This window comes from Podarcis erhardii, assembly GCF_964252035.2.
Source record: "Podarcis erhardii genome assembly, chromosome: 1".
NCBI lineage: Eukaryota > Metazoa > Chordata > Lepidosauria > Squamata > Lacertidae > Podarcis > Podarcis erhardii.
Window position 1 is genome coordinate 46420592 of NC_138497.1, and position 71457 is coordinate 46492048.

Below are 71457 nucleotides of genomic sequence, written 5' to 3' on the forward strand. Positions count from 1 at the left end.
TGTTAATTTTGATGGTGAGATTAATGTTACCAACATCAACTCCAGGGAGCCATGCAGCTAACTTTACCTTTTATTGCTGCACTGCTGTTGCTAATTTAGCATTGTATGTCCATACATATCAAGCATACATTCTTGTTTTCAAGTGTTCAGTGTTGCTTTTTCGATAAACCAAACATAGAAGCTGCTTTATAGCAGTCAGGCCACTTGTTCATCATGCATAGGCTTCCCAACCTGGTGCCCCCTCCAGATTGGACTCTAAACCATCACCCTCATACAGCATGATCAATGATCAGCAGATGACAGGAGTCCTCATCTCACACATCTGAAGGGCATCAGATTGAGAAATGTCTGACAGCAACTCTCCAGTTCAGCTGGATCCTGCCTGGAAATGCTAGGATCCAGTTATGGCCCTTTCCCTTTTTGTGAAGGGTTGTGGTAAAACAGACCATTATTATTTAGTTTTTTATTGTTCTTTGATTAGTTAGGCTGTCACTTCTATCATTGTGTAACAGGTCAATACATATAATTTGTCTCCTAGAAGTGGTATGGTTCTCATTCTTGAGATTCCATTCCTTCCCCCCACCCCCAGTAATTGTAACAATACAATTCACTAGGTGGGATCTAGATTAAGTTTGGCAACTTTGTTTTTACTTCAACTTGTATTTTGTTGGTGTTTTATTGACTCTATTTAAATTATTACTGTTAGTCACAGCAACATTTGGTGGAAACGTAGGCTACAAATTTAACAAATTGTACTTAGGGACTTCAGTTAGTCATGACTAACATGACTAACTTGATTTCAACAAACTCAAGTGCAACCAGCTTATTCTAGATCCAACTCAACACTATATAGTTCGGCCAGTGTGCAGAATTTGAAGCTGTATTTCCATACTGGGAAGTTTTTGCCAGATCAACAAGCCAACTAATCCATTACTTCCAGAAATGAAATAGAAGTAGTAGTATATTTTGAAACATAATTAAATAATCAAAATCCAGATCAAATATATACATTTTTAATATCTGAAATATTTACATGGTGGAACCATTTATAGGATCCCATTTATTAAGAACAGTTTTTTCCAGCTGTCTTCTTATAATGCATGTACTCAGTAACTCAGTGTCATGGTTGCACCTCCTAAATAGGTCAACCTGTATCCTTCAGGTAAAGAGATATCAGAAGAGCAGTATTTTAAAAAGTGAGAATTGTTGCTTCCTGGAAAGTGTTCATCCTGCAATCAAGAAGGCCCATAGCATACAGTCTTTCTACTTGTGAAGATTTTAAAAAATGCAGTTTACAGTACATTGTTATTGATACCACATCAGCATATGTATAAAACTCATACAGAGTAAGAGGACAAGAAATATCATCCTCTATCCGACAGACAGCTTACAGTACAAAAAGGAAGTCACAACTGACTTGATGACTTACATAAAAACAAATTTCTCCACTGTTCGAAAGCATATGATTTTAACATTGTAAACTGTTGTGCTCAAGTTACATTTTTAAACCTTTTCTATCCACAAGTTTCCCAAACCTGTCTATGGATTTTATTTTAAATAATTAAAAAAGAATACTTTAGATGTCAGACTTGTATTAGTAGGAAGCTAAAATTAAATAAATTTGTGCACTAGTTATCCTTGATTAAAACCACAACTGAGTATGAAATTCTGTCACCACCGTAACTGAACAAAAGGCCTCATGTAACGAGGAGGAAATTTATCAATGGCTTTACAAGAATGCCTGAGTTGAAGCAAGTCCACCATGTTTTTCTATAGATTCCTCTAGAAATATTAGAAAGTCCAACAAGGGAATGATCCCCTATCCATGCAGATGAAAACTGTGTGCCAACAAAATGACTCCCATCCATTTTTAGAATTTTAAAGTTTATTCTAATATTTTAAAATGGGAAAGGGAAAGAAGAGGTTGGTGTATTTACATAAAATTCAATTATTTTGGTTTGTGGTAAGCACAGATGTTTCTAAAACATGGGTCTTTTTAATATTTACAAGGAACAGTTTAGAAGATGAATATCAGAGACTGTGTACAGCAGCTGCAGTAGTTTATGAAACAATACCTGTAACTGTACCTGGTGAGTGAAAAACCACCAATGCAGAATTCAAATAATTACAACCAAGGAAGCTGGGGTGAGGGCAGGAGGGAGGGAGAGGGGACCTCAGTGTAACAAGATGGAAAAAAATTCACATTTTCTACATTTAAAAAATACAGGTCTCACAAATGTCTCTTGAAGACAGAGAAACTTCAAAGTTCTTCAGTGATGCAGAACAAAAGTTGAAATGGCGCCCCCAAAACAAAAAGGGATTCTTTATTTCACTAGCCCAATTTTTTTGGCTTCTGTTTCATATATTAATAACCTCCACATTTTGACTATAAAAACTTCAGCTTCTTCATCTAGCACCTACACCAAAAAAGAAGAAAATAGGGCATTAAAAACCAGAGGAAAAGGTACATCTCTCTGAATACATTTAGTGGAGGTGATTCTCACAGAAGAGCTCTAAGTTACACAAATTAGAAATTCTGGATGTGGCATGTTTTTCCTTTACTCACCATAGCAACATCATCCAAGATGCTCTGCGGTGAACTATGAGCCATAACCTGAAAAAGAGAGGCATATCAACATTGAGAACACAGCACTTGTATGACTGAAAATTGAACCATGCAAGATTTAGAACTGTTACCCGCATAACAGTAACATTCTAGCAGGTAGCAAACACATGTATCTTAAAATAAAATCCATGAAAAGCAAGCCCGTTGCTTTCAATTTTAAAATAAGGTTGTTTGCTCCAGGGGAATGGAAGCAAGCACTGTGATTTTTACTGTTTCCCCCCTTCCATCTGTAGCTCTTTGCACCTCAAAAACCTGTTCCAGAAGATTGAGGAGGGGGGCTTTTGGAAGAGCACGGGAGGTGTTCCAGGTATGTAGGAGAAACAGGAAATTTGGGAAACGGCTTCTCTTCCCAATCCATTCACAAAAGCCTCTGCTGATCAAAAACCCTTATTGTGAGTAGCAACACAACTGGATACAACCCTAAATGATTTGAAAGGTGGACCAAAAGGCATTTTTAGTTTCAACCCCCTTGTTCGATTCATAACAGGTATTTGATTGCATTTGTGAGTGACCAAGGTAGACCAAGAACAGTGAGAAAGGAAAGTTACCACTTGTGTCCTGCCACCTTAATTAACTCAAAACAAAACCCTCACACAGTTTGCTGTCATGTTGGAGCAGACTGTAGTTCCCAAAGTAACTGATGCACAAGCCTGCAGGTTATGTGTGCAAGTCTAGTATCAGGCTTCTGACCCATCAGTTTAAAAAAACAACATAGTTATATATTTATGCATAGAAGGCAACACACTGTCAGTAGTTTACTTTGGGCAAATACTGTGAAATGAAAGTGCACGGATTGGGAGGTGGAGAGAAAGTTACCACTGTACCACTGAAGGGTAGATTTGCTTGTCCAGCGTAGCATCACTGAGTTGGGCTTCCTTGCGCCTCCAGTGGATGAAGGGAGGAGTACCTTTGACAGGAAATAGGCTGACTCCTCTTTAGTTTTGCATACTCACTGAGCATGAACAGTCCAGAAATGAAACTCAGACTAATGTTAACCTATATCCTACAACTGAAAGCCGCCCGTGCTAGCAGAGGTGGAAAGAGGTGTTGCAGGCTATGCAAGGGTGTGGCCTCGGTGATGCTACACTGGACAAGCAAATCGACTCTTCAGATAGGTACAATGGTGCTATTTCACTTGCCCATGTAGCATCACTGGGTTGGGATGTACAAAAGCCCAACCAAGTAGGGTGGATCCCAATGGCAACAACTTACTACTCCAGCCAATGCTGTTTCAAGGAAGCAAAGGGTGTGAGACAGGCATGCTGTAGAAGAAGTACTGAGTGGCCAGACATGCTGCTGCAGTTTGAGCCAGTCAATGCTGTGCTGTGACTCAAAGGGTCTCCCATCCATCTGGACCAGTTGCCCCTCGCAATGTGCTCCAATGCACTCATGTGATGCTGAGACTGCCATCCTACCCTATAAGGGGGATATTAGCTCCACTGGTGAAGGGAATGCCACACACAGCTGTGGTGTCCTCTAGGCCTGGTCTAGCCTGCTCAGGAGTGTTTGGCCTACTTCAAGCCGTGGTGGCTTGGGTGCATAGGGGGTGGGAAACAGCTCATACTTTGACTAGTGATGACAGTACAGTGGTACCTCGGGTTAAGAACTTAATTCGTTCTGGAGGTCCGTTCTTAACCTGAAACTGTTCTTAACCTGAGGTACCACTTTAGCCATTGGGGCCTCCCGCTGCCGCCGCGCAATTTCTGTTCTCATCCTGAAGCAAAGTTATTAACCTGAGGTACTATTTCTGGGTTAGCGGAGTCTGTAACCTGAAGCGTCTGTAACCACTGTACACATTTCTAAAAATCCACCTCAGCCAATGACACCTCTATAAGGGCTAAAAATTAAAGCCTGCAGAGAGGTAGATCTCACTGTATCACTGCTGCTAAGGAGGGCAATCCAATCATCCCTAAAGGGGGGGGGGGGAGCTTCTTGTGTCTCCTTCTCAGAAGCCAGTCTGTGAAGATGAGGGAAAGGAAGTCTAATTTTTATTTTTAGTATTTATACATAGAAAGAACAGTAGAAACAGCGGAATCACAGAAGAATATTGCTAAGCTGAAATGAAAGAGTAAAAGGAGCCAGCCTATTTGCTGTAAAGGCTATTCCTGACTTAGTCCAGAGGTGCAAGTAAGCCCAACTGGCAAGCGAAATTATAGCACCAGCCACCTAAAATATGTATTTATGAAGAAATTTACCTTTGAACAAACAAAGTCAACTAGTGTTGCTTCTTCTTCACCAATATATTCTATTATTTTCTTGTTGATCCATGGTCTAATTCGACGTTCCATTAATGTCTAGAATAGAAAATATTATCATTTTAAATAGTTTCCATATTTTTTTATTTGGACCATACATTGCTTTCATCCCTTGTCACTTATAAAAGGTAAAAGTAAAGATAAAAGTAAATGACCCCTGGATGGTGAGGTCCAGTCAAAGGCTGGGGTACAGTGCTCATCTCGCTTCAGGCTGAGGGAGCCAGCATTTGCCCGTAGACATCTTTTCAGGTCATGTGGAGAGCATGACTAAACTACTTCTGGCGCAACAGAACACTGTGACGGAAGCCAGAGCGCGCGGAAACGCTGCTTACCTTCCTGCCACAGTGGTACCTATTTATCTACTTGCACTGGTATGCTTTTGAACCGCTAGGTTGGCAGAAGCTGGGACAGAGCAATAGGAGCTCACCTCATCGATTGGATTCGAACCACCAACCTTCAGATCAGCAAGCTCAAGAGGCTCAGTGGTTTAAACCACAGCACCACCCACGTCCCTTTGTCACTTATAGCAACAATACTGTATTAACATTGAAAGAAAATCTCTGCTAGTTCAGACTAAAGGCCTATCTAGTCCTGCAACTTGTTTCCCAGAAAGGCCAGCCAGATGCCTCTGGGAAACAAACATGTAGGACATGAATGAAATAGCCCTGTTCCCACTGTTTCCCAGTGACTACTACTGATGAATTTTGCCTCCAGATCCTGGAGTCAGTATAAAGCCGTCATGCCCAATAGCTACTGAAAGCCTTTTCTATGAATTTGTCTAATCCCATTTTAGCTGGTGGCTATGACCACATCTTGTAATGTAGTGTGTAAAGAAGTTCCTATTGTGTTTATGACTGCAAGATTTAAATGGACTTACATCAGTAAATAAACCAAGTAAAGCTTGAATTAATTTTAAGGACTGGTGCTTTTTTTTTAGATTTATCTGCTTCTGGTGTTTAATTATAGCAGAATGAAATAGAAAAAAATGTTTGAGGTTGCAACCCTACACACCTGGAAATAAGTCCCACTGAACTCAACGAGACTTACTTCTAAAACAATATGCATAGGACTGCAGAGTTAAGATGGCAATTCCTTTATCAAAATTTGCTTTAAATTCCTTCGATTTCAAGGCATGTACAGTATGTAACATGTAAAAAAAATTAAGTAGATCAGTTAAAAGACAAAATGTTTATGAACTTAACATTATTTAATTGGTAGCCAGCTCTTACCAAACTTGTAAGCCAGGATCCAAAATAGGACATGGGCAGATGTATCCATACAACAGGTTTTAGTTGTCTCCCTTTGCCTGCAGCAGATCTCATCAAGGAGACAAGTTTGACTGAACAGCAACATGCCTCCTTACTTCTTGCCTGCTATATATTCCATGCTACCACTACTAAATGATCTGATATATAAGTGAATAGCATGAATCCAGAATTCTCTTTCACTGATTAAAGTACAGTGAGCAGAAGTGATTTCCTCTTCCCCCCAGCCTCTTGTGTCCTCCATACAGTGGTACCTTGGGTTAAGTACTTAATTCATTCTGGAGGTCCGTTCTTAACCTGAAACTGTTCTTAACCTGAAGTACCACTTTAGCTGATGGGGCCTCCTGCTGCCACCGCGCCGCTGGAGCACAATTTCTGTTCTCATCTCCTGAAGCAAAGTTCTTAACCCGAGGTACTATTTCTGGGTTAGCGGAGTCTGTAACCTGAAGCGTATGTAACCCAAGGTACCACTGTAATGTGTTCCATAGGTTTGGGGGACTTTCTAGAACATTGTGGGAGAGCTTTAAGATGAACAAGTGAATATTGTCTCCCCTTCCTACTGCTAGTGGAATCCTTTGCTAGACTGGAAGCCTTTCACAAGCAGAGGGGCACTTAGACACTTAGGATCCAAGCCAATCTTTGCATTTCGGTACTAACTAAATATCTACACCAGCCACTCTGGGCGGCTTTCAACAGAACATATTTAAATTAAAATAAAATAAAATAAAATAAAATGATGTGACATGCCTATGTTTAGGGTAGTATTTTTTTTCTAGTTAAAGATAAATAGCAGGCATGGGGGCTTGGTTATGTACTGAAATAAGGATTTTACAACAGAGCTCATATTATTCAATAAGGTGCATAAATTTTAACTATACTCAGTGCTGAACCACAAGAGCTGGCAAATTAGTGCAACACATGTCCTGTAGTTCATACTCAAGATTTTGTAAAAATTTACACTTACTGAATCCACAATAGACCAGTCAAGAGGATAAGCAAAGAGTTCTGGTTTGGCTGTGGGAATTTTCTCAATTAGACTCTTAATGTGCTTGCGCTTCTCCTCAGTATTGACGCTGCCTTTGGAGGAGCCTTTGTCTTCATCACCATAATCCAGGGGCACCAGTTTCCTTTTTCGGGGCATGTCATCACTGTCTTCATCCTCAAACTTATTGAAGACACTGTCCACAGTGAGTTTCTTTCTTTTCACGGCATTGGGTTGGTTAGGACTATTGCAGGCACCTAAAATATAAAGAAGATTCATTCTAATATATTTAAACACAATCTGGAGACTCTTCCAAATTCAGGTAAGAGCTGCACTTTTAAAAACAATGGGATATCAACAAAATAATAATAAAAGACTGGGGGGAGAAAAATCAACCACAGAGCAAAGTGGCTAAGATTAAAGAGTTTATTCTATGCTGCTTCACTCAACTGCTCTGCTCTCAAATGGATCAATAATAATTATACAATCAAAAGGTTCAAAGAAGGGAAGCACAGAATCTGACTTCCTATCTTTGTGCCCTCCTTCCTCACATGGATAGAAACAAGAAAAAAAACTTGCCCAATTTGAGGCTAAGCCCTATTTTAGGCCTGTACTCCTCTGGCTGCTGCTGATCTGGCGAGTTTTCATGTGGGATGATAATACCACAGGGAGATTCGTCCCCAGGAGTGTTAGGAGTTGCATTGCCACTTGCTGAGGAAACAGATGGGGCAGAGCTGATGGGTCGCAAGGTTGGTTTAAGGCAGGGCTTTTGCTCTGGCTCTTCCTCCTCTTCTTCGGGTTCTTCCCTCTTCTCTTCCTTTTCTTGCTTTTCCTCCTCCTCTTCCTCAGATTCTGGCTCCTGTTTGGTTTGTGGCTGTCGACGCCTTTCAGCCTCTTGTTCCATCTATGGAACAAAATTGTGGTCTTATGCACATTCTTCACCAAATGCACTTATTAGGAGTTAAAACATGCAAAGCAAGCCTGGCTGTCCCCGTAAATGGATAATCCTAGTTAATCCGAGGCAGTTTTTTAAAAGCTCAATTTTGTTTGGCTTTATAAGTAAGGAATAATCCAGATTAACAATACTATGATACTTATATAAAGAGATCTGAAACAAAAAACTGCTTTCCACATGAAAATGGGGATAAAGCCAGGACATGTCAACCAACAGTGTCAGTCACAAATCTCTAGCTTACCAATAGTCGACTACATGACATGGTCTACTATTATAAAAATGCTCATTCACCACACTTTGCCAAAAAAGGCATTTCTTACCCTCTGTAGCTCTGCATCTGGATCTGGGTGTCCTTCTGCAAGAAGACGTTGCCGGATTTCTTCCAGTTCTTCCTTTTCCCTTTTCCTATCTCTTTCATCTGCTTCCATTTCCTTTTCCCTATCTCGCAATCGCTTCTGCAGAGCGCTTCCCCTGTAACATGTATTCACTTTTGTTTTAAAGGTCTCATGGCACTTGTTTCTCACAAACAGCACACCATAAGCACCCAATACAGAATATTGACTATAAAGTTTCATGTTTCATTCCCTACATCAGAGAACTAAAATATTCTGTTTGGAGTAGGGTTAAGCCATGTACTTCTTTGCACCTGGATTCTTACAAGAACATGCCAGGAAGGAATAGCAATTCTTAAAACTAGGGAAATAAAAGATCCTTTAGTTTGAAAGTGATTACGAGTCTCCTCATTCTTCCAACACAAAGTTATCTGAATATGTTCAGTGCTTTTCATAAAAGAGGTGCATATTTGCTAGGATTTATCTAATGATCACTCTTATTGGTGCTGCATTAAATTTACAAATTTGGGGCTGCCATCTCCATCATTGAACACACAGGTTTCCTTTGTAGTGTGGAGCACCTTTGGCTAGCTTCACCTGATTCACCCACTACATGCCCCACATTGGGCAGAAATATCCCTGCATTGCAGTGGGTTCGACTAGATGACCCTCATGATCCCTTCCAACTCTACAATTTTATTATTCTAAATCACATTGTCTGTAAACCTCTCCTACTCATCACATGTTGGAACACAAGGTTTCCTACATATGTCTTTCTGACAGGAGTCATGTTGACGAAATCTGAGAACACAAACTGATTTATATTGTGAACCGCCCTGAGACCTGCGGGTATAGAAGGGTACACAAATTAAATAAATAAATAAAAATCTCCTGCAGTTCATGCTAAGCATACCTATAGTATTTTGGATCATCTCTGTCATCATCATAATCTTCTAGAAATTCTTTTAGGCGCTTAGCTTCTTTTGCCTATAAGAGAGTTGAAAACATTTAATTAATTTCAGACAGAAATTAGCTCGTCACCCTTGAAGGAGTAGAAGTTATTCCCTACCAGAAAGTTTCTAGAGTAGCACCTTCCTTTAAGTAGATAGCAAGTCACTACTAGTTTGCTTTTCCTGCTTCTAGAACTGTATTTCCTCCTCACAAACTACTGAACCCTCTGAAGCTTGAGTTGAGAATGGACTTCCCAGTTCTGAACTAAAGTGTAGAGGCATGAGATAAGTTAGCCAGGCTTTGCATAAGGGACCTGAAATAATCGCTTTGAGTGCAAATCTGCCTCAAGTAGCCTGTCAGTTCTGGCTAGGATGCAAGAGAACCAAGTTAATGAGCTCTAAAGCTCTAAATGCATGAGAGGAATTTGGGCATGCATTTTAGAAAGCAGTTTCCTGTGCCAATCCACTTTTGAAAACAGTCTACAATATAGCTTTTGAAAATGGATGGGTCCTGCTGTTGAAAGAAACATGTAAAAATGTCACTAGGCATGCAAACTTAGATCCAGCTTCTGCTCCCGCGCAAGTAGGAGCGGAATCAGGGCTGCTTAGCTGGGAGTGCAAAGCCCCTGTTTCCCAGGTGAGAGATCTCTGACCCCACTCCTGCTTGCATGGGAGCAGAAGATGGATCAGCTGAGGAGGTGCTGGCTCCATCACACTTTTCCTGTGAGAGATGTGTGGCTACGTTCCCCTCAATGGAGAAGTTTAAAGGAGCACCACCTGGCAAGGCGGAGACAGGCTGACAGCTGCATTAGAGGCAGTGCAGGAGTTCTCAGATGCAGCTGCCGGGCTGCAGAAGCGGGATCATGGCGCTCTCAGCTTGGAAGGAAGGGCTTGAACTCCCCAGGTGAGCAATCCCACTCCTACTTGCATGCAAGCTGGAGTGGGAGCGGGCATCTCTCAGGTGGGAAGCGGACCTTTTCACTTTATAAGGAACAAAGTCTGTAAAGCAGCCAAACACTTTCTTTTTGCTTAATGCTTTTTTAAAAAATGCGGCAACATACAGACTCAGCTATTTTGCATTCACATTTGTGAGCTACCACTTAAGTCACAAAAATATTACGACTACTACTACTGCCTCTACAGGACACCCTTGTATACCAGCATAGAGATTCTGCCATTTGAGCATCTAATAAAGGCAGTGCAAAAAATAATGAACCCCTTACCATTTCTCTTCGCCTTTCTTCCTCCCTCTCAGCTTCCTTTTCATATTCTCTAGCTTTTTTCCGTTCTCTGATCTCCCAGTTTTTAAGACGCTGAAACAAAATAATCTGTTTACAATGTACTGAACCAGAGAGGAAAAAATCCCATAAGTCACTTGAGAGAAGCAAAACCATCCACATTTAATTATATCACCCAGTCTTCTATTTCAATACAGAGGTTCTGTAAAATGAAGTTTGATGGTCAATGCTACAAAATTATTAGAATACAGGTATGGGCAGGAAACATGCTCCACGATAATGGAGTTGGATCTTTAACAACTATTATCAGACCTCCATTCAGAGAATGGGGCTTTCACCCTGAAAAGAGACAACCTCCTTTCAACAAGTGTCTCCTGAGGGAGCAATGGGGTACTGGAGGAGAGGGGCTTCAATGCAGGGCTCTAAAGCCAGTGGGTGGAATGGTAGAGTTAATATTCTCACCCCACTCCCGAAAACCGGGTGCTTTCCATTTGCAACAGAATCCCTTTGAATCCAATCCCCAGATCAGAAGCAACATCCTCCTATACCTCTTGATAAGCTGCTTCCTTTTCACGGAGCTTCCTTTCCAGTTTGCGCCGCTCATAGGCATCTTCTTCATCCTCTTCTCTATCCCTTTTCTTGTCCTTTTCTCGCTCTCTCTCCCGTTGTTCTCGTTCCCTTTCCCGCTCCCGTTCCCTCTCTCGCTCCCGTTCCCTCTCCCGTTCTCTCTCGCGCTCCCTTTCTCTGTCTCTGCTTTTCTCTCTGTGGACAAATATAATGACAAATGATTAATGCATGTAATTGTCAACATTTAATACTGCTGGTAATAGAGGTTAGGTCTAACAAAATTAACTCTTAATAGATAATTAAAACACCATACAATACGAGGTTTACAAAAGTTGCGATTTTGAGATCACCGAAATTAAGCCAAAACTCAAAACCTCTGTTAAGTTTTTCAAATTAGCTACAACGTTGCTTGTGTAGTCATTAGATAAATGATGTTTTGAATAGACACAGTACATCAGTTTGCTGTCTTACATTGAGAGACAGACAGACACACACAGACACACACAGACACACAGACACACAGACACACACACACACACACACACACAGTCTCTCTGTACGTTGGTTGTGGCTTTATTCCGTCAGCCAAACCATACAAAAGGGCCTGAGGGTCAGGGCACCACGGCTGTCAGCAAATCATACAATTTAATTCATTGCCTCATGGCTTATTGCATGCTGGTCTTCAAAACAGGTTGCATCCATGAATTATTTCCTTAAGAACCATTGTCAATTTTATTACCGTAGTTTTCGCTCCAAAACACGCACTTTTTTGCTCCTAGAAAGTAAGGGAAAATGCCTGTGCGTGTTAAGGAGCGAATGCACGGATCGGAGCCATGGCTGCCGTCAGTCAAGCAAAGCGGGAGCCGCTTACACACTCTACGAGGCTCTCGCTTTGCTTGCTTTAAAGCGACCTGGAGCCGGGGAGGAGGGAGGGAAGGAGAGCCATGGCAGCAAACTGGGCAGCAGCCACTTACACGGGAGGACACTAGCAAAGGTCTGTGCGCTCTCTAAACAGAGCAATGAGGCTGCAGAGGGACGGCAGGAAAGATAGAATTTAAGCAACCAGCAGCAAAATAAAACCAACCTCGAGCTCTGAGCCACGCAGTGAAAACCAGGAAGTAAAAAAAAAGCCTGGGGATGAGGGAGAGGGGAAAACTTCACAAATCCCTGCGTCTATCAGCTGGGAGGGAGCAGCTTGTTTTCAGGCAGGATAGATTCAAGCATTGTCTGGGTCCTAGTGCCCCTACCGCTTTTTTATGCTCCACTCTATTGCTGCTGGTGGCTGCTTATCACTCAGGCTGCAAAGAGGAGCGCTTTTACACAGCTAATGGCGAAGTCCTCCTCACTTGCTCAAATCCATTCTGCCTCAAAACAAGGAGCGGAAGGAAAAGGCTGCAAACTGTTAAATGGAAAAAACCCAGGTACAGGGCGAATACCTTAAGTATACCTTTAAAGCAACAGTGCTCTTTCCCTCCCTCCTCCCCGCTCAGCTCTCCGAAAAGCTCCTTCTCCACGCGTGCTCCTTGTCCCTTGAGTGCTTTTCCTTCCCTCCCCACTTAAAACGTGGTTACAAAGCACGGATCCACATGGATCCTCAGGATTTTTGCATTGGGCTACCCCAAACTCACCATCAGATCACACGTCTGTGGCCACAGCATGAACCATAAAAATCATACACCCACTGTTTCGTTTAGAATATTTTTTTCTTGTTTTCCTCCTCTAAAAACTACGTGCGTGTTATGGTCAGATGCGTGTTATAGAGCGAAAAATACGGTAACAAGTATTCATTACACAGCACAATTTACCTAGATCTGCTCCGATCTTTATTTCGGTCTGAGCTTCTTTCGCGGTCTCTGTCTCGATCTCTTTCCCTGTCCCGGTCTCTGTCTTTGGTGCGGTCCCGATCTCTATCCCGTTCTCGTTCACGCTCCCGTTCCTTTTCCTTCTCTCTTTCACGCTCTCTCTCCCTCTCTCTTTCACGCTCCCTTCTTTCTCTTTCACGCTCCCGCTCCCTCTCTCTTTCACGCCGTTCTTTTTCAATTTCTTGTCTCTCTTTCTCCTTTTTGCCTTTTTCCTCCTCCAATTTCTAGAAACCAAGAGGATTTTCAAAGTTAGCATGTAGCTAGAGTCGGAGGCCCCACCCCACCACCAAGCACAACACCCAAGGCTGGTAGTGAGCATTTCAAGAACACCAATAATTTAACATTTAAATATTTAACAGCTTACTGTCAGCTCATAAGAAAAAAGGTTCTGCAATCGTAAGGCTGGATTTCGTGCAAAAAGCATATATCTAACATAGACTGGCAATCTCCAACCTTGGAAAGAAGGGCAATGCTCACCTCATATATGCATATGCTGACAATTACATAGTGCATTGCCATCAATAGTTCACAGAAAACTCCCGAGCCACAAAAGATAGAAAAGAGCTTGAACACAGATGAATTTTTAGCTGGCAAAGTTAATCCTGCCCATGTAGGCAGATCATTTAGTAGGATGCTGACAGACAAGATTACCTCATACCACAGCCAAACCAAATTCATTCTATGCAAGGATGGGAAGTAAAATCAACTTCAACTGTGTATGTTACTTGAAATGTTTGGAAGGATACATCTTACCAATCACTTTATTCTCCCCAACTTTTTTAATTTTTTGCATTTACTGCTTAAAGTAATGGTTTCTAAAGAACAGCATCCTCAAGAAGGTTGGAAATCGCACATAGACAAGACTAAAAGGTTATACAGTACATTTTTACTGAATTCTATACAAAAGTGCATTTTTTAAATTCAAAAAGTCATGCCTATTACCAAAACTCCCATGAAGACAATAGAACAATAAAATCTCATTAAAATGATAGATAAATCCATCCTTGGAAGCAATTGGTGTGTGTTAACTTACAGATGCTGTGCTAGGACATGGACCGCCAACACTGGATTAACCTTGCCTACAAGCTATATTTCTGGGAGGAAGAGCAAGTACATGGTTCACAAGTAAACCAAAAAAAGGAAGGAAAAAAACATAAGCCAAATATCAGCCTGATGGGTGCCAAAATATTAAGGGCATGATCCTTCCACATCCAAGTGTTGTGCCTGAAGAGATCAACATAGGGCTTAACAGAGCCCATTTCTCACGCCTTCTCTCCTTAGCGCACATGTGCAATCAGTGCACCATACCATTTCAGCCAATAAGATGCTCTTGCATCACTACTCAGCCCCCTCTTGTCACTTGGTGGAAGGAGCATGATCTGTTCCTTCACCAAGTGGCAAGTGGAGGAGGGTGTAAGAAAAGTGCACAAGCCTCTTATTTTCAGCAGGGGCCTGGTTCATTGCCTGCATGTATGCTAAGGAGAAAGTAACAGAGCACCATTATCCTTACAGGACCCACCTGTGCATGGGTGCAGCATGAGTGAGGAAGGATTACACCCTGAATATATTGTATGCAGTTGATGCAAGGGGGAAGAGCAAAATCGCCCCATTTGGCACCGTGTTTACCACCGCTGAAATAATTTATAAACTGGAACAATAAAGTGCGCATATATTTCTCTCTTTCAACAAAGAATTTAAGACAACTTTAAAAACAATCTTACCTGTCAGACAGTCTTCTCATGTGCGCTCATGGACCAGAGAACCAAAACAAAGTCACAGTAATAAAACTAATAAACAAAAGGTCAATATATCTAACCACCACACTAAATGGTACCAAAAGTGAAATATAGGGAGGATGGTGTTAGATACATTGAACTCACAAAAGAAAAGGGTATTTGAGAATGGTAGAGAACAGCCATAATGGAGGAGGAAAAAGTGAAAGTGTACAGAATGTGGCAACCTACTTTCTAAGTGAAATGCTCTCATACAATATAATTTCATTTAGTGTATTAAGGTTATGCTAGCTATATTAACTTTCAAAAGCAGAACTTACCTCAAATTTCGTATACTTTTATAGAAAAGTTTATATACTGAAATGATCGATACTTACAGATTACTTTAGTTGTTCCAATAACAATGTCTTTGGTTAAGTTCCGGGATTCCCCCGCAAAAATTTCTTTGTAGTAAAAGCCATGATAAAAATTTGCATTGGCTTTTGGCATCTTAAGGCTTTTATTTCAAGCTTCTCTTTTCTTAAAAGCCAAATCAGAACTGCTGTTTCATATTGAAAATTTAAGTAATAGGCTGCTTCCAAGTGAACAAAAGGATGTTTTATAGGAAATGAGGGGTGAAAAGGATTCAGGATATGCTAATAAAGTAATGAGCAAAGAAGGTAGGTAGAAAAAAAAAAGTAAAATCTTACCTTCGGTTCTCTTCAGACTCATCTGTGCTGTAAATGGACACCCCCTGCAATGCTGATACCCTAACAGTCCGATTGTTTGTAAATTCTAACCAAAAAACATGCAAAGGTTCACTGTGCTCATTAGCCAGCCCCTTTTTGAACATCCCACCCAATATATGAAATGGCCATTTTGTATTAGATTTAGTTCCATCTATTAGAAAAGGTTAATTCAAAATATTCCCCCAATAGGATAGATCAAAGGCAGCAAAATGCCCGATTGCTTCTGAAACAGTGAAGCATATTTTGATTTTGTTTTAACCACATTATTTCTTTACATTTCAGAGGTATGTTGGGGCTTGGAAATAAGACGATGTTTCACCACTGAACAGTTTCATACATCTTCTGGAACAATTATCCTCAGGTTCTCATTCCAAAGTTATACTACAATATGTTGCATTGCCAGCAATGTACATCCATTTTTGCTTTAAAGTAAGTGTGATCCTGTAACCAGAGTACTTTTTACCCGTTTTGTAAATTCACACCATTATACCAATATTAGCTAACTACAAGCACTCATTTCAGGGATAAATACTTCACTGAGCGTGCAGTACTCCAGCCTTGGTGGGCAGTTCATATTCCCTTAGAAGCTAACATCAAGAGACAGTGCATGCATAGCTTGAATTTCACCCCCCCTTAAACCACCCTTCCCAACCGGAACACATTCACAAATTCACATTACAGAAACTTCTGTAGGTGGGAACCCTGAGGTAGGATTTGCTGTGTAAACACATTTCCAAGCCAGTTACCCCTTTGCATATTTTTCTGAGGGGGCATCCATAAATAATAAAAAAAACAGAAGCTCATACTTACATCCTATTCCATGTTACTTTCCAAGCTGTGTTTTTCATCTTGCATTAGTCACCATATGATCTCTATCATAATGGTGGGGGTCAATGAATAGATTAGCTTAATGGGAATTTACAGTTCTTCCATGCATCTAAATTTTGGTAAAGTCTGATAACCACTAACCTAATTTAATTTCACCCCCATTCTCAACTCAGAGCTATTAAATTAAATCTCAAGTTTAAATTAAGCAGCAGAGCTCAGTAAAACAGAGATTGAATTATGTCTTACAACTGCTTGAATGATGTGGGGGCCAGAATGTTTTACGCAGCAGCCCAGTCTAATTATTGGGTCTTATGTAAATGGTTTTAGCTGCTTTGGGTTAATTTAAAGAAAAGTGGGGTAAATGTGTTTGATTTTTTTAATGTATTCACACTGAGGAGATTGCAAGGTAGTCATTAGAAAATAAAAAGGACAAAATAAGATGATTTAAGTGGGATTTTGTCCTTAGTGGCTTTTTAGACACACATTATGCCTACTATATGTGATATGGTCATGTGCTTTTAAATTTTCTAAAGGGGGAGGGAAACTGGATTTTGCAAAAACCTAATTTTGTATAAGGTACAAAAACAAGTATACTACCTTGTGCGTATCTCTGAATTTACTGATCTCTCGGGATATCAGGTCCCTTTTATCTTCTTCCATTTCAATAGCATTTATATCCTCCTGTAAGAGAGAAAGGGGGGCAGAACAGGAGATAGAATATTAAAACCCATCTGCACAGAAACAGGAGAACCAAAAGAAAAGCTGAAGGTTAGATGTTTTGTACCAGTCTTGTAAGAGATAAATAAAGGCCTTCTGCAGTACCAAACCTCACAGTCTGATGTTAAATGAATGAAAAAAAAAATTAGATGGACACGAGTCACAAATCTGGTAACTAGCAGTAAACATAGTCATTGTCAAAGCCTACAATGTAAACGAACCTTGGTGATGAGTGGATAGGGTATCAGTGGGGCCACTGGAAATCTGCGGAAAATCTGCGGAAAAATCCACGGAGATTTCTTTTTTAAAAAATAGATTGCACACTACTCTGGAAAAAAAACAATGTTCTGTATGTTTGCAGAATAAGCAATATTGCATTGCTGTGACCGTAGGTCTGACTCAACAAAGTTACAGAAGAACCTCGCTAATTCTCCGTTTACTGATCTACTTCTCGGCAAAGGTTTGCTGGGTGCCACCTCACCCTGGCATGTCTCCATTTAAAATTGCAGAACATTAGCATTCTAGGAAATCTTGCAAGCTAAGCTACGCTTGTTAAAAGTGGCCTTTTGTGGTACTATTATAAGCCTCGTTTTGTTTCTTACTCGCTAATTCGCAAAATTGTAATTATATCAAGGGGGGGTTGCCAACAGTTACTGCAAATTAGCGAGGTTCCCCACATCTGAAATCAAGAGTCAGATTTCACTTGCCATTTCTTTTCCCCGCACTCTCAATTTTCCCACATTATCCCTCATCTTTTCAACAAACAGAATGGGCAAGGGAACCAGTCACAATTATAAGCATTCAATAAAGGGGATAACAGTGCCTCAAAACCAGCTTTACATGGCACCCACCACAGTTTTATATACTTCCCTCCCCCCACCATGCACAGAGCTTTTTTAGTCCCACACTTCCCAACAGATAATGGGATGAGAAGTCATGCTCGTGTCCCATGTTCATCCTTACAAAATAAAGATGCACTTCCACTATTTCAAAGGGCAGGAAGACAAGGACACAGTTAAATATTTCATTGTTCTGATAGACCACCCTAAATTTAAAACCCAGCTACATCAGCAAGGTGTGGCTACAGGTCACCCTAAAACTAGCAGTTATTAAAGGAGGAAGATCAATATTCAGTTCTTTTAATATGGGCTTCTAAAAAGTAACCTCTCAGTACCATTATGTCTCTCGATACCATTATATTCTTGATTATATACATAACACAATCCATAGCATGGATAATAACTTTTAAAGAGAGAGACATGGCTTGCCTATAAATAAGTGCAGAATGCAAAAAAATCAGTGCAAGATTAAGTGGAGGCTAAAGAACAGTGGGAGGTGCACTCACTCCCTGAGTGAGAAGCATTATTTCTTGCACTGCCTTTTCATGCACTTCACCAGCAGCCAAAGCTATCTTATTGCTTGCTATCAGCACAACATAAGGGAGAAAGTTAAGCTTAGTAAGAAAGGCTGCAGACAGAAACCAAAATTCACCCCCATCTTTTGCTGTGAGTGGCAGGTATTAAGAGCCCATCATTGAAACAATCATGACACATTTTCAAGGCTGGCATAATTACTACTAAGCTGTACCCTTTCCCCCCCAGAGTAAAGCAAAAATTAGTGTAATCATTAGCAGGGTTATCCACAGAAGGGGAATTATAGCATTTTGGGTCAAATGTTACACTTAAAAAATATGGATGTCAGGTGGCCCAACAGCCAAATATTAACAAACCATTTTGTAACATCATGGCTTTCATCCCTCAAGGATAAGAAAGAGCTTCTTAGCTATGTGCACAAACATAATTAAATCAGGACAGTGAAGAAGGGCTGCCAATCAGCTGAGTTGTGGCTATAACACCAGTGCAAACCTCTATGACCCAGTGACTTAGGGCATTTAAGATGTCAAACATTACAGGCAGAATCTCTTTTAGGGTCTTAAAATCTTCTCCCCATCTCAAAAAAACATTTTGCAATTATTTCAATACATGTATTTTAGAAGGGATGAAAGGCTGAATCAAACCTGCTGAGATTCAAACCTGTAGCTCCAAGAAGTCTAGGCATTTGTGACCTTTGTGTTCACAGACCTACAACATCCACAGGGTTTGGCATCTAGAACTGATTTAATTTCAGTATGAAACATGAAAACTTCTGCTAACATCAAGGTTTGTTGATTTGTGTTCTCATCAGATGCTTTGAGCTAATGTATTGGCACAGGGTTTGGCCCTTATGTAGGGAGATGAAGTAAATCTGTTTGTGTCCAAAATCAAAACACATACATCCTCCTTCTTTTCTTTTTTCTTCTTCCTGGGATGAGAGTCAGACTCTTGGGAGGGGGCATTGAGCTCGCTGGAATATTCCCGTATTAACACTTCAATGGCCCCTTTAATTAGCTGGTCTCTTCTCTTTGCTTCTTCATCCAGGGCTTCATCATCATCAGTTGTAGTTTCTGGCCTGGTGTTCTAAAGAGTAACACAAATCTTGAAGTCAAGCACATGGGACATAGCAGAACAGCATCCAAAATGTTTACTTCATATGAACTAGATAGGTCTATTACATGTAGCTAGCAAGTGGAAGTGCTAGGTGTACTTAACATCCTTACAATCAGCCTTTAACTACAGATTCTAGTAGGTCCTCACTATCGCTGGGCGATATCTGGTTTTCAACATTGTGCTATATCACCAGCTAAACACTGCAATATACTGATACATCACAAGGTCTGAAATAAGGATGGAGCTATGTAGAGGCATTGGCTGGCTTCAGTTTTCCCACATTGGGATTTCTGCATAACTAACACCCTCCCCCCCATGATTCTCAATATATTGCTAGGTCAAAAATTATGAAACTGATATGATGATATGGACTTCAACCAGTTTTGGATGATATATCAATACATTGCCCAGCCTTAGTCCTCACAAGAGTGATACACAGAATTTTTCAATTGGCAAACCCAGAAAGTTCACATATATCCCCATCATTTTCTCAAGACAAAAGGCCTTTCTAGCACTCTACTACTTATTCTCATTGTTGGAAGACAAAGCTAAATTAATGCCTAAAGCACTGCTTGTGTTGCTAGAGTTGAAAATGTTTTGTTTTGTACAGAACCAACCAGCTGACAAAGCTGCAGAGTGGTCACACACACACAGCATTGCCTTCAGAAAAGACCAGCTGAAAAGTGCTTGGCACTTGCTGCAGGAAGGTCCTCTGTGCATTTCTGGGAAGTGGTACCCAATAACTCCTGGGTGAAGAGAGCAACATGCAGTTTTGGGTGCTGCACAAAGGTGCATAAGATGCATTTAGGTAGCAAGAGCCAACACTTCCCGTGCCTGCCAATCCTTTATAGCTAAGTCTCTTTTGGTTCCTCTGCCATACCGCCTTCCTCGCAATTTTGAAGCTGGGGTGGTGGCAGGAACCACCACTCTACTGCTCAGAGAATAATGCTTGCCGCTCATCACACATGACAGAGGGCAAATGAATTTGCTGACGCCTGGCACAAACTTTAAAGAGAATGATACACTACAATGTGTGCACTCTCTGAAGGAATAAAAATAATTTAGTGTGGATTCATGTGATATTTTGATGCAGCAAGTACAACATAATACAGTGCAGGTTTCAAATTAATACGCTATGTCAGCAGTTATAGAAATATTCTGTTCCGTAGGATTAAGAATGCTGTTCAACAAAGTGGAGAACACATACAAGGCAACACCGTACCAAGCTACCCTTTGTGTCACACATTACTAAACTTATACACAAAGTTTGTCTGCAGTATAAACAGACTTTTGCATGTAAGTGGTCATACTGCACAATGACAATACATGTGTGTAAAATGCTTTAACATACATATCTGTAGACTGTCACTTCCACACTAGAATTGCTGAATTTCAATTTTCCATGTAAGATGAATGTAACATAGACTTTAAACTATTAATAAAAACATTAATATATACACAGTTGCCTACAAAACTTTAATGATTATATATTTAAAGGCTTATAGCTTGCCTCTCGGAAGGCTCAAAGGGGCTCAAAACAATTCTAAATCTAAAAATAAATAAATCACAGAATCAAATACAGTAAGAAATGAAAATCCCCACTTTCCTCCTTACAAATAGTAAATAGATAAATTCTCATCTGCACATGGAAGTATGAATGACCTGAGGCCAAGTGACTTCAACTTGCTCCAGGCCATTCTCAGCCTACAGCCTGGCTGCAAGGAAAACCTAAATACAGAAAAAGAATGTGCATATTACATTATTTTTTTTATCTTCCATCCCATCAAACATTTGTCACTGCTGTCGCTACTGAGGAGCAGTGGGGGAAAAACAGGCAATGTCCTATCATGTCTCCCTCTTTTTCATACACTTGTATTAAACTTAAATAATAAATTCTTGCCTTAAAAAGAGGGGATGGGAATCTCACCTGAGAATAAGAGATGGATGTCCAGTCAAATGCCAAGTGGATAAAGAGTGAATAGGAAAGAGACAGGCTTATGGAGAAGCAGTAGCTAAGAAGTAGGGGCAGGAGGGGATTTCAGCTGGTGTAGAAGCTGCAATGTCAAGGAGGAACAGCCTGAAATGACCTAATAGGTAGTGCCGCTTAGGTGGTAGTAAAAGAAATTAAGGGGGTAACAGTATTAGTCAGGGATGGAAGTTAAGTAGAGCCAGATATCTGCCTTATTTAGTTTCTCCATATTTTAAGACAGCAGGAATTTATGGAGAGCTTTCTTGTCTGCTCATGTGAAATAAATGCAGTGGTACCTCGTGTTACGTACTTAATCCGTTCCGGAGGTCCGTTCGTAACATGAGGCGCGCTTTTGCTAATGACGCCTCCTGTGCCCCTGGAGCGCGACTTCCGCTCGCATCCTGGGACAAGGGGCATCTACTTCTGGGTTAGCGGAGCGTGTAACCAACAGCATTCATAAGGGGCACGGTACGTAACACGAGGTAGCACTGTACTAAAATACTCCTACTTTATAGGCTGTGTATCAAAATGGTAAACCCTAAACCCCTTTCTATGGCACATGGGTAACTAAATTTAACTCATTAAATGCTTTTAACTACTTGATCATACAAACATAGCAAAAAGTTAACAATGCATTAAAACTGTGTTTTGCTTCTGGTCTTTATTTCTCCCTTCCTTGCCCCAAGGACAAATTATAGTGAATGGTGAGGCATGTACTCCTAACCAGGAGCTTGCAGAAGCTGCTAGAGTACAGCAACACTGTAAGCTATGCAAGATTGCTTAAGTTACTACAAGTAAGAAAATGCACTATATTTCACATCTTCTTTGGATGAGCCTTGGCCATAGACTTAAATCAAGATAAAAAATTCTAAATATTTTGTGTTTTTCTCTAACATTATCATTCCAGAAAAGCTGTATTATTAGGTAAGGTAAAGGTAAATGACCCCATAACAGTTAAGTCCAGTCAAAGACAACTACAGGGTGCGGCGCTCATCTTGCTTCAGGCCAAGGGAGCCAGCATTTGTCCACAGACAGCTTTCTGGGTCATGTGGCCAGCATGACTAAACCGCTTCTGGCACAACAGAACACCGTGACGGAAACCAGAGCGCATGGAAACACTGTTTACCTTCCTACCACCACAGTACTTATCTACTTGCACTAGCATCTACTTTCTTGCATGGATCCAAACTGCCAACCTTCCGATCAGAAAGCCCAAGAGGCTCAGTGGTTTAGACCCTTTAACACTGTATTATTAGCAGACAGCGTATTATTAGATACATTTTTTAAAAGTGATTTGTGAATTCACGTGTTGATAGGCAAGTCTGTAAAAAAATTCAAGGACTTGCAACTTGTGAACTTATTTGAAATTTTTGATAATAGTGCACCTGTGTGAAATGACTCACTTTCTAGATTGATTTCCTTATGTTTTGCATCTTAGCCAGGGGCTGACTGTTCTTGGGACTATTATATGCCTTACTTCTTCCAATCTTACTATTTTCTCTTCTAAATACAGTGGTACCTCGGGTTACATACGCTTCAGGTTACATACGCTTCAGGTTACACACTCCGCTAACCCAGAAATAGTGCTTCAGGTTAAGAACTTTGCTTCAGGATAAGTACAGAAATCGTGCTCCGGCGGTGCGGCAGCAGCAGGAGGCCCCATTAGCTTAAGTGGTGCTTCAGGTTAAGAACAGTTTCAGGTTAAGTACGGACCTCCGGAACGAATTAAGTACTTAACCCGAGGTACCACTGTACTTAATTGTGAGGGTGTTTACAAATGTGATTTGACATGCAGTTTGTGGCTAGGTTCAACTGCTTGTGCTTGTTATGAAGCTATCACTTAAATGGTTAGGTTGAACTATGGTGGCCTGAGTGCTATGGGCACAGTGCTTGTTGGCAGAGGACATGCAAGCACATGTACAACTTTGCATGTTAAGCAAAGCTTTTCATGCTGGTCATACCCAGCTGGAAACAGATTTTTTTTATTTTGGAGTTGGCAGACTCTACTCTGGATCAGCAAGTCTAGCAAAGAGCAGGGCATCTGGTTTCCTCCTGAAAATGGTTGGGTTTGATCTGAGAGCCTGCAGCTGCTCATCCCTTAACCTTCTTCTGTCAGCCAAAGTTTTATAATCCAGTTTCTCAAGCAGAAAGTGCAGTTTGTTGGGGATCTGAAGTTTACACTCAAATTCTGATCATGAAAATTAAACAAAAGAACAGTGCAACAGTCATCTGCAGAAAAGGTGTAATAAAGTCAGCATAGAAGGTTAAATTGCAACAGAGAATAAGCAAATCAGGTAAAAGAACTAAGAGCACTTAATGCCAATCCAATTTATTTGTAATTCAATTGTTTCCTGTCCCAGTTTAGCATAGATACACACAACATACCCCATTGGAAGCCCTTTTCTTCGCTTTCCATTCATCTAGCTGAGCTTTCGTCTTGGCATCAACTTTCACAAGTAGTTTCTTTTCTCCAATTTGGAGATCGTGTAGTAGCCTGAGCGCACGTAGTGTGGATTCTGGTTCTTTATACTCGCAGAACCCAAAGGCTAGGGGATGAATAATTGAGATTTATAAAAGCAAATTTTAAAAATTATATATGCACATGAGAGCAACAGCCTCTCTCTCTCTCTCTCTCTCACACACACACACACACACACAATTGACTTTAATGTCAACTATTTGTTTTATGATTACACCAAATATATGGCAGGACCTCAGTTAAAACACATTTTTAAATGCCTTAAAAAATCTTCAGCCCAATCCCATAAACCCAAGCAACTGCAATTCAGAGGGTGAAGGCTACACCCATCCTGTGATACTGCTTTTCATCTGAAATCCCATTATGGTCAGTTACTCGTTTTCCAAAAATACTAGGTTGCTGCAACATTTAACTGGCTGCATAAAGTTACAATCCGCTCTTCAGTAGTAGGGGAAGCTGGTTAGCATGGCAGCATTAATTCTCAGTGCTATGTTGGTACAGTACAGTTGGGCAGCAAGCAGTGCCAGATCAAGTGCCCAGATCACCACTGATCTGCAGTGGAAGGCACAACTTGTGTTCCATCCGATACACTTATTGACTCACAGAATAGCTCAGAGGAAAAATAAAATTAAGCCCTTGCTACTGAAGCGTGGGCACTTCAGAAATTTAACCAAGCTTGCGTATATCCTCATAGCTATTAGAGGGAAAAGAAAAGGGAAAAAGTATATATACCTTGAAGTTTTCCAGATGCTCCTTGAACTCTCTTCCAACTCAAAACCAAGCCACACTTCTGTAAAATATTTTTAACATAATGTTTATTGAGGCAATTGATTTTTTTAAAAAAAAATTTGCTACTCAGAAAACTTCTTTCACTCTGGAAAGTTCTCAATGAATTTTGTGACAGTTGAGAAGACATCAAAAGAAATTAGCACACCTAATAATTGTGGTGGCGTCTAGTATTTTATTATCACAATCCTGCTAATCATCATTATTTAACCTCTTCTACCACTTCCACAGGGACACGGGTGGCGCTGTGGGTAAAACCTCAGCGCCTAGGGCTTGCCGATTGCATGGTCGGCGGTTCGAATCCCCGCGGCGGGGTGAGCTCCCGTCTTTCAGTCCCAGCTCCTGCCCACCTAGCTGTTCGAAAGCACCCCTAAGTGCAAGTAGATAAATAGGTAAACTTCCCTTTATAGCGGGAAGGTAAACGGCGTTTCCGTGTGCTGCGCTGGTGCTGGCTCGCCAGAGCAGCTTCGTCATGCTGGCCACGTGGCCCGGAAGTGTCTGCAGACAGCGCTGGCCCCCGGCCTCTTAAGTGAGATGGGCGCACAATCCTAGAGTCGGACACAACTGGCCCGTACGGGCAGGGGTACCTTTACCTTTACCACCTCCACAGACAGCTCCTTACTCCTTGTACATAAAAGTTTGTCTTAAAACATATCCTCTATTATCTCTCAGTGAGTTTGATTATTTTTTAAAAGGAGAGGAAAAATAACCAGATTTTTTAAAACACTAAACAAAATTTTAAGTTACCACTTCCCAATTTATAAAGTGTCTCTTTAAAAAGAACCTGGTTTAAAATGAAATATGAATTAAGAACTGTACTTCTATATTTTAATAGGTTTGCATCTTATAAAGCACGATTGTGCATTGGGACTTGCACTACCAAAATCTGGAGGATTAGGCGACACACCAGAGCAAATTCTAGGGCTTGTATGTGGCTGGAAAGGGAAAAATCAAAATCTCATTCTGCAAATGGGTTGCCAGAATTGGATCTCACTTATAATTCCTTAAAACCCTACTAATCATGATAATTTATGATCACTTGGTTGGTTAGGGCATGCTGCTGATAACACCAAGGTTGCAGGTTCAATCCCTGTATGGGACAGCTGCATATTCCTGCATTGCAGAGGGTTAGGGTCCCTTTCCAACTTCTATGATTCTAAAGGCTGTCATGTTTAAAACCCTAATCTGCAACCCTGGTGAGTTGAAGGTCTGCCATCTCCTTCCAAATACTCATTTCCTTGACTGAAATCTTTGCAATAAGGCCCTGTTACATCTGCTCCTATTATCTGAGGCATAGCAATTAGATATAGTCTTTTCAGTAGTGGTGCCCCAGCTATGGAACTTCTTTCCTAGACAGAAATATTTTTTAAACTTTACACAATGAAAACCTATTCTTTCCCGGATATTTGCCCTTCAAATCCAATCTGATTTAAGTTTTTATTTGTGTCATTGTAACCCATTAGATAGGAATCTGGTTTTGATTTTGAAATTCATTTATAGCTCATATTTTTATTGTAATTATTTTTATGGATTGTATTTGCTATTTCAGTTTCTGATTTAATGTATATGTTTTAGTGTTCTCCACTAAAGAACATAAGGCCAGCCATCCTGGATCAGGCCAGTGGCCCATCTAGTCCAGGATCCTGTTCTCACAGTGGTGAACCAGCTGCCTATGGGAAATCTTCAGGAAGGACCTGAGAGCAACTGTACCTCTCCCAGCTTGTGATTACCAGTGACGTACTGCTAGTGAAGGCATAACCTAGCCTTATTTTCCATGAAAAGAGCTTCTCCAAGAGTTTAGTTTGGTAACAGCCTAAACTACGTCAACCCACCACTGACTATCCTAACACAATGCAAACAGGTTGGTAAGTTAGTAAATTTGTACTTAGCTTCAGGGCTGAAATAATATGTAGCAATAATCTAGCATTTCATAGATTCAGGCAGCCCTGTATTGAGAAATTTTTAATGTCTGATGTTTCAACAATTTTTTATATGCTGTAAGCCACCCACAGTGGCTGGGGAAACCCAGCCAGATGGGTGGAATATAAATATCACCACCATCACCATCACCATCATCATAGAATTGTAGAGTTGGAAGGGACCATGAGGGTCATTAGTCCAACCCCCTGCAATGCAGGAATTTTTTTTGCATGTCTATTGGGAGTAGATTGTTTATCTTTGTAGGGCAGCCCCTCATGTGTCACATGAGATATGGTCTGGAGGGCCCTGATCTTGGGGGTGGACTTTCCAGAGTGGCTGGGGAAGCCCAGCCAGATGGGCAGGGTATAAATTATTATTATTATTATTATTATTATTATTATTATTATTATTATTATTAGGAAGAGGTGAGCTAAAAAGCACTGCATGCATATGGAACACTTAACATGAAAGAATTTACAGTAACTAACATTTTAAAGAATACAAAAAGTCAATGAAATCAATGAAAAATTAAGCAACACTAAAATCTCTAATCAACACAATGCAAGGTTGCTTTCTAAAAGGCAATTCCACTTACGGCAAGAAGCTGTCGTATAAGCATATCTGAAGCCTTTTCAGATATGTTGCCTACAAAAACAGTAGTAGTGGGACCGCTGTTTTCATCATTTTCCTTGTTCTTTAGACCTGGATGTTCCTTTCTAACTCCCATATGTTTTCCAACCATTGACACGGTAGTTGGGACCAGAACCTGAAAGACGAGGAACAAATACCTCTTGTGATTTTTTTCCCACTGCAACAATTAGTAAGTTTAAAAAGCACTGTTCCTAAGGTACCAAGCAGGAACTTAGCATTAATTATTTTTGCCTGAACAGATTAGCCTGCAAAGGAAATTTCATACAGTTCCTTTGAGTCGATTCTACTTCACAAATTGCAATACACGTGCTTTATAAATAAAAGCACACAGGAAATAACATTTAAGTCAGGAACCTTGTATTTAAATGTGTTACACTGTTACAGCCTTGCAATTTTTCATGCGCATTCTTTTCAAATTCAAAGATGTCACCCCAACCATAGTTAGTGTCAGTGCAGATCCAATGATTAAACATGGTTAAAGTCAAAAAGCGAAAGGAGGTAGGACTTTGTTTTGGAGGAGGGTGGGTCATGTGTTCATGGGAATGGTTACCAATTTGCTAACTATGATATGGGATCGGTACAGTGTTACATATACAGTAGGGAGAAGATGAACACAACTATGCTGTGTTTTAATATTTGATGCTGCTAATTGTGGCTTTATTGTTATTTATTTTAATGCATTTTTGTAAAGTTATCATTTAAATTAAAAAGGTATTTACAGTGAACAGTGGCTTATGCAATACTTACAGTTGGTGCAGGAGCCATAATACCCATTGGCACAGGAATCATCGGTGTCCCTGTGAAATAAGAGGTTGCATTAATAGTCTCTGAGCAACAGCTACCAAAAAACTATATATATTTTTTCAAATCATGTATTAAATAGGCAGAACAGAACTGTTGAGTGCTCTCAGGAAGTATAAAAGCTACAGGATTATTTTGTTCACATGTCACAAATAAAAACTAAACACCAACCTAAAATGTTAAGATATTACTGACCAATATAGAAGAATGAGGTTTATCAGACAAGCTTCTGATAGAAAACTTACCAGGAGGTACAGGTGGAGGAAAACCTGGAAATTGTGGAGGTGGAATCCCAGGTGGAAGTGTTGGGATACCCATAGGAGGGCGATTCAAGTGAGGCGGAAAAGACATTTTTAGCAGTAACCTAGAAAAAGAATGAACCTATTAGCTTCAAATCAGTGCTTGTTTACATGTGTTTCTACTCTCCCCCTAAATGAGCAAGATGCTTAAAACCAGGTAGAAAACAGGAGCTCTAGCCTAACTCTAGCTGCCTAAGCACATCTTGCTCCAAGTTATCAGATATGAGATATCTAACTGTGAAACACCTACAGAGAAAGCCCATTGAGCATGGTTCTCACCTCAGGTTGTTGCTACACAAACTACCCCCCTATGTAGGTAGGGCTAGCAAGTTTTGTGGAGATAAAAGGCTCAGTTGGGAACACAGCTGATCCTAATAGCCACAAAGGCCCAGTCTGGATAAGAATTGCAGCCGAGATGAGTATTCCTCCCTTGCTGCTCCCTTCATTGCACACCAGCTTTGATGTGATGACCCTGGCTTGTATTAAGCCAGAATTCCCCATTATATCCAAACTGAGGAACTCCAGCTTAATGCTGGATGACTAATCCTCAAGCCCTCCCAAAGTCCTAGTCAAAGAGAAGTGTCTTCACCAATCTACAAAAAGTCAGCAATGTCAGTGATAAGATGCATCTCCAATGAGAAAAGAGTTCTTCCATGGGGAAAGCATCGGTTAGGACCATTATGTGAACCATATGACACAAATTTTTAAGCAGGCTCACTAAATTCCCATGTGCTTCCAAGTACAATTCTGGTACTGGTGTTTTATATGAAGTGTTAATATGGCTTTGATTCAGGAGGATTGCTCCTGCTGGATCAAAAGCCCTTGTGCTTGGACAACGGCATCAACTAGATATAACCTACTATGTTTTTGAGGTTGCTTTTAGAGCTGGAATTTTTGCTTGGATTGTTTTTGTCTGCTGCTGCCCTGTTTTTAGATTTGATGTTGTATCATCTTGGTATTTACTGCTTGCTTGTGTTAATTTATTATTACTACAATAAATAAAAGGGACGCGGGTGGCGCTGTGGGTAGAACCTCAGCGCCTAGGGCTTGCCGATCGCATGGTCGGCGGTTCGAATCCTCATGGCGGGATGAGCTCCCGTCTTTCGGTCCCAGCTCCTGCCCACCTAGCTGTTCGAAAGCACCCCTAAGTGCAAGTAGATAAATAGGTACCGCTTTATAGCGGGAAGGTAAACGGCGTTTCCGTGTGCTGCGCTGGTGCCGGCTCGCTAGAGCAGCTTCGTCACGCTGGCCACGTGACCCGGAAGTGTCTGCGGACAGCGCTGGCCCCCGGCCTCTTAAGTGAGATGGGCGCACAACCCTAGAGTCGGACACGACTGGCCCGTACGGGCAGGGGTACCTTTACCTTTACAATAAATAAAATAAAATTTTAAAGAGGTGGCATATAAATTTATAAAACAAAGTAAATATTAGACAAGGCACTTAATGCTTTTATTTGTTCAATTCTATACATGTTTACCTGAAAGCAAGTCTCGTTGAAATCAGTACTTACTTCCAAGTAAATGAAATATGGGTGCACTGGACCAAAAATAACCTAAAGCTCAACAATAAAAAGCATGAAGGCTTGCTCTAACCATATGACCTCAGGCTAAGCTCAGTAGTGGAGCACCCTTTGCATGCGGGTTTCAGGTCCAGTTGTTGGCATCCGTAATGAAAAGATTTCAGGCTGGGAAAGACTCTTAAGTACCAGAAAGCTTTTACCAGTTAGACGGAACAATATAGGACAAGATGAACAAACAGTTGCTGCATCTGGATGACACAAGAAACAATCCTTTATCATAATGAGAATGAGTCTAGGTGAGCCCTGGGTTTGCGTGTCCCTAAATCCTCTGAAATAGTCACTAAATTTTTATAATAACAGTCTGTGTTGCCTGAACCTGAAAAACTACTGTTAATCTTAACTATGATTTATTCAAATAAATTACTTTCCAACCACAGGTAGTTAAGATTAACTAGAGTTTGTCAGATTGGTATGTCACCTCAAGCTGCAGTTAATAAAAAATGAAATCAAAACTGTCTAAAGTCCTCTCTGCAGTACACAAGCCCCAGACTCGCTTAGGCTTATTCTCGTGATATACCAAAGTTTAATGTGATGTCTGAAAGTGGTCAATATAAGGCAGCTTCTACATTACAACATAAATGATAATTTAACCAAGCAGCAGTAAGACTAGTGCAAGGGAAAGCTTAACTGATATCAAAGGGATACAGAAGTGGTGACTTTATAGTGACCTAGGGAAGACAGAAGTAGTTGGTCCGAGGAGCATCTGAAGGTGGAAAGGAGTGTGGATTCATGAGCAGAAAATGGAATGGCTGGTCAATAAAGAAGTAAGATTTTAGCAGAAGGCAGGAACGCAGGCATGGAAAATAAATAAAACAAGTTGAAAGACGGAGAGATAAAGGAACAGAGAGTCTTGGGTAGTACAGTAATAGAAAAACAAAGGGATGGAAGACCCAAAAATGTAAAGGAGAAAAAAGCCCTTCAGCTGTCTGGTGTGGAAAACCTAAACATTTTGGGGGTATCAGATGCTGCTTCATGAATCAATCTTCTACCAATTATGAGTAAACATTTAGAAGATTAGTAAAAATATTATTACTGCTACCCTTTGTTCCAAAGGATAAATTAACCAATAAATAATTAAAATCCTGTTTTTAAAAGGCAGGATTGGCAATCATACAATGGATATATCACTGACATATTTATCACACCTGCCTCCCGCCCACTCCCGTACATGCAACATTGCTTTAATTTTTTGGATAAAGTCCATGCTCAGTCACCAAGCTCACGACTTGCATGCGTAAGCCCACCACCTCATTGCCTGTCTGACTGTTCATTACAGTAATCCAGTTACCAATGCATGGACTATGGTGGCCAGAATATTCCAATCCAGATATGGCTTTTGCTGGTGTAGTAGGTGAAACTGATTGAAGACCCAACTTTTGTATACTGCTTAATGCCAAAACAAACTTATAAAGGGTTCGCAAGTAAACAAATCAACTACTGTACAGCTATAAACACCCATAATTAAAATACAGAATGTAACACTTAAATCACACAAAGTACATTTTAAATAAATATTTATACAGCACAAAAAATGGCATGGTATACTTTTTAACCTCTCCCTACTATATAAAAGTCAAACATGCATGCCATAGCCAAACAGTTTAGGGTAGCATTACATTTTCTAATTAATTCCCCCTGCTCAGGAAATCCACATCCTAGGTAGAAAACAATGGGGAACATGTGAAAGCAAGTCATGAATGAAATTACAGCAGTGTTAGGTCTGAAGATTACATGAGAAGCATTCTAATTTGACTGCTGGAAGGAAGGTTAGCAGGCAGGAGTTGCAGAAGTTCAAACCAGTTACAGTGGTGCCTCGCAAGACGAAATTAATTCGTTCCGCGAGTTTTTTCTTCTTGCGAGTTTTTCGTCTTGCGAAGCACGGTTCCCCATAGGAATGCATTGAAAATCAATTAATGCGTTCCTATGGAAACCGCTTGCCAGGCTGGCGGTGTGGAGAAGAGCTTTTCTCCCCACCGCAAGCCTTCAGGACAGGTACAGGAACAGAGGGGAAGGCGCGCAGCGCTTCTTCTCTGTTCCCGGGGCTTGTGGTGGGAGGAGGGTTTTTCCTCCCCACCGCCAACATTCAGAACAGCATTCTGAAAGTTGGCGGTGGGAAGGAAAACCCTCCTCCCACCGCAAGTCTTCAGGACAGCCATCCGAAGGCTGGCGCGGGGAGAAGGTCTCTCCGCCCCACCGCCAGCCTTCGGAGGAGCCTTCCGAAGCCTGGCGGCGGGAGGAGGTCTCTCCGCCCCGCCGCCAGCCTTCGGAGCATCCTTCCGAAGCCTGGCGGCAGGAGGAGGTCTCTCCGCCCCACCACCAGCCTTCGGAGGAGGTCCAAGGACAGTGGGGAAGACGCGCTGCGCTTCCCCGCTGTCCCGGAGATTTCCCTATGGGCTTTCATCTTGCGAAGGAAGCCCATAGGGAAATCCGTTTTGCGAAGCGCCTCCAAAACGGAAAACCCTTTCGTCTAGCGGGTTTTCCGTCTTGCGAGGCGTTCGTCTTGCGGGGCACCACTGTATAACCATATATAAACAAGTTAGCAGTAAAGAGATAGATAAACCTGGAAAGACTGAAGGACTGACAAAACTTGGCCAAAAACCTTGGCATGGATGGAGAAAAGTGCTTATTCCTAGAATGCTGCCTTAAAATAAAGAGCTCTGCCATATACATATAACTGTAAAAAAAACAACAACTAAAAGATTTGTGTATTGAATAAATGTCAAGAAATAAAGGAATAAATTAAAACTTATTTCTGCCATGTTCAACTCTGGATACTGGCAAGACAGCTAGAAAATAAATAGAGCTCAGAAGGATTCCAGGAGAGAGGGATGCAGGTGAAAATCACATCAGAGCCATCAACTGTCCTTTGGGAAGGATTCCAAGAGATGGGAATGCAGGCAAAGACTACATCAGAACCTGCTCCAGTAGATTTTTCCCACATTTCCCAGAGGGCGATCTACCACCATATGTCCTGTGGAAAGAATCCCAATGGTTCTGTATGTTGCTACTTCTTATTGTGTGTTGCTTTACTTCTTTTCAACATAATGTTACTTATAAGCTAGCTCGGAAGCATTTGTATCCTGAGAGGTGAGATACATGTGTGTGCAATAAAGATGAGACATTAGGACTGAATTTCCATTTGCACTTAGTTGAGTAAATTCCATGAAAAACAACGGTACTTCTGAGTAGACATGTATAGCACTGTCTTGCAAATATGGCATTTTAATGAATCCAGCTTTTATGATGAGGCTGTTCAGTATGTAAAAAGAGAAAAATAAGGAGTTAAAGGATGAATTCCATAGAATTCAAAGTTGGGGGGGGGGAGTCAGATAGTAAAAATCTTGGACAAAGTCAGGCTTTTAGATGCATGAAAGAGAAAAAGTTCCTGGTCATGTTATATGATCCCAGAATGTTTTCCATTTCTCATTTGTTGAAATATTTTTAAATAAAGTTTAAATTAAGAGGGACATAGTCATACACCAAACCACATTTCCACCAGAGATCCTATAAATACCAACAGGTCTTTGCAGCTGTTTAATTTTTGCTTACCAAGTCATCTTAATGTTAATCTGTATTTTTAAAAAAATGATATTTCATGTTTAACACGTATATATATCCTCTTGAAATGTATGGTGGTATAGAAATATATATTAATAAATACAGGTGACCAACAAAATACTGTACTTTTCTGTGTATAAGACTAGGGTTTTTTTTTACTCCAAAAAAAAAAAAAGGGAAAAAAAGAGAGAAGTTTAAAAACTGGGGGTGTCTTATACATGGGTAGTGGGTAGGGATGACTGGTTGCAGCCACGAGCTGCAGATTGTCATTGGCGATTTGTAGTGTGATCGGTGGCTGTGGCAAGGGGTTCTTTGTATTAGTTGTGGGAAATAGGTGTGTGATTGGTTGTTGCGTTAAGGGCAGCTGAGGATCAGCTGTTGGCGATCGGGCAGCTGCCTGTAGTTGATGTGAGTGATTATTAATGAGCAGCACAAGTGATTGCAATTGCAACCGCTGGGTTAGTGATTTATTGCATCCCCCCCCAAAAAAAAGCTCAACAACTTTGGGCAATTTTATGAAATTGGAGTGCCCAAAAATAAGGGGCGTGCTATACAAGGGAGCATGTTATACATGGAAAAGTACGGTATTTGCAATACTATTATGCTTAGAAAAGAAAAAATGCCAAGATTATATAGAAGTTTGTTTTGATACACCTAAAGTTATGCTATTTACATTGTATTAATTGTTTTAAGATACCCCTCTTGCATCATCTTCATCCTGCTATAGATTGTTTTATGTTTGAACAAATTTCAGTAATCAGTCTGCACCAGAGATTGCAAGTTTGGATTAACTGGTGGCATCTTGGTTTAAATATGAAAAAAAACAAGATTATAGATGCAATACAGTTAGCATTTTTTTTAACATTTTATCAAAATGTTGCCTAAACACAAGTAGACAACTAGTTTAAGAGTCACCGGAAACAGAGCCAGAGGACTATGAACTACTGTATTTTGGAATTGCATAAAAAGATCTGAAATGTTCAGTGTTAATTTAACATGAATTTTCTGGAGATATTTAGAGATAGAAAGCAGTCAGACCACACAGCCTTCTAGTTCAGCAATACCTAGGCTGACTGGCAGTGTCTCTCCAGGATTTCAGACTACAGTCTCCCCCAGCCTTACCTGAAGATGCTTGGAACTGAATCTGAGACCCTCTGCATGCAAAGCTGATGCTCTACCACTGAGCTATGATCAATATGCCAGCTCTCCCAGCATTATTTCTGCTGCGAGTCTAATTCATACCAAGTTCCATTGGGGTTTCATTTCAGGTAAATGTTATTAAGGCTTAAAACACACTTCTCACACACATAATGGAAAACCTCCATTGAAGCTGTGCAGATTCATTACCGTTACATTCCACAGCCTTGCCTGCAATAAAGGAACAATAACCTGCTACTTAAAACACAGTTATGAATGATTGATCCCAACCCCATTATGTGGGCATGTTGCAGGTACTTCTACGAGATTATCTGCATGTTCAAGTATAGAAGCTGCAGGATTATTAATTTTTTTACACGCTGAACTTGAAAGATAGCGAAGTTCAGCTTGCTGCTCAACATTTTGGAATAAAATTACCCATTTGCCAACGCACTGCCATAAAGAAGCTTATTCTGCACGAGTGAGACCTTTCAAGAACACTGCGCTTTAATAAGCTGACAATTCTGCCTACGGTGCGTGATCTGCGATGGCCCCATTCAAACGTACGAGTCAAAGCTGGATGCTCGTCAAGCTCTGAACACGCACGTCGTGAATCAGGCCCGTGTACAAAACACGCAGGGGGCTTCCAGGAACACAACTAGAAGGCTTCGTTCTAAACGGGCTAACTCGCAGGGCGGTTGAGAGTCTGGCCCTGCCTTCCGAAGAAGCTCTCGTCCACTAGCGCCCCCCACAGCCTCTCCCTCCGCCCATCCGCTAAGAAAGGGGGGGGACCCCCAAACAACCCCCTCCCCGCGAAAGAGGACCCGATCCCACCGCCCAGCTCCCCTCCCCCCCCCTCGTGGCCTGTAGGTCGCGGATTCCGCCATTCCGCCTCCCCCGGGGAAACCAAGAGCGGACCCCCCCAACCCGCTCCCGCCCCCTGCTAGAGTGGCGCCCAGTACCGCAGGTGCCCCATGCCGGCGAGGCCCGTCATGTCCTCGCCCCCTCCCCGTTCCTTGAGGAGGATTAGCGGCAGCGGCCCGGACGTCACCCGCCTCTCACCGCAAGCGCTGCCGGAGGAAACGAGGCCTTTCCCTCGCGACGCCTCTAAACCCGGCAAAGGCAACTAGGCCGCGAACGCACCGCAATGAGCCACAGGCGCCGTCGCGTTACGCCGCTGGTCACGTGAGGGGCCGCTCCTGAGCGCCTTTCGTCAGAAGACCGGGCTGCAGCGCGCGCGGCCGACCATAGAGATAGGAGCTAGAGCGACCCCCGCTCCGAAAGGAAACAGAAACCTCTAGGAATCACCTCAGCTCTTCCCCACGGCCTGTCCGCCCGCCTCTCAGAGGGTAGAGTTGTAACTGACTAGTTTTCTCATTGAGAAAAATCGCCGAGGATTAAAGCTGAGTTAGAGAAAAGTGCGAACCTCTGCCCCTGCTGCAATGTTTCCTAGGAGTAGCGGCCTCCTTTAGCTCACACAAGAAGAGCGTCAGAAGGAATGAAGTCTGTGGTGCATCTCGTCAATTACCTGCAAAGAGGGCGGCGAGCGGCTTGACGACTCTGTCGCCATCTTTGCTGTGGGCAGTCAACACTACCGCATAAAGTTTTGCGGCGAGCCGCCATTTCCCGGTCACATCTGAGCTTCTTTGGATTCTTACCATGGAAAACCAACATTGTAGAGCGTCTTTGTTCTCATCGACCCCTTCATGCATCAAGCATACGCCAGCGCTTCAAGCGAACCTATTGGGGCTCTCTTCGTTTCCGAAATGGCTTCCTAGACACGCACAGCCACAATAAACATTCAGGAACCCTGAACTGTAGGGCTCCGTACTTCAATAGCAGGCTGCCTTCAGTGCCTTCGGAAAAACTATGAAAATAGGAACCTGCTGTGGCCTTGTTCCTAGGTAGCGAAACCAAGGTGTCTTGGTGTAGGGCAGCTTCATTCTTGAAATTTGAAATCCAAACAACTCTCTGAGGTAGATCAAGTTGAGTAGTAACTGGCCAAAGGTCACCAAGTAAAATTCATGGGGGGGGGGGATTTTGAACTTGTGCCTGATTTCCCCTGTTGTGGTTTGGCATTATAATATTTTTTAGGTCATATATATATATCATAGCTGTCAACTTTTCCCTTTTCTTGCGAGGCATCCTATTCGCAATAAGGGGTCAACTTTTTCTTGCGAGGAATCCTATTCGGAATAAGGGAATTTCCCTTAAAAAAAGGAAATGTTGACAGCTATGATATTATTATTAATAATAATAAATGTTCATAAATGTACCAAGCAAACACATATATAAATATATAAAACCACATGTCTGAAACCCATAGGAAGTCCTAAAGCCATTTTCAGTCACCTCTAATATTTCTCTACAAGGTCAAAGGAAATGCAGAAACCTCCCCCTCACAAATCCTGCCTTAAGGGCACATTTAAGGTGTGAATAGGGTGAGCCTGTGACCTGGCTCAGGAATTAAGTGTTATCATTACAAAAGGATGGCCAGACTTCCCAGGTAATCCGGTCAAGTGACCATTAACAGGTAACCTGGCAGACAGGGTAAAAACAATGCACTCAGATTTCTGTGATGTAGGGATGATGTATCTGGGAGGTGGTCTTGGACTCCAGGGCGGGCAATTTGAAATGTCTATATAACGGCGGGCACACCTTTGTTCTGGGTCCTCCTCTCTCCTGCGTGTGGGGGAGCACCCTGTTGCAACAGTTTTTTAAAATAAAAATTAGGCTTAACTAGCCGTCTTGCTTTTCACTAGAATTCTGGTCTGGTCTCTGTCGTTTTACTAGCTGGTAAGGGCTTTCAATTGTGCTCTGCCAGAGGTCCAGGCTCCCTCCCGGAGAAGGACCCCTTTTAACTCTTATTACAAACCACTAATACACAACACCTCACATACATACGCTCAGGGCCCAAGCTACATTATTCTCTAGACTGTTCATATTTTACAAGCTCTTAAGTAGAAAAGCTGACACTTCCCCCACCCCCCATTTCTTAATAAAACTCCATGTGTCTTTCTGCGCATGAGTACAGTTGAATCTATGCTAATGCAGGTGTTTCTTTTTAAAAATTAAAAATACAAATAGGTCTCTGAATAGTTTTGAAGGGTTCTACATTGCCCAGGGAATCTACAGGAGCAGAGCAGGATTCCTGCAGCAGATGGTCACTAAAATTTGTGCAAAGCACTGAGCACTCTGTTCACTAGAATAATACTGAATTATGAGGTGTTTCCTGTGTAGCTTCTAGACTGAATACGGCAAAACATGAATTACAGTACATGTCAGTATCAGCCTGGGATAAAAAAGTACTAGTTAATCGTGTAAATCCAGGCCTCTCTATCTGGCCCTCAGGCCTCTCCAGACCACACCTCTCACCATCCCTGCTTTGCACCCTCGGGTGATATTTTATGGCTAGAAACCGTCCTTTAACGCATATTACATTTCTTGCTTGCCTAGATGGAGGTTAGTGAGGGGTGTGCAATTCTGTGAATAAACTAGCTTGCCACACAAAGGTAAAATACAGATTCATTGCTCTGCCCACATTTGCCTGTGATTTTACCAACTGCTGGCATGTGGCTCCTGGAAGGTTGTCCAGAAAGGAATGTGGCCCCTTGGTTTGAAAAGGGTTCCCCACCCCTGATGTAAAGTACTATAATGTAAGTTGTGAATGAGGATGGGGTGGTGGTGGAACTAGCATACCTGGCCCCACTCTTTCAGCTTTTGTATATTACTTATTGATGAATATAATGCCTGAATAGGGATAGAAAGAGAAAAGGACAGACAGAAAGACTACGGGTCATGGATTTATATTTAGCCTTTGTTGTTCCATAGGCTCAGAGTAACAACCGTTTTTAAACAACTAGCAGTCTTACAATACAAGTAATGAAGATACAAGTAATAATATTCAGTGGGAATATTAAGATGTGGCAGATGATCTGGCTATTGATGAAGCAGTTTCCAATTAAACTCAGTAGAGTAACAACTATATTTTAAAACAAAATAAAAAAATTCATTCCAGTAGCACCTTAAAGACCAACTGAGTTAGTTCTAGGTATGAGCTTTCGTGTGCATGCACACTTCTTCAGATACACTGAAACAGAAGTCACCGGACCTTTCTATATAGTGAGAAGGTGGGGAGGGGTATTACTCAGAAGGGTGGTGGGAATGGGTGATTGGCAGATAGCTGCGATGAGCCTGTTGACGACTCTTAACGACTGCAATAGGTCTAACAGGAAAAAGCAAGGGGTGAGAAGGTGAAAAATGGCTTTGTCATGTATAATGAGATAAGAATCCAATGTCTTTATTCAAACCAGGTCTCTCCATAGTTTTAAGTTTGGTGATAAGTTGCAATTCAGCAGCTTCTCTTTCCAGTCTATTTCTGAAATTCCTTTGTAATAGAACAGCTACTTTGAGATCTTGTATAGAATGTCCTGGGAGATTGAAGTGTTCTCCTACTGGTTTTTCTGTCTTGTGGTTCCTGATGTCGGATTTATGTCCATTTATTCTTTGGCGTAAGGTCTGGCCTGTTTGTCCAATATAGAGAGCTGAAGGACACTGTTGGCATTTTATGGCATACACAATGTTAGACGATGAGCAATTAAATAGTCCCGAGATGGTATGTGTGATGTTGTTGGGGCCAGTAATGGTGTTGTCCGGGTGTATGTGGCAGCAAAGTTGGCATCTGGGTTTATTGCAGGCTCTGGTGCCAGTGTCCGTGTTAAGTCTGGTTATAGTATTATTGTGGGTTAGGAGTTGTTTAAGATTGGGGGGCTGTCTGGAGGCAATGAAAGGTCTTCCTCCCAGAGCTTGAGAAAGAGAACTGTCATTGTCCAGGAGAGGTTGTAGATCTCTGATGATGCGTTGTACTGTTTTAACTTGGGAGCTGTATGTGATGACTAGAGGTGTTCTGTTATTTTCTTTTTTGGGTCTGTCTTGCAGCAAGTTCTCTCTGGGTATCAGTCTGGCTCTGTTGATCTGTTGTCTAACTTCATCTGCTGGGTATTTTAGTTCTAAAAAGGTTTGCTGTAGATCTCTTAGGTGAGAGTCTCTGTCTGTAGAATTGGAGCAGATGCGGCTGTAACGTAGTGCCTGGCTATATACAATGGACTGTTTGGTATGTTTGGGATGGTAGCTAGAGGCATGTAGATATGTTTGTCGGTCAGTTGGTTTACGGTATAAGGTGGTGTCTATGTGCCCATCCTGTATTTTTATAGTAGTGTCCAAAAAATGTATTTCTTGCATAGATTGATTCATTGTTAGGTTGATGGTGGGGTGAAAATCATTGAATTTCTGGTGGAAGGTGTCCAGGGTCTGTTGACCATGTGTCCAGATGATAAAAATATCATCAATGTATCGCAGGTACAAGAGAGGTTTGAGTGGGTAGGAGTTTAGGAAACGTTGTTCTAAATCCGCCATGAAGATGTATACTGCCAACAGGCTTGTTGCATTGCCCTGCATTACTATGTATGTTTACTCAGAAATAAGCCATTTACTAAGGGTTTAAAGGATTGCAACCTTACAGTCCAATGAGAGTGAAGATACATGTTGCAGCTGAATGCAAAACAGAAAAAGTTTTTTCTCGTGAAGAATTCTATTGAATTCAAAACGTGTTGGTCATTTTGGATCTCAAAAAACCTTGTATACACCTATAGAAAACTTTTGCTAATTTACACATTAGGATGCTCATCTTTATTGAACCTATGTAACTCTATTGGCAACACATTTATTTAGTATCATGCTCAGATTAGCATATGCATTGGCATCTTTGTTTAATACCCAATACATGTACTTTATGTATAGCATCTGTTTCTATTAATGTGTTAATGTAACATAATCACTTATGCTCAACTATTCTTATATTACTGATGAATAGTTTGAAGATTTCCATTTATACATATATATCATAGTTTCAGGCTCTTTAGTTCAAAGTACAATTATTCTGGGAGTGTGTGCTGTACACCAGTGTGTGTGGGAACTTGTATTGTGACTGCAGACCCCTCCTGACACCCTCTTCATCCTTCATCAGATTGTTAAATAGCGCAATCACTTTCAGGTTCCAGTCCAACTCTACCAGTTTTCTGCCAGTAGATCTCCCAGTGCCAAAGCCAAGTTTAACGGACCAACTTCACTCATAGCTCTACGGAAGTTCTGCTAGCAATTGGACAGAAGTTCATCATCCATCAAAAAGATAGAACCGGGAGAACAGATTCGAAGCGCTTTCTGTTAACAACTCCTGCAGCCCTTGAGATCCCTAAACTGACATTCTAAAGATAATTCGTGGCAAACCAGAAGGAAGCCTCGCTTTGGGAATAAACCAGAGGGGAGTTTTATGGGGCTCTGTTGCAACCTCCTCTTTGCTCCCTTAGCCAAACTGAACTCCCAGGTGCGCCGCAGTCAACCCTAATATTCCATAAAGGCGAAGAGCTTACATCTATGCGAATTTCCACCCCTATCCGATAATCTCTCTTTATCCCTCCGCGTTACACAACACGTTACGCCACATCACACCCATCCATGCATTCTCCTCCTCCTACGAAACCTCACTCCGCCGCCGCGGCTTGTCACAATTACGAGCCCAGGGATTGTTGAAACTACATCTCCCGGGATGCTGTGCAAGGCGGCTCAACTTCTCTCCGCAGTGCATGTTGGGACATGTAGTTCTGCCCCCGCTCCGAACGCGTTGAAGCGCCGCCCCCTGAGCACTACGATTCCCACAATGCACCCGGCCTTTCCCCCCTCGACCGCTCGCCTTCCTGTCTTAGAAAAAAAAATAACCCTGAAGTTCCCTGCGATCAGCTGATCAAGACTGACAACAAGGGGAGAAGGAGAAGAGCTTTGGACTGGCCCCGATCCCTCCTAGGGGGTCCCAGGTCTACATGGTGGGGCTCAGGCACTGTGGGAGCTAAGCCCTAACCCTGCGGGGGAGAGGAAGGATCTGCCCAGCTCGATCCTTGAAGCTCAGAGGAGGAGGAGGAGGAGGAGACTGTGATCTGATTACTTAGTCACTAAGACTTCCAGGGAGGAAGAGGAGGAGGAAGGTGCCTACTGTTTTTGTAAACAATAGATCGGGAGGTTGGGGGGATATTTTACTCCTAGGCAGACCCTGTCGTTTCGTTTATTCTGTTTCCTCCCCACCCCGTTGTTGTTTATGAGAAGATCTACTAGTTTAAAAGAAATGTTTAGTATATAGCAATATTTTCCTATTGTGAGTTAAAGTAACCTTAAGTAAGCAGCTCGTTAGGTATATGTTTTGCCCTTTTTTAGGCAATATGGGCAGACAAATATTTATTGTGCTTTAAGGCAGAAGGTCCTGTTTTGGAAGCAAATAAGTTACAAATGTAAACAGATGGAATGGTCTTACTGTAAGACACCTACCCTTCCTCCCACCCCGTTTGCTGGCTTAAACATTGCTTGACTTACGTTTGTCATTTATTATTGTCCTAATTTAAGGTAAGTAGATACTCACCGCTGGGGAAAATAAAAACCCAGACAGTAGGGTTTAAAAATATGTGGCGCTTTGATGTGGCTCTCCCTGTTCAGATTTGTTTCCGTGCTTCCTAAGGCTGTAATCCTATATACTGCCACCAGACTTAAGTCAGACTTAAGTGAATATACATAGAATTGTATACAGAGTGAATATACATAGAATTGGGGCCTATGCCACTTACTTTTTTAAAGGCCCTTCTGCTTATTTTGTGTGATGAACTTTAGCTTGTTCAGATATAATTGCAGCTGAAATAAAGATCTTGTCTGAGATAGCATTGCTGTGAGCAGACAAATACATTCCTTGTTTTGCAAAAAACATAGATGCAGAAAATGTCCACAAGTGCTTTGCATTGTTCAGGAGGAGTTGAATTGTGACAGGAAAGCACAAGGTTTACTAATATTGTCTGAATTTTCTGTTGATTTTTTAAAAAATATAAAACCACTGATGTTATCTTTATAAATCTTTTTCCTATTTCTTTTTCAGGCCTTTCAGGGAAAAGATCTGGCTTGCATTTTAGAAACATATCCTTGTTTTTCTTACACATATCTAACCTCAGTGTGAACTTTTAAGCCCATAATTCATTTGGGCCTGTCCTTAATTGTGGAAAGCTGCAGTGTTTACCTTGGCTTTGCATATGATGATACCATTATAGACGAGAGAAAATCAAGACGGACACATACTTTAATAGAAATATCAACATATGCAGAGTTTCCTCAATGTTAAGATAAATACAAATTCTAATCCTTTGGAAAACCAATGTACATATCTGTTTAAAAATTGTAAAGCTAACAGTAAAATTTCTGAAAATGAGTGCCCAGCCTCCAACAGCTGATAAGGGACTGAATACTGCCCTTTTGTGCCAGGAAAGCTATGCTTGCAGTGGCACAGATGAAGCAACCTTTGAGTGCGATGAGTGTGGAAGCCTGCAGTGCCAGCGGTGTGAAGAAGAACTACACAGGCAGGAAAGGCTACGAAACCATGAACGGACCCGAATTAAAGCCGGCCATGTCCCATACTGTGACACCTGCAAGGTTGCCAGTGGGAATATCATGCAGAGCAATATCATAAACTCCAGACAGAGGGCAGCAATAAGATGCCAAGCATGCAAAATTAACCTCTGTGTAGAGTGTCAGAAGAGGACACATGCGGGTGGAAACAAGAGGAAGCACCCCATTACTGTTTACCATGGTGACAAATCTCACGAGGAGGAGGAGGGGATGGATGAGGAGACCAAGAGGAAGAAGATGACAGAAAACGTTGTAAGCTTCCTGTTGGTAGATGAAACAGAGGAGATCCAGGTAAGAAATGTTGTGACTTTTGAAAGGCAGACAATTAAATCTGCATGATTTATCTGAGGGACTCAAGGCAGCATCATATTGGGGGGAATAAACCCAATGATATACAGTGGTACCTTGGGTTACATACACTTCAGGTTACATACGCTTCAGGTTACAGACTCCGCTAACCCAGAAATAGTACCTCGGGTTAAGAACTTTGCTTCAGGATGAGAACAGAAACCATGCTCCGGCGGTGCGGCGGCAGCGGGAGGCCCCATTAGCTAAAGTGGTGCTTCAGGTTAAGAACAGTTTCAGGTTAAATACGGACCTTCAGAACGAATTAAGTACTTAACCCAAGGTATCACTGTAGTATAGAATTATTCTTTGTGACTTTTCAACTTGACAGTTGTGTGGTGGATACTTTCTTGAGTGGGCAAGATGCACGGTAAGTAGCTAACATTACAGCCTCAATTCAGTCTTTAAAGAATTTTTTTTTTTGAGAGCCTCTACATATGTGCCTTACATTTAAATCTGTCTCTCTCTCTACCTCCCTCCTATATAGCGCATATAACAAGTATTAGCAATGGCAAAATCAGTTTCCCCTTCTTCCTTCACCCACCCACTTTCCCTCCCACTCCTCAACTTGCAAACTTTAACAAAGCCACTTGGTTCAAATACATACAAATGAGGTCATGGTCAAAGTCACTTAAATCTGTCCTAACAGAGAAACTCTTCTGTAGTTTGTAGCATACACTGAAGTCAGGAAGCAATGGCTTCTTTGCTATGACATCACAGTAGGCAGAGGCATCATAAGTCTTCTTGCTGCCACTGGGTTAACTGCTCTGATGTCACAGAAGGAACCTTTGGTCTGGCCGCTAGAGGAGTTGAGATCTTAGGATTTGAATTCCAAAATCCACAAGCAGCTTTGAACTGCAATAAGTATGACCAATGCAAGTTGGTTAAGATGTAAAAAGACAGATACTTGCTGATTTGTTGGATGTCAGAATTGAACCTTCATTCCAATTTCTTTTGTAACGGCGGCTGCATAATAGTTCTGTTTTTCTGCACTGTGTCTTGCATAATCTATTCAGGTTTGAGAGTGCTGTTTGCTGGACCTCAAGACTATCATGGCAGTCAATCATCATACTTACAGTGTTCTTAGTTTTGCAATCCATTGAAAGAGTTAACCTACTTGGTATAAGGAAATTAAAGGGAGGCTGAGGTTGAGCAGATAAGTAAAGAGCTTCAAAGAGAACGATGAGTTCCTGTAGAGTCTTGCCAAAATCACACTCTCAGCTGTAATATGCCTTTAAGATCATGTTTGTGTTTCCACAACAAATGGGAACCCAAATTATATCCAAATAGTCCACATACTGTGTTAATAATAAAAGTTATCAACCATCTACAACAATAACATATACTACAAATCACCCGTAAAACATCCATTTTCAAGCTCCACAGATGAAAAACAACTTCTACATTTCTTAGACGGATTCCAACTTGAATTATATAATGCAATTGTTTTTCCTAGATAGCTGTGTGCTGCAGTTCTTCTAACTTAAAAGTATTTTCTTTTATAGAAAAATTATTGCCTATAAGGTACATTAGTTCCCTGCTTTATCACATTAAAATAACAACAACAAGAAGTCATATTTATTGGTTTCTAAATGTGCTTCAGTAGTTAGAACAAAACAAGCTGTCTGAAATACTACTGTAACATTACTGGCCTAAGGAAACTATCCTACTATCACTTCTCTGTTTTGTCAGCTGGACAACCTTCACTCCTTTGACAGGACAATGATATACTTCTTCCATACAAGTTTTAAATAACATAAATGCCCATAAAAATATATCCAAAGTGGGAAGGCGTAGTATAACATTGACCTTATTACGGAAATGTTGTGAAATCAAATCTTTAATTTAAATCATTGGGAGAAACTGTCTTTAATGTATCAATTCAATATGACTCCTGCTGAGTAATAGTGCTGAGGATTTGAAATTTTTGCTCAGTTGCAAAAAACTTCAAATGCTACGGTGTATGGTTGTATACCATGAAATATGGAAGTAATAAAGTTTCAGTTGTTCTGGTTGTGATCTTACTGCTCAATGATCCATAATTCCAAAATTCAACTTTTTCCCCTCCATATGTTCCTCCATATACACGTGGACAAGGATATGCAATCACATAGATTACATATGTGAGGTGACATGTAATGAATTCCCGTAAAACAAAAGCTTTACCATCTTTAGGATTAAAAAAATGTTTTGTTTGTACAGGTTGTACAGATCTGGAATATTAACTTTGTTAAAATATCCTTTAGTAATAAGGGGTTTCATGTGGTAAACTGTAACTAAATATACTATTTTGTTCTTCACATTTAAAGATCCAATATCCTACAACAGGCAAATCCTGGAGTATCTTATATTAAGTATCCGTGTTTCAGTACAATATGTCTAATAGGGAAAGGTATTCTGTTACATTTAATATACCTGAAAAGGTTTTTTCCCCTCTGCTTTTGAACTGACCTCTTATCCTATAATAACTCTTGTCACTTGGTTTACTGTATTTTTTACACAAATTTGTCAGTGTGATTTATAAGTAAAAAATTATATCTATTAAAAATCCATGTGCACTAGTGATGCAAGGATCAACTGTGTTCATCCAAGTAAGAAATTCCCAAACACCACTATTTAAACCCACACTGATATATATCATCAGTGATATATTATCTACCATAATATGCCATGCAGTGTACATGTAGATTTTTCTCTTTGTTCAAAATTGCGGTTGTTTCTAAGTAGGACATATTTTTATAACATTGCTCATCAGAATTTGGGTGTTTTGGAATTTCTTACTTGGATGAACAGGGTTGATTCCTGCATCAAATTCACTATGGATTCACCACATGTACCATTTTTGGACATTTATGACCAATGCTTTCTAACAAACAAATCTGACTGACTGACTAGGTGGGGCTGAGAATGCCCCCTGTCTGGCACCCTGGAGGACTGTTAACACCAAACAATAGAGGGACCAAATAACCAGACTAGGTATAAGGCCACTTCCTAAGTAAGGCATCCATTGTCAGTTTCCATACTTAGTGATAAGGGAATAACTTTCCCCTTATCCATCTATACTGTTTCTATTGTATAGTCAAATGCTAGTGACTGACACTGAGGTAAAGCTTTTTCTGTTACAGAGATAAGGAAAAGTGTAGCTGGGTGGGGTTCTGGGTATGAGGTTGCTATTGCAGGCAGAAGAACAGCACAAGTGAAATAAAATGGCAGCCCTAACAACAGTGTGAAAGCTTACAGGCTTGTAAAATGCATTGTAACTTCTGTTCTCTTCTTAGGCAAGTCTAGAGATGGGAAGGCCTGGAAAAAAACCTGGAAAACTGGGGGGAAACCAGTCCCCCCATTTTTTGTTTTTCCCCCCAAAGCTGTTTTTTCCCCGTTTGGAAAAAAACGGAAAAAAAACCCCTGGTTTTTCTCCCAATTTTCCATTTTTTCCCCAGGCCTTTCCATCTCTAGAGAAGTTGGTGGTGTGGTTCCTCATCTACAGGTCAGATTGAAAATAACTCATTTACTGTATAAACTGGTGCAGTTCCACTGACTTTGAATAAGACTCCTTAGGAGCAAGGGTGTCATAGCTCATGGGCAACAAGCAGTTATGAATATCCTTTTAGAGAAAGCTTTTTAAAAATGATTTACCTATTAACTTTATTTTGGGGTGCTGTTTTTAGCTCTTTTATAGCTTGACTGTCATGCTGTCTTGGATTTTCTTTTTTTATTACTGTTTTATATCTTTTTAAAGTTGTAAGTTCTTTTGAAAGAGGTATCTCTCTGATGCAACTACAAAAATTGTTGAATTAACAACACAACCCTAGCAGGTGTACTCGGAAGTGACTCTCACTCTGTTCAACAGGGCATACTCCCAAGAAGGTTTTTGTAGGATGCAGACTCAGTTTTCTATCCCATTTGTCCTTGTTTCTAGCCGTTTCATCAGTAGTGGGTTGGTGTGTGGAGCTGTTTTCTAATGCAATAAATGTCAAGCTTGTATTTGACTTCAGTGAGGACAAACCTTCCCATGGCTTGGCTATAAGGCCTTCAGTTATGGCTTAGCAGCACATCTGTTCTCTTTTCTAATAAACATAATGGTGACATTGAAAGTGGATCCCTAACAATTAAGGTTGCCGATTTGCAACCTGGAGAGTCTGCTTCTCTAATGGCCTCAAAGAAGTAGAAGAGAATTCAGGTGTGGCTTCCCCCTCAAAATATCTACCTTCATTTAAATAGTGTACATTGTGGAGAATTGCTGTACCATTTTTAAAGGCTGCAAGACAAGCAGAAACATACCAGATGAAACTTTTCTTCTTGCTTCAGCTGTTTGCCAAGAAAAGCCTCGTCCGCTAAATTTTGTTTATCACGCAGTTGTTAGGTGTAGAGGAGTCCTGCTAAGGAGAAGAAAGATGGTACAATTTATCTGATATATGCTTCAAATTATATGTATAATTTCATATCTCATTAACAAAGTCAAATTGATGGTGCGATTGGACAAGAAAATACATGACATCCATTCATATATGACCCCCCCCTCTAATAGTTCAGAGTTTTAGTTCACATTTTCATTGGCTCACTCCATACTGGAAAAATGTATGTCAGTTGTATGTAATTAAAGTGGCAAAGAATCTATGATTGGATCATATTTTTTCCTGGAGGTAAGATAACAGCATAGTTCAACTACGCTCAAATATAATAACAGAATGATATGTAGATGCTAAGAATTTTAAAATAGCATAAGAGTAAAGGAATAAATCCTTGCCCAGTCATTTAAGTTTTTTGCCCCTCTTGCTAAGATGTGACATCCTTAGGCAGGATAAGAAATCCAAATATTCCTGTGTGGGCTAGCTATGTTACCATCCATGCCTTGCCTAAACAAAAAAGTTTTTAGCAGGCACCAGTATCTCAGAGTGTTACTGGCTAAAAGAATGTCACTTGCAGTTACAAGTCATGTCCAAGAAGCAGCACCATTTCAGCAGTGGGTTCTTTCCATTAAAAAGTTCTAACGCAATCTTTCTCTTCTTGTTTTGGAAGGTGGCAAACGAAGACGAATTTATCAGGAAACTGGACTGCAAACCTGATCAGCACGTAAAGGTGGTGTCTATTTTTGGGAACACTGGGGATGGCAAATCTCATACCCTTAACCACACTTTCTTCTACGGTCGTGAGGTTTTTAAAACATCTCCCGCTCAGGAGTCTTGTACGGTAGGGGTTTGGGCAGCCTATGACCCTGTCCACAAAATGGTGGTGATTGACACAGAGGGTCTTCTGGGGGCCACTGTCAACCTGAGTCAGAGGACCCGGCTGCTTCTGAAGGTCTTGGCTATTTCGGACCTTATCATCTACCGTACTCATGCTGACAGACTTCACAACGATCTCTTCAAATTTCTTGGAGATGCCTCAGAGGCCTACTTAAAACACTTCACCAAAGAACTGAAGGCAACCACAGCCCGTTGTGGCCTGGATGTTCCCTTATCCACTTTGGGCCCTGGAGTCATTATCTTCCACGAGACTGTATACACACAGTTACTAGGTGCTGGTGAGTAGACGCAAGTCGGTTGCTGCAATGTCAATCACTTGGGATGGATCTGTATCATAACACAGCCAGAGTTGGGTGTTGCCACGTGGAAGATTTGGGGTCTGAATGCTGACTTAGCTCACTATCTAGAATATAGAAGGTGGAGAGGTAACATGCAGGGAGTTTGCATCTGGCAAATAGCAAAGCATAAGCCAGTTAGCTTGGATTATGTGTATTTTTTGAGAATATGGCATTTGGGATCACATTTCATCATCCTTTTCTTAAAAGCAAGGAGAAGAAGGAAGTTTCTAGATAATCTAGCTGCAAAGCTAGGGCTGAAAGCATGTGTATACCACCTGTTGAAATCTCAGAAACCAGAGGCAGGGTTGATCAGAATTTCCAGTGGCAGGAAGCATGGCTTCATTGTCTTCCATAGTTTTTCCCTTGATACCTAACAGAAGCAGACTAAATTATGCAACAGATGCAAATCCTGCTTGCACATTATAGAGTACTTTTATACATATTTTAAAAAATAAAAAGCTTGGCAGTATGTATGTCCATGGTATCAGCCCCTCACTAAAAGGAAAGGAATTCCCTGTGGACTGACTTTGCTGAGCATTACCAGTAGCTCTGGACCAGTGAAACAACCAAAAAACTGACAAAGATGCAGAAACTATTTTGTTTTATTTAAGAAGTTTTAAAAATCTGCCTTTCAATAAGATGCTTCAGAGCTCTGAAGCAACAATATAATCAACAACAACAAAATGTAAATTAATAAAACAAGCAGTAAACAGTAAAGACAGTCAAATAAGCATTTTAAAGAGCAGTGGTAAGTGGTCCAGCTGGTATATTCAGCAGCTGAGATCTAATCTGAATGAAAAGAGTTTCAAGAACATGTTCCTGGAACTTTCTTGCAGGAGATGATTCTGCCATCTTTGGAGTATAATGGAAAACACCCTCTTTGTCATTGCCACTGATTTTACAGAAATAGGTAGAGTAGTAAAAAAACACACCCCAAAAGCTCTACCACCGCTTGTGCACACAAGAAAATAAGCAGTATTATATAAATTAAAAATCCCTTGTTTATAGACCGTGGTAGTACAAGTAGTTTATGCTGTTGTAGGAGGAGGAGGCTTTCATCAGTTGCACCTTGCAGCAGATACACTTTAAAAAAACCAATGTGACCCCATTAGTAGGTCATCAATACAACTGAAGGCAATGGCACTAAAATTTCTACAGACCTGCATCTAAATAATGATGTAATATTGATAGTAAGATTTCCCATAAAGGGCTTATTTTCCTATTCCCCATTTCTTTCCTCTAATAATCTATTTAGGTTAACAATTTGTAAGCCACATTTTTTTAAGGTATGTGCTGGTAGCATGGAGTTGGATCCCGTGATCCTGTCATCTGCTAATAGAAAAGGGCAGCTGGTTTTTTTAGCAGCCTCCCCCCTTCTCTCCAGTCTACTCCAGAACAGCATAGGTGACAGGGTGGTGGTGGTGGAGCTGCAGGGATTGGAAGAAATTGCCCCTCCATTGGATTGAAGGCCCTTGTGTTCAAAGAAATGTTGTTTCTGGGAAAGGAAGGTAACCTTTGGGTCCAGCCTATGCTTTGCTCTAGGTGTTTCCTATTATTTAGGAGAGAATTCATTGTTTTGATCAAGAATGCACATGCAAATACGTGTAAATATGTATGTAAAAAAAAGTAAATACGTGTGCAAACCTCACGATAATATAGCTAAAGTGATTGAATCTTTTAGATCACCCTTCTGAGGTGCCTGAGAAACTTGTCCAGGATCGGTTCCGGAAACTTGGGCTCTTCCCTGAAGCCTTCAGCTCGATCCATTACAAAGGAACAAGGACACATAACCCCCCAACGGATTTCTCTGGGCTCAGGCATGCTGTGGAGCAGCAGCTAGAAAACAATACAACCCGTTCTCCCCGGCCTCCTGGAGTTATCTACAAGGCACTCAAAGTAAGTGTAAGATGGTGAATTACTGTTCCTCTATACAAAGACCACAGATTCTGTCATCACAGCCAGCAGCTCTGGGGGCAGGTGGCTATATTTCAAATTGCCAATTCCTCCAGTTTCATTCTTAGTTGTTCTAAGGGACCTGATGGCAATCAAAGTCCAACCCCCGTCCCAAAGCAGGGTCACCCACACTCCTCCTATCCACAATATAAAGCAAACAGCAAAGAATGAGAGTTGACCGGAGTAGACAGTGTATCAGAGCTCCTGAAGAGTAGGCAGATCCAGAACAGTACGGCAAGTGAGCCATGCCAAGAGAAAATGGACACCCCGCCTCCAGTTAGGCTGACACCGAGGGAAATTGAGGACATTGGCAGGCTTACAACTAACACTGAGGTCTGATTTGTACTTCCTGACTATTCCAGTTGCCTAGGGCATATCAGCTTCTGTGAGTTGTTTTCTTCTTTTAAAAAAAGGCCAGAAGAAACTTTGGACTGGCTTTGTGGAGTAGGTGAAAAGAGTACTTCATCAAGCCCATCTCTCTTTAATACTTCCCCCCAGTGTTTACAAACGTAGTTTCTACAGACACTGTACTTCTACTAGTAGTAATGCACCATAAATGGCTAAGCAAGGCAGGACTAAGCTGCTGTAGTACAATGGAAAGATCCTTCTTGTTGCCAGGGTAACTTGAGAGTCAGGACATGGTCTCCAGGCAACAACCTATTCTCTGACTTGCCTTGATTTTTTCCCTCAGTTTCCTTAAATGGTTTTTCATCTGTAGATAGCAAAGATGTAACATCTGGAGCTAGTGGAGGTCAAGAGCACAGCTCTTCAGGGGACAATGTAAGAGTCTTGAGTGGCTGTCAGGGAAAGTGTGTGAGCAAATGCTTGAGTATTTTAAAATGAGGATGGATATGTTTTTGGAGGAGAGAGTTTATATGTATGCAATTAGAAGTTTTACCGCAACACATCCTCCGCTGAGCATTTATTATGCAATTAGATCTTTCCCATGTAATGAGAAGATGTATTTTTTGACTTCTTCCCTACAATCCCGCTCCTACATTTATTGTGGTGTTGTCATTAACAACACAAACCTTAACATGTTCTCTCAGAACCCTATGATTATTTACGCTGTGCTCAGTGGGGTTTACTTCCCGGAAATTGTGCATGGCATTGCAGCCGAACTCTTCTTTTCCACAACCCCTCCTTGTTCAGTTTATGATTTGACAGGCATTTTTACAGTACGTGAAGAGTAAAACCCATGGTTTTAATGTTCATTATTCATTCATGGCTTATCTATTTATGGATGTTGCAGTGTGAAGTATACACTTTCTGATCATGAGGTATTTAATGTTTTGTTGCCAGAAGAAAAGTTTCTCATCTGAATTGCAATCAGTTGCACTGTCTTAATCTACGGTTCTCGCCTGCTGAACCAAAGAGAGATTTTGTGGCTTTAATAACTGTGCAGCAGGGAGGAGTTTGCTTCTCCCAAAATGCATGTAATGGCCAGGCAATGATACCCCTGTAGTCTAAAAGGTTTCCAGGGTCTGCTTGGTGCTTTTGCAATCTTTACATTCAATCTTTGTGAGCAGGGGATGGGGGGAGAAGTTGCTTACAAAACATTCAGGGAAATTCCTGCCAATAGGCTGCCAATGTAGGAGTAAGCTCTTTGCCTCTCTTTCTCTTTCCTGGAAATTTTGGATTTTATGATTTATTTTTATTTTATGAAATTTATATACCATTTAATTGTAATAAAAACCTCAAAGTGGTTTATGAAAAGAATAAATGAATGGCAATATGGCTAGAACCTAACAGTTTTGACAGTCTTTCCATCCTTGTTGAAGATCGGGCTGGGCAATATCTGGTTTTCAACATCACAATCTATCACCAGCTAAACATCACAAGGCCTCAATCTATCACGATATATATCCGCCACAGGAGAGAGCCTCGTCAGTCCTCCCTACAGTGGAGGAGGAACTCACTGACAGCAGACCCTTGCAGAGGGCAGGATTGTACCCTCCGCTCATCTGCTTGTGAGCAGAGAGTTCTGTCCTGCTAGGTGTTGTGTTTCCTTTGGGGAACATGCAGGCAAAGCAGACCTCTCCCTCACAGTTCAGTTTTGACAGATTCGTGGAACCATCAGATACTTGTCAGGGAAGTGGCTCTGTGCATCTGTTAAAGTTGGCTTGCAGGGTGCGGGGAGAGAAAGATCTGACATGCCAGGCCGAAAATGTTCCATGCCCTGATCTGACACATAAGAGGCGCTTCACACTCCTATACTGTTCCATAAAAGTTGGTGTTTTTTTGATGTCCCGCTAGCTCTATACTCACTGCTGGTTTCTCTCTGTGTGTTCTGCAGGCACTGAGTGATAGGTTCTGCGGTGAGATCCCAGATGATCAGATGGCCCACAGCTCCTTCTTTCCAGACGAGTATTTCACCTGTTCCTCCGTATGTCTCAGCTGCGGGTAGGTGGAATGGGAAGAACACTATTTGAATAAGATCTACAGTGTCAGAATTATGCTATATATTACAATATAATGACCATGTTACAAGCAACCCAGTCATTGCCCATTTTAAATAGGGAGTTGCCAATGTCACTGTTAAGTAAAACTTGGGTGAGAAATTCTGTGGTTGGTTATTCATGTTGGGAATTTGCTTTGTTTCTTGTGTTGTTGGGAGAACACTGCTTCTGAAACGATCTTATTATCTTTAAATAAAATCCAACATTACTGTACAGTTGTACCTCTGCTTACGTATCCCCCTGGATACGTAAACTTTGGGTTGCAAACACATACACTTCTGGGTTTCGCTGCATGCGCAAAAGCTCTCAATTGTGCCATGTGCGTGCACAGAAGAGCGTCTCCAGTTACAACGTTTTCGGGATGCGGCCGGGCCTCCAGAATGGATCCCGTTCACAGCCGGAGGTACCACTGTATATATATTTAGTGTGTAAGGCATTGGGTAACATCATAAACCTGGAATCTATATAATCAGGGGTGGGGAACCACTTTTAGCTGGTGGGCCAGATCCAATTGTAACGAACAACCCATGGGCCACATTTGACAGGTGGGCATCTGCCAGTCATCTGACATAAGGTTGATCTGACTCCCAGCTGAAGCAGTGTGGCTTGCATGTGACTTCTAATTGTAAAGAGCAACCAATGCAAGCCACAACTGCAAAAGAATGATTGGGAGCCTAAGAGATCCACTAGGGAGCTTCCGGTCAGTCTGCCTTCTGAGTATTTATGTGCTTTGCTTTGAAACTCCAGGTGTGGATGTAAAAACAGCATGAACCATTCAAAAGAAGGGGTACCTCATGAAGCCAAGAATCGGTGTAGATACACCCATCAGTATGATAACAGAGTGTTTACATGCAAGGTGAGTGGAGCAAGTGAAAGAGAGCTTCTGGTACTGGAGGTTGTCAAGAAGAGCCTGCATAGCTTATAACCTGCTAAGATGAATGTAGCCCATCAATCCATGTATTGTAGCTTGGAAGGTGCTTTGCAACCTGTGATGGGTATTCCCTGTATTTTGGAAGTTTTGTCAACTTACCTGAAGAGGTTAAGGAGCAAACTCTGCATCCTCCTCCCTCTGTACATTACACAACCCATCTATGTTTGCAGTTGGAGGCAGAAACAAGAGGATCTCTGAGCCTCTGCTGGGCTGTGAATTCACTTTGGGTGGGTCAAAGATTTCACAGCTTTGGGCTAGAAAGAACCAGGGTTTTCCCTGGCCTCTTTTCTGGCACCCACTGTCTACTGAAGAACAGCGAGTTCCTAGTTTTAATGCTGTTAATGTTTTCGTGCATATGTTCAAACCATACCATTCCTCATTGCCTCCATTTTGGGGGAACTAACACATGACTCTTCATTGTAAATGGAAGAGTTTAATTGATATTTTGCATTCCAGGCCTGTTATGAACGTGGGAATGAAGTTAGAGTGGTGCCCAAAACATCCGCTTCCACTGATTCCCCTTGGATGGGACTTGCCAAGTATGCCTGGTCAGGGTGAGTACAGGAGCAGAGGAGCTGTTTTCCCCCTTCATCTTTCCCTACTCCCATTCTCTTCACTTGGAGCATGCTTGAGTGACCAGCTCTTCTTCCTTCCTGACTGCAGGTACGTGATCGAGTGCCCCAACTGCGGAGTTGTGTACCGCAGCCGACAGTACTGGTTTGGCAACCAAGACCCTGTGGATACCGTGGTGAGGACAGAAATTGTGCACATCTGGCCAGGTGTAAGTCCACTTGCATACATTTGTTTCTTGTCCTTTTAACTGAAGGGGAAACGATTAGGCTGCCACAGTAGCAGGCATTCCACCCCTGTTGTGTTAAATCATCCCATTTCAGGAGATGTTGGCGATGAAAGAAGTTTTACATGCCCAGGTCATTAAAGCCAAGTTTGATGCCACCATGTTGTGTCTTGGGGACATGGATTGAGAAATATGTAAACCAGATCTCTCCTGTCCAGCTTCAAGAAATACTTTCTGTATTCATCCTGGTTCATCTCCTTACCTCTCCATTAAGATCCATCCTAGTGTGTTTAGGCCACACATTCCAAAGCAGAGAGTGAGAGAAGGGACCAGAGCCATGCATTAGGATCTTCCATGCCCCTAGACAGAGCTCCTATTTTGAATTCCTTCTAAGGAATTTACATGAAGATCTGGGGCGTCCCAGTCAGTAACAGAAGTCTAATTTCCTTATGTGGTTGCACCGGTGAGTCACTTCCTTTCTCCAAATAAAAGACAATGTATATCTTCTAACATTTGGTAGAGGTCAGCAGGTCAGCAGCAGGCAGGCACAATGAGATGTTAATTGTAGTGAATATCCATTTTTGTTGCAGACGGATTGCAGTCTGAAAGACAACAACAATGCTGCACAGCGCCTCATAGACGGGATGAACTTTATGGCACAATCAGTGTCTGAACTGAGCCTGGGACCCACAAAAGCAGTGACCTCTTGGCTGACGGATCAAATCGCTCCAGCCTACTGGAAACCCAATTCCCAGATTCTGGTATCTAGCAGTCATCATACTTGCATGCTGCTGAGAAGTCCTTTTCCTTTCCCCTACTTCTCTTTCTCCAAAGAGATGAAATAATGGTTCATTGTTTGATGAAATACCTCTGTTGTGTTCTACAAATCTGTTGCCTCCAGCAGACATAGTGAGACAGCCCTGTGTGCAGTCTCCTCCTTTGAGGGCTCTCACTCTCCTGCTTCCCACCAGGGAAAAAGAAAGAAGCCTTTCTGCTCAAGGCTCAACAGCTGGGCCACAGACACCTCTGACGCAGGTGCCAATCCTGAGCCTCATGACAAAATGAAATTTGTCCATCATGTGGTTAGCTCTGAGGCTGTAGCAGATGCTAATGACCCCTTCACACCTGCTTGCCTTGCCCAATCTTGTCTCAGGAGGCCTTTAGCAGAGAGCTGTGTCCTCACCATAGGAGCCAGCTCCTAGGGCAAGGTCCCTTTGCGCCTCCCCCCCAAAATATTTGAGCAGGTTGGGGCCCCCAAGTTGATGGGCATTGCCATTCAAATGGTGTGTGTGCACTGCGACTTGTGATTGATTATGCGGGGTGGAGCTTACCTTGGCCCACCCAGTATTTTATTCATGTTGACACTCCTGGTCTACACACACACACACACACACACACACACACACAATGCTGTATCAGGTGTGGATATGATATGGCTTGAGTTCCCTGCTGGCCAGATGTTCCCACCACCAATTTAGCTGACTGAAAGACTAAAAATGCCTCTTCATCCTCTTTCACCAAACTACTTAGTCCAATGGCTTGTTGTCGTGTTTTTTTATCTCCTTCAGAATTGCAGAAAGTGTGGCATCTCTTTTAAAGATAATGACACCAAACACCATTGTCGGGCTTGTGGAGAAGGTTTCTGTGATGGTTGTTCATCCAAGACCCGTCCTGTTCCCGAACGTGGCTGGGGCCCCACACCTGTGCGAGTATGCGATGGCTGCTATGACGGCAGGGGTGTTCAGTTAGGTAATCCCATCCTGACCATAGTAGGTGTGTGAACCAAAGGGGGGGGAACCTATAACCTTTTGTGTGTGTGTTGGTGTATCATGTTGTGCTTTTAAATGCTTGTCCCTGTTGCCTTTTGTCATCTCCCAGCTGAGATTGAGGTCAGGCTATGCGAGATGTTGAAGATCTGTGATTGGATGTCTTGCTTTGATTCTTCAAAAGCACCCATGGGGGCCCTGAGTTGGATTGGGATGGCATCACTGGAGGAAGCTGTTAACCTGTGCTATTTGCATCATCTAAATAATGTGTGCGGAACCTTTGGCCCTTCACCTGTTGTGGAACCACAACTCCCATCAACCCCAGCAAGCATGGCCAGTGGCTAGGGATGATGGGAATTGTAGCCCAGCAACATCTGGAGGACCAAAGGCTTCCCAACTCCTGATCTAAATACATCCCAAAGTCACTATTTGCCCCATGGGTGGGAGAATGTTCTGATTTAGGGCCTTCTGGTTGCTTATGAAATAAATTGGGGGATCTAGCTGTGGATTTCCAACATCTCATCTCTTTCATTAGAGGTTTCAAGCAGAAGCTGGGTGGCCACCTATAAGGGATGTGGTAGCACTGCATTTCTTGCATCAGGCAAGATGATCTCCTGTCCCTTCCAATTGAGTGATTCATCTAGTTTGGGCCTGACACTCACCTGTGGTCCTTCCTGTATCCAAAAGTAGAGGGCAATTTCCACCAAACAGCAGAATAATGAGAAAGCAAAATGGAGCATAATAATAAATTTTAGCTTCCAAATTTCTCAGTGCATTTACAATTGAAGTCTTCTTCCTCCAGGAAAACAACTCACCTAAATCTTAAGAAATCGCTATTCAGATTGAATTAAATCTCCTTCATTTTAACCCTAGAATCAATGGATTTATTCACTGGTTGTAAGAAAATGATCTATTTAATGTCCATAGAGAAGAACAGTGTGTATGTACTGAGTAGCTTCCCCAGAGGAAGGACGTTGGTGCTTTCTTGTCATTCTGCTCCTGAAGCTGCTCAGTTCCAAACCGACACTTTCATCATAGTTGCCCATGGACCCTGGAGAGCTGACTGGGCTGATGCTGTCATTCTTTATTTTGTTTTGTTTTAATTTCTGATGAGCACTGAGCTAATTGAACACAGCAGCTATCATCTTTTCTTACCCTAGAATTCCCAGGGCATTCTGGATTAATAAAGATGGCAGCAGACAGCTGCTTTGCTTGGCACATTGCTGGGGAGCACCAGGCGGAGTGCTGCCACCCATCTCTGCTGCTACCATGCTGAGCTTACAAGGGGAGGAGGTGGCAGCATTCAGTCTGGTGCTCACTAGAGAATCCTTGTGTGCAACCTTGGAGGGCAACCTACCCAGGGCTATACCAGAGCTGTTTATGACTCTGGTAACATACCATTTCAAGACACTTGTGCATGATTCAAGCTAGGAGAACATATTATAGAGGTTGCTTATACACCTGTGGATAAATGAGAGTTGATTCAACAAGGGGGTATCATGGTGTTTGTACAGATGAAACAATTTCAGCAGCGAGCCTGTTGTGAAATGTACCTTCCCCTGCTCCGATCAAACGCAGGAAAGTCCTGATGTTCTGGTTTTCAGATGCTGAATTTGATCGTGTCAATTGGCTAGCCATTCTGTCATTCACAAATCCACTTCCTTCTCAAAAGCAGTTTTATAAAGCTTAACACATAGCTTGTATTAATAATAATAATAATAATAATAATAATAATAATAATAATAATAATATTTTTAAAGCACTGAACCAATGTTTGACGAGATGGGTAGCCAAGATCCTTGTGTTTTAGGTTCTCTCCCCGACCCCCGACCCTGCAAAGCAGGCATCCGCCGGAAGCGTAACGTGACATTGCAAGAGTGGCAGTGGTGGTAGGGAAGAAGACAGGAATGGCTGGTGCAGTGGGGTGGGACAGGGTGGCAGTGTGGCAAGGACTTCGCTGGGGCAATGGTGGGAGTGCCAGACTAGCTCTGCCAGTGAACCCACACATCCCTGATCTTGCCACTGCCAGTAGCTGGCAGCAGGGCTGCTGTACCAGGAAGGCACTCCTGCTGCATTACCCCACCATGCCAGCTGCTTCTGAAAGCAGAGCTCCCTTCACAGCAGAAAAACCTTCCTCCTCTTTGAAGGCATGTCTGTTTGCATCCCAAAGAATCAATCACACACTTTTGTTGACTGTCTCAAGGATCCTATGGCATTACAATGAATTAAAGAACTCCAGTCACCCTTTTATCCCTGGTATAATGGGCCTGTTGTTATTTACAGGGTCTCTTAACCTGAAAGTGGAACTTGGGTGGCACTGTGGATTAAACCACAGAGCCTAGGACTTGCTGATCAGAAGAAGGTCAGCGGTTCGAATCCCCGCGACGGGGTGAGCTCCCGTTGCTCGATCCCTGCTCCCGCCAACATAGCAGTTCGAAAGCATGCAGTGCAAGTAGATAAATAGGTACCGCTCCAGCGGGAAGGTAAACGGTGTTTCTGTGCGCTGCTCTGGTTTTACCAGAAGCGGCTTAGTCATGCTGGCCACATGACCTGGAAGCTGTACGCCGGCTCCCTCGGCCAATAAAGCGAGATGAGCGCCGCAACCCCAGAGTTGGTCACAACTGGACCTTGTGGTCAGGGGTCCCTTTACCTTTACCTTTACGTTTACCTTTACTTAGCCTGAAATAAAACAAAGGGGGATCGAGAACCTGTTTCTCCCATTTTCAGCTCATTTCCAACTCATGCTCATGTAGAAACCATGTCTTTAAGCATGGGCAGATAAGTAAGCTGCAGATTGAACAATTTGTTGCCTAAGCATGAGAAATCATAGCAAATTTTCCAATGGCAGTTAGTCCCCTCATTTGCTGCTACCTTGAAAACCTTCACAGTCACACAGATAGCCTCTGCCACTGACAGGGTAGTGAAGCCCAATAGTATTACTCACACTACTGTGAGGCTACAGCCCTGCTTTGTGCCTTGCCCACTTGGCAGTAGCTGAAAGTAAAAGTAACAAGAAAGGCAAATTGTGAGCTTTCATCTCTTCTTACTCATGGATTCTGCCCACAAAACAGTTTTTGGTGGAATCGTCCTGGGGAGGTAGCCTTTGGTGAAGATCTCAGTGTGGAAGATCTGTGGATTTCAGTCATTGTCCCCTGCCAGGTTAGGGACCAACCACTGACTGCAGCTGGCTGCAACTTCTGGGGGAACATCAATTTTAATTCTAAATAGAACAGCTGTGTCTTAGGCTGGAGTTGTGCCTTTGTCTCTGAGCCCTAACTTCTGTCATGCAGATGTGCCTGAGGCTCCAACTGATGAGGAAGGGGGGACAGTGATTGCCAGGAAGGTTGGTGAAGCTGTGCAGAACACTCTTGGAGCTGTAGTGACTGCCATTGATATCCCGTTGGGTAAGTTCTATTGGTGCATTTAGAAACCTTTTAGCTTCTCAGTTCAGTGGGTATGTATAGAATTGGAGGCTTTTCTTTCCCCCTCAGCAAGTAGCACTTAGTGAAATAAAAGAAGTCCAGTGAAGCAGAAGACCAGGGCTCTTCAGGTGGCAGGTGTGGGGAATCTGCACAGGTACTGCCATCCTTCCCTCTCCCCCACCAAGTTAATGCTAAGATGCAGAGCTTTGCAATAGGTTGTTTTATTCTCTAAACCTGGTTCCCATACATAAGGTTGCACCCAAAAGCGTAAGCAGGGAAAACGGAAATCTTGGGCTTATCGACAACTTGTTCACTAATCCTTTATAAGCTACAGCCTGAGAATTACTTGAACCATCCTATAGATTAGTCTTAATCCTTCATTAAGGGCAGCAAAAGCAGAGGTGGGTTTTGTACAGTCCCTCCTCCTCTTTATTGGCAACAAACAGAAATGGTGTTGTGGGTTTTCCCCCCTAACTCTCTGTAGGTCTCGTGAAGGATGCTGCCAGACCTGCCTACTGGGTGCCCGACCATGAAATCTTACACTGCCACAGTTGCCAGAAGGAATTCAATATCAAGCTGTCGAAGCACCACTGCCGTGCCTGTGGCCAGGGTTTCTGTGACGAGTGCTCTCTGGAGCGCAGAGCTGTCCCTTCCCGTGGCTGGGATCATCCTGTGAGAGTCTGCTTTAATTGCAATAAAAAGCCCGGTGACCTTTAACCCTACCTACCTTTCTGGGTCCTCCATAACACCTTAGCTTCTCAGGGTTAGATAAAACAAAAGTCACCCTTTTTAACCTTTTACAGCCAGAGTGCATGCTCCTGATCTCTGGCCCTTTTTCCCCATGTGCGGATTTCTATAGCATTGCTGAACAGCTAGTTTTAACAAGTTCTGCAGGACTTGCCCAACTTGGGGTGTATGGAGAAGCTTGCAGTAGAATGAGGAATCCAAAAATCCAGTGTATTATATACCAGTTTAAAGTATGTATCTCTATATCTATATTATTGAGTATGCTAAGAATGCAGCTGGCTGATGAAGCATTGATGATTTACAATTAAAACAAGCAAAGGTAAATAGAACTGTTTTCTGAAATGTAAAGGGGGTCAAACATACAGCTTCTTGAGTGCCTTGGAATTCTTTTGTGTGAAGCATTTTGCTGTTTGTTTACAGCATCTTAGACTTACAAAGGCTTTGGTTCCATACACCTTGAACTAACCGTTGTTCATACTCCCTGTTTCAGACAGTGAGTCCTAAGCTTTTGGGTCTGACCCTTTGGAACTCCCATCACCCATATTTATTTTACCCCAGATGGCTTTTGTTCTGTTAATAGGGCCTTGTCATCCAGAGCTAAGGAGTTTCCTCATGGCTGAAAACAGCCAGAGAAATGAGGAAGCTGCTCTGTACAGATCCTGATAAAAATATGTGCTGCTGCAGAAAGGATGGTAATCTTAGAAGGGCCATGCGCTAAAGGCAGTGGAAGTATGGGAGGAATCAAACAATGTAACACAAAACTTAAAGCTGGTCTTCTAACAGCTATTTCAGCTTCACTTTGGGCTGATGAGGCCTTATTTCTCTTGTTCACATTCCTCTATGCTTGGTTTTCCTTGTTGATGGACTCTTCCCAGCCCCCCCCATCAAAAATCTTCAGGCTAAGAGCAAAGGTAAGTACTAGGCAAGACCCACAAACCTGCAGTATAGTGTTTGCTTAGCATCTTAGTCACTTGTCTTCTGTAAATGGTCCCAAGTATAGATTCTTAGCAGTATCTATGTGAACCACCCTTAAAGCACTCATATAAACCAACTTGGAAAACAGTGATGTACTTCTGATGACATCGGGGGATTGTCTTTTTGGAGGGAGAAAACCCTGCATTGAACCACTTTGAGACACTGATCAAACCACTGAGTAAAATTATCGCATTAGACTTTGATGTGGATCTCTGCTTCCATGACAAGAGACCTTCAGAAACCCAGTCAGTTTGAAGAATGAATCCTTCTCCTTTTTACTCCTGAGAATGGCACATTCCCATGGCAGAGATTTGTCGTCACTCATAACAGCTGGAGTTTGGCATGATAAGTCAGGCACAATACCCTGGCACTGTTGTTTTTCCCATTTATTAAAATCTAACCTTGTATACCTTGATGACTGACCCCTATTTTAGAACTGTAATATGAAATTAAGTGCTATAAAGGACTATCCCTTCTGAACAAGTGTGCTGATTTCTTCTGTATATCTACCTAATCTTGCTGTGTCTTGGGAAGGGAGAGACAGTTTCCGGCTTGCATGCCAAAATGGAACTGGATTATGTAGTAGTACATTCCTGCTGTCTAAACTCTACAGGGATTAATATGTGTTTTGTAACTAGAAACTAGGTTTGGGGTTTTTTTCTTCAAGGGATAGAAGTGGGAGAAGTTATCTTGTAGTGATTTTTCAACCTAGGTAACTGCACTTTGAAGTGTTTTATTTTTGACTCTGTGGTGGAAAATACAAGTGAAACCTGTTGTGTAGTCCATGCCCTCTGTATGTTCTCCATGCATGTAGGTATTCTACCATGTTATTACACACCCAGAGACCACCCTTGGCATTCCTTGTATAAAATCTTCACTTGTAAGCTTCTGTTTCGTTGACTTGTCTGGGTTTTGTTGTTACCACAGAACAGCCTCGTTCTCTTAAAGCCAGCTATTGCATTTCTACAATGCGTGCTATGGTGGGTTCAGTGTATCTGAGGGATAACAGAAAGCCTGTTAGCACCATCTCACTCTCTCTCCTTGCCCTCCCCTCTCCCCTTAAGTCACTTAGCTGTTCTAGAAAGTGGAGAAAGCTTATAAGTGGCAATGCTTTTAAGAACTGGCTCAGTTTCCACAAAGTAGAAATAACGTGCCATAATTTTTAGGAGATGGGGAAGTTGAACCTGTAATTTTGCTTGGCCTTGCAATACTCCGTATTATATTGGAAACAAGAGGGAGGTTTATGCTTCCAAGAGCAACTGGTTGCTTTCCCTTAGTTTCAAAATCATACCCAAGTAAAAGATTGGAATCTCCAGATACAAAAGGACTCAAGGCATCAATATAATTAGGGTGCCTTTTTTTCTAGACAAGCTAGGTATCTGAATGACTACAACCCCTCAGATAAAAGATTAGCTGTATCAGTAGCAAACCAAACAAATCTAGAAAATTTTCTAGCAAGAAACAAGACTTCAAACTACTGGGGCTCTCTATGAGAAATACCATTTGTGGGATTCTGCTAACCTGCCACAGCTGTGGAAGCCCAGCACAAGGACTTTCAGAGTTTAGCGTTTACCTGCACCTCAAACATAAGGAGAGTCTTCTGGTTCAGGCCAAGGACCCATTTAGTCTAGTATCCTTTCTGCAATAGGGAGGGCCTGTCCACGCATTACCCTGAGGCAGTCACCATGGACAGCAGATCCGGAAAGGAAGGTGAAGGGATCCTCATGAACCTTTGCCACTCCTTTGTCTGCAAATATGTGCTGCTGCTGTCATCCCAGTCGCCCCCTGAGGGGGAACGGTCCCTCTGGTACCTCAGAACAGGAGCTCGGAAGAAGCTCGGAAGGCCAAGAAGCACGTCACTTGCTGCCTCCCGAGTTTGTCACCTGTGGCTGCTGCCTGGAAACAGCAAGGCCACTGCTGTCGCCATCTGCTCCTCTCCAACCTCCTTTCCCCCTCCGCATCACCTTCAGCACGCTGAAGTGTCCCTGGGCCACCTCCGGTTGCCTCAAGTGGTGGCAAAGGTGGGGGACGTGCACCATTTTATGTTTTGCCTCAAGTGATTAAAAAGCCTGGGGCTGGCATTGCTGCATGTGTAAATATTTTTTTTTTTTTTTAAAGACATTACTGAGGTATTTTTCCAGCCAAAGCCAGACCACCTCAAGTGAGCCATTGGAGCAGTGGCTTTGAATCAGTGTGCTGTGGCACCCTAGGGTGCCTTGAATGATGGGGTGCTGCAGGCAACACTGGCCTTTGTTCCTCTTTCCTTCCCTCCCTCCTCTGATGCCCTCTTGCGTCTCTGCCTCCCAAAGGCATGCATAGCTGTTTGTTGCAGAACCCCTGGCTACAAGCTCAGCAGGTGAATGGTGCCTCTGGGGCTGGTCAGGGGATGCTTCCCAGGCCCTTGTGGGGTAGTGTGAGGAGGCACCTCTCTTTGGGGCAGGGGCGGCAGCTGCGGCTGCCCAGAGGACTCCCAAGGAGAGGGTAGAGGAGAGGGGGCTGAGGGAACACTCCACAAGGGAGGGTGTTCAAAAAGGGGTGAGGGGCTGCCAGCTCTGCAGGCAAGGGGTGACTTAACTGGGCTCCAGAAGAAAGAAGGTAGTTGGTCAAGGGAGCCATGGACTCAAAAGAGGTTGAAAACCTCTGCATTAGAGGGATATGCCTAAGGGAGCCTTGGGGAAATGGCATTCATCTTCCTTAAAAAAAATAAAAACTATGACAAATAAGCAAATGTACCAGGCTAACGTAACAACTATGAATATCCAAATTAAGTTTAGTGTGCACAAAGTCAATAAAAGGAAGGCAAGATATCTGAAAAGCCTTCTTTCCTTCCTCTTCCACCTTGCTGCTTCCCATCTCCTATCCGGGATTTTATCAGTAAGAAGGGCTTATATGCCAAAAATATCAACCTTTGCCATGGACTTTAGTTATACCCTTTTCATAATCTGTTGACAAAAAGAGATGTGTATATTGGTGCTAAATTAGTACAGCCAGGAGTAACGAGCACAAAAAAATACGAATAAAAATTAGCAGATTTTTCAAACATATATAGTTTTATTTGTATGGCACCTTTCCATAGTTAAAACTATGCTCATGGCAGCTTACAAAATGAAAAATACATAATTATTAAAAGTAGTCATAAACAATAAAACATCAAAAAGTACACAACCACATTAAAACAAAATCCATATAAATCATAACATCAACTTAAAAATACAAAAAAAAAAAAGTAACAGCAACAACCCCCCACCCCCACCTCAGTCAGTAGAGCCCCAAAGTCTGTTCAGCGGCCTCAGCTTTTGTAGCTGAAGTCAGTTAGGGCCCAGGTCCTCCCAGGCCAAGTGGGAAAAGGCTTCCAGGGCAGGGAACAGGACTCACAGCCAAGATGGGAATTTAAATGGGAAGCCAAAAGTAGGTGCCTGCTCACAAAGGAATTGTCATAAGATAATACAAATTACTGAAGTGTCTTTGGCTTGCCATTATAAAGCAAGTAGGAAAAGGTGATACACCCCTGCCAAACTGAAGTTTAAATCCCACATAGGTTTAGAATAAAAATGAAATAAATATTCTTCACACACCATACCATGAACAGCCCCACAAACAGGGATTTTCCTGGTTCACATATTCTACAAGGTGCAGTGCATGGTTAACCCAGCACACAGGTGTGTTTCTCAGTCTGGGATCCAGCTGTAGTAAGATGAAGCAACCATGCCAAAACATACCAAAAAAAGTTACAAAATTAAAGGCTTCGAGTCAACTATTCCGTGACAAAGTTGTTATTCGTTTCCAACGTGGCAGCTGGCAAATGGAAAGATAGGCTTAGATACTGGTTTCAAAAATGAAGCATTTCTTCTTTTGTTTACAATGAAGTATTTGAATTCAGCCTTCACTATATATTATTTCAGTGTAAAGATTCAATGTATAATAAGAGAAATAACAAAGTCTGTTTTACAGATTCAGTAAAAACAATCATATTTTCCGCAAGCCTACTGTTCCCCTTCTGAAAAAGGTAACTGCAAGTCACCATTCTTCCATTAATTGACTTATGGTGACACATTTATGATTTCTCTACATAAAAGCACTGGGAAGGTCATCCAGAGAGTCTTCACTGTTGTGTCTTATCAGGATAGGGTTGCATTCCTCTCAAGGGGCAAGAATACAGTTTGGTGGTTCTCTTGGACTCTGTGGAAGAGCCAGTGGCTAGGAGTGCTTGCTACCAGCTTAGGTTTCCGCAGCAGCTTGAATCCTATCTGGAGATGTTTATGGGCCAAAACAACAGGCCAACCACAAGAACTGGCCAAAGCTTTTCTTAAAAAGCAGATACCTGTCCCCACCTCTAAGCAACGCACTCCTGGTCATTCCCTGATCCCTCAGAATTACTAGGCAGTAGCAGGTGTGCTTTGCTGGAAACTTTGCAGGAGGTTAAGATGCACAGGCTTCCGCCACCTGCTACGCTCTCTTCCTTTCCAATCCTATAAAGAATTTTTATTTATTCATTCTATGTATTCCACTTTTCCTTTAAGGAGCGCAAGGTTTCTCCCCCCCCTCTAATCTTTGTCACAACAGCCTTGTGAGGCAAGCAAGACTAAGATAGTGACTGGCCCAGGGCAGGATTTCAGCGCTGGCTACCCAGGTCCTAGTCTACATGGGGTGTGGAGGCAGAAAGGAATAGCAAGCGCCAAGAAATCCCAATTAATAATAATAAAAAAGAAGGAATGGTGAGGGAACTTGGTGCACACTAAAGGGATGTCTGGGAGAGCCACATTCAGAACCTCCAGTCCAAAATATTTAATTTATTCCTACTCGTCAAAAAACCCTACAGTTTCTTAAAATATTTTGAACATGGAACAGACTCTCGGTTATGCTTATGAAAAAAGTCACGTTAACCAGTTCATTCAAAAGCATCATAGTCCAGATTCTCCTTCTCCAGGGGGTTGAGGTGGTGGTTGCTTGTAGTATGAAATTACAGTTTTGACAACTGAGTAGGTATTTGTACACCTAAGTATCTTAAGGATTCAATGACCCACTTAAATGAAAATTGTTCCCTGCAATGAAACAGCCCAGCAGATCAGTCTTGAAATACTGTGCTGATCCTCATTGGTAAGGAAGGTTTTCACTTTACGTCTAGGAATAAGTGCCTTATATTGTTTTTGAATGCTAACTACAATATGTCATTAAGTCCCACTTGCCACTCCAGTGGAAAAGTTAACTCTATGAATATACTCAAATCCACACCCCTGGGGGACCTTCAAATCAAATATATCTGCAAGCCATAAACACCTGTCATATCCTGTTCCAAACGCTCATTAAAACCATAGATGAGAACACCCAGAACTGTTTTCCACATCAAAAGTCTTGTCTTTTGAGTTTTGGTAGGCTTTTTGGAGCCTTTGAAAATGATGCTTAACAGTTATCTCAGCAAAAGCTGTGCTGATATTCCCAAAACTGTCTTCCAAGCCCCCAAAGGTGGGCAACAGTCTCAATTTCTGTTCTGGTTTTGCAGCAGCCCTCTTTGGTAGCTGTCTCTCACTCCTTACTCATTTTAGAACTACAAGCTGCTATTGTGGATTAGGTGTCATCAGACATGCTGGTATCTGAGCTCCAAGTAAAAGAATTAAATTCCTCCTTCAGCTGCTGTTGTCTTAAAAACCATACCACTTTTCCAGAGACTTTGCAAAAACATTTGTTATTGTGCTGGAATGGATCTGCGGTTTCAAATCCACCATCCACTAAGAACTTCAGTCTCCCTTTATCTTTTAAGAAACATTTTTATAGTGGAATGATGAAGATGCAGAATCTCTAAAAACAGCAGCAGCAACAAACAACAAACTTTCGCTTAAATTCTTAAACATTTGAGTTTAACACAAAAAATCTTATCTAGATTTCAGTAAGCAAAGTTCCTGAAGAACAGTCAAAATAAAATCTAAATCCACTTATTTTAAAAAGCGTAAAATGGTGTGCTGAACAGGTCAGGTTTAGCATAAATCTGCACGTACTTGTTCCCTATCCATCACAGTAGAAACATACTTTGGGAAGCAAGTATTTGTTGTGCTTGATTTATGTCACTTGAAATATCTCTCAGATAATTCTAGTTCTTAAGACGTTGGGAACACGAGCAGACCCACCTCAGAGACTCTGCAAGATGGCATAGCTTTTGGTAAGCATTTCTAGCAAATTACAGAAGCAAGAAAAATATTATGTATTGAGTAATCAGCAAGCTCAGTAACTGGAACTGAACATGTTCAGCCCAGAAGCAAGAATGGTAGGTATAATCAGGATTTCCAGAACAGTAGCCATTCTGCATGGCATGGGCAATATTCCTGCAGGTTGCTTGCACTGCTGATGAAAGTACCCTTCCTCGATAGCCAGCACTGTTTTACTATTTCTGTGGGCTTATATAAAACCTATAATCTCTCCAATAAAACAATTAGGAGCAAGCATGCAGCATGGAAACTGTAAAGTGGCATATCTGAGGACGCAGGTATACTGAATTTTTTCTTCTATGAGCTTCAACATCTGAAGCTGACAATATGCAATAAAAATCAAAGCACTTTGTTTGAAAATAGCAAAAGCAACTAACTGCTCCCATAACCAGTTGACTTTATTCACAATATTCTGAAAAAAATGAAAACTGAGGAGAAAAGTGTTCACGAAATAAGAAAATAAAGAATATTAAAGGAAAGAACCACAGCCCATCTCCGTACAACAATATGCAGGGCAGACAGCCTCCACATTTTTGTTCTCCATCACTGAGGTGGAGTGGAATTGTCCGCTTCATTGGCAGGGAGACAATATGGATCGTCTGTTTTATAGGAGAAATAATGGAGATCCTGCTTGACAGCCATAAGCAAGCCGGGAACCCCTCGGGAGCCTCCAAGGTGTGATGAAAACTCCACACTTGGGATGGAGTCAGTGGAAAATGGATGTGGAGAAGGGATAGTCCGTAGCAAATGAGCATCTTGGAGACTCCAAATTCGGGTATAACAATCCTGACCCACTGAGGAAGGAAAAAACAAATATTCTAGCATCTAACAGCCCATTACGTCCATTTGATAAAATACTTGTTACATTTACACCTCCCTGTCTCCTCAATCATGCGAGGCTGCTTGAAGGAAATACATATGTGGAAGAAAGGGCAAAGGAATCTCCCAGAGAGGAGAAATTTTCTGGAAATTTGGGTCAGCAGAACTAAACACATTTTGTGGAGTCCTGGGCATGTTTCCTGTCAGCTACTAAGATTTCTTCACAATTCAAATGCAGGACATTTGAACATATTTCATATTTCATATTTATAGGACATATTTATAGGTTATACAAGTCCATCTGAAACACTGGGCAGCTGCTGCCAGCCAGTGTGGACAACACTAAGGCAGATGGACCAATATTTTGACTTGGTACTGTGAGTGAAATGCACTGGATCCAGTGGCTGAACAACGATGGAAAAACCTCTCACTACACAGCCCTAGAGATATATAAAACATTTGTCAAAAACAACTGCAGACAGCTTTGTCTCAACAGCCTTTTTTTAAAAAAATAAAAATTATTAAGGATTTTCTTGTTTTACAGAAGTAAGTGTAATGCCTTGTTTTTTTCCCCCCATGTAACATTTTTAAAAATCCGTTTCATTTGTTGAGGCATTAGGGGGAGAAGAAAAAAGAAAAGAAAAAAGAAAGGGGGGTGGAAAGAGGGAAGATGGATGGGGATGGGGTCAGGTGGCGGTGTTTCTATTATGTTTAATGTATGGAGTTTGGTGCCAGCGTTGCTTGTGTTGTTCACTTGTGTTCCTTTGGTGGTGAGAGAGGTTGGGGTTGGCCTAGGGTGTGATTGTTTGTTTGTGATTGGCTGTGGTAATCTTTGTTTTCGTGTGTGAGTGAGGTGGGTGGGTGTTTTGGATCAGGTTAGCCATATTGATTTGTATGCTGTTGGTGGATTATTGTCATTGTCCTGTTGGGCTGTGTATGTGATAAAGGGGAGCCATACCGGGGTGAAGACGTCTTCTTCTGTTTGCCCCCATGTCAGTTTCAGCTCAACAGCTTTTTTTAGGCAAACTCCATTTTGTGCATGACCATGTGCCCTACCTGCTGTAAGAAGCCCTTCTTCCTCATTGACATGCAAAGGCAGAATGCTGTGTTCATTATGATGACCATGATATTCTTTCACACATTTTAGTTTTCTCAGATCCCAGAGTTTTATCTGTGAATGGACAGAGTAAGAGAACAAACACATCACTTAAAGGAAAATCCTCGGAATGCTTAGGCAAGGCAGTAAAAACAGTATTAATGGAATATTTCGTGAAACAAACTGGATCTCTACCCGGCCTGCCATGTCTGCAGCCAAGAGGTACTGCTCATCCTTCAGAAGATTCACAGATGTGACTGCTGAGTCATGAAACAGCTGGAGGCTTTTCAACCCTTGCCCTGTATTCATGGGGCGGCGGATATCAATGCTGAAAATCTCCCCTGAACGGCAGCCATTATACAGCACTGGAGCCTATAAAAGCCAAAGAACAAATTCAGTGGATTTCAACACTGCCTTACTTCTTGTACCCAAACCCTCCTTCTTGGGTAGCGAGGGGTTGTGTACCTGGGCTGTTCCCCCACCTCCATTTTATCCAAGCAACAAGCATCTGAAATAAGCTACATGATACCAACCAAAGAAAACCAGGCAAATTCAATGACTAGGATCTGAACCCAGGTTTTCTCCACCAAAGCTCAGTGCTCTATCCACTACTCCATAGTACAACTTTACTGTATCCTCAAAGCTTGTTTAAGTTGAGTGGTGACAACATTAACCACAGAAATTCAGGGCTATCATTGCCTGGGTCTGCTTGTTGCACAAAAAGTCTCTCCTACCTGGGTAGCAAACTGCTGTGCGAGAGCATCACTGCTGATAGAAAATATCTGACGATGACCGGTCACTGCATTGGTCACATGGACTTGTTGACTTAAACCTAAGATGAAACAAAATGTAAGCACCAGACAAGTAATTAGCTCCATAATGATAGTGGTAAAGTATTTCACCTTACCTGTGCTAAAGTAATTATCAGCCTGAGGATTCAGACACCAAGCACAGGACCAGGCTGTGGAGATCTTGAAGCTGCACAACATTCCAGGCTGGTCTCCTAAAAAGAAAAAGGAAGAAGCCATTAGGAAAGTATCCTCAACACCAGGTTTGTCCCCCCAAAATGGTATAGGGTACCTATCTTTTATTATTCACACCACTGTATCTTCAAAACATTCAAATGCAAAAAAACACTTGAAGAGCTTCTGCCACATTGAACTGCTTA

At 41.9% G+C, this 71457-nt stretch overlaps 3 protein-coding genes across 8 annotated transcripts in view; 1 reads left to right on the top strand and 2 right to left on the bottom strand.

Moving 5' to 3' along the window:
• Window positions 1-997: 997 nt before the first annotated feature.
• RBM25 (RNA binding motif protein 25) lies at window positions 998-35913 on the bottom strand. 3 transcript variants are annotated; one of them, XM_081881551.1, is made up of 19 exons: window positions 35766-35913; window positions 28376-28494; window positions 28077-28126; window positions 27274-27444; window positions 24705-24762; window positions 23879-24039; window positions 19312-19494; window positions 17260-17313; window positions 16919-17002; window positions 12976-13256; window positions 11152-11365; window positions 10589-10678; window positions 9329-9402; window positions 8404-8554; window positions 7708-8032; window positions 7111-7385; window positions 4822-4920; window positions 2567-2614; window positions 998-2417 (listed from the first exon to the last, which is right to left on the bottom strand). In XM_081881551.1, the coding sequence occupies exons 2-19, from the start codon at window positions 28479-28481 to the stop codon at window positions 2325-2327; spliced, it is 2517 nt and encodes an 838-aa protein (XP_081737677.1). In that variant the 5' UTR covers window positions 28482-28494; window positions 35766-35913; the 3' UTR covers window positions 998-2324. The 3 variants fall into 3 exon arrangements, with proteins under 3 accessions (XP_081737677.1, XP_081737676.1, XP_081737678.1); XM_081881550.1 differs by having other exon boundaries at window positions 35666-35807; XM_081881552.1 differs by lacking the exon at window positions 17260-17313 and having other exon boundaries at window positions 35666-35807.
• Window positions 35914-41459: 5546 nt separating this feature from the next.
• On the top strand, window positions 41460-63058 carry ZFYVE1 (zinc finger FYVE-type containing 1). 2 transcript variants are annotated; one of them, XM_081881585.1, is made up of 12 exons: window positions 41460-41740; window positions 42673-43487; window positions 48561-49065; window positions 50807-51021; window positions 53375-53481; window positions 54285-54393; window positions 54925-55022; window positions 55132-55249; window positions 55855-56025; window positions 56833-57037; window positions 60321-60434; window positions 60937-63058. In XM_081881585.1, the coding sequence occupies exons 2-12, from the start codon at window positions 42996-42998 to the stop codon at window positions 61167-61169; spliced, it is 2367 nt and encodes a 788-aa protein (XP_081737711.1). In that variant the 5' UTR covers window positions 41460-41740; window positions 42673-42995; the 3' UTR covers window positions 61170-63058. The 2 variants fall into 2 exon arrangements, with proteins under 2 accessions (XP_081737711.1, XP_081737712.1); XM_081881586.1 differs by having other exon boundaries at window positions 56833-57013.
• Window positions 63059-65203: 2145 nt separating this feature from the next.
• The window catches only part of DCAF4 (DDB1 and CUL4 associated factor 4), a 17416-nt gene continuing 11162 nt past the window's right edge, over window positions 65204-71457 (bottom strand). For 2 of the 3 annotated variants that reach the window (XM_081881754.1, XM_081881753.1), the window contains exons 10-14: window positions 71197-71292; window positions 71024-71121; window positions 70485-70661; window positions 70250-70364; window positions 65204-69168 (exon numbers count right to left, since the gene is read on the bottom strand). In XM_081881754.1, coding sequence (XP_081737880.1) covers window positions 68918-69168; window positions 70250-70364; window positions 70485-70661; window positions 71024-71121; window positions 71197-71292 — 737 coding nt within the window. In that variant the 3' untranslated portion in view covers window positions 65204-68917. The remainder of the gene's footprint in view (window positions 69169-70249; window positions 70365-70484; window positions 70662-71023; window positions 71122-71196; window positions 71293-71457) is intronic. The other variant, XR_014161440.1, reaches the window with a different exon arrangement.

Coding starts and splice junctions, on each gene's coding strand:
- RBM25 (XM_081881550.1), bottom strand. CDS start 35,697: ATGACGGGCCTCGCCGGCATGGGGCACCTGCG. Junction 28,127..28,375: donor TCCTCCACCTGTACCTCCTG/GTAAGTTTTCTA, acceptor CTTATTTCACAG/GGACACCGATGATTCCTGTG. Junction 17,003..17,259: donor CCTATCCACTCATCACCAAG/GTTCGTTTACAT, acceptor TCTCTCTTACAG/GAGGATATAAATGCTATTGA.
- ZFYVE1 (XM_081881585.1), top strand. CDS start 42,996: ATGAGTGCCCAGCCTCCAACAGCTGATAAGGGACTGAATACTGCCCTT. Junction 43,488..48,560: donor ATGAAACAGAGGAGATCCAG/GTAAGAAATGTT, acceptor TTGTTTTGGAAG/GTGGCAAACGAAGACGAATT. Junction 60,435..60,936: donor TGCCATTGATATCCCGTTGG/GTAAGTTCTATT, acceptor AACTCTCTGTAG/GTCTCGTGAAGGATGCTGCC.